A 64560-nucleotide genomic window follows, 5' to 3' on the forward strand; every position below is an offset into this window, starting at 1 on the left:
ACAAGGTTAGTGGAACCGCCTTAAACCACACGGTTAGTGAGCGCCTTAAACCACATGGTTAGTGGACTGCCTTAAACCACAAGGTTAGTGGGACTGCCTTAAACCACACGGTTCGTGGGACTGCCTTAAACCACAAGGTTAGTGGGACTGCCTTAAACCACACAGTTAGTGAGACTGCCTTAAACCACAAGGTTAGTGGGACTGCCTTAAACCACACGGTTCGTGGGACTGCCTTAAACCACACGGTTAGTGAGACTGCCATAAACCACATGGTTAGTGGAACTACCTTAAACCACAAGGTTCGTGGGTATATCCTTAAACCCTAAACCACACTCTTTACATTAAGCTCACTTGCATTTTTATTTTACTATCTTTAAAAACAAAAAAAAAAAACAAAAAAATTAGGTGTCACTTTATCTTTGAAAGAAATCTCTTTGAGCTTCCTTCCAAAGAGGGGCAGCTGTTGACACCTAAATTTTTGCCCAAAAATATTTCGTGTTAAATTCTTGCATATAGATTATTTAGGCATTTAATGTAGTGTTTTAAATGGAATATGTTTTTACTTTAAAAGAAAATTGAAAAAAAAAAGATTAAAAAAAGAAAAAAAAAGTTGGGGCCAATGTTCTAAATGTAACTAGCCAAGCCCAGGAGGTTAGATTGGAATTCAAATGGTAAGTTGGGGCCAAAATGCAATTTCCAAAAGTTGAGGGACCAATTTGCAAATTTTGCAAAATTTGCGCCCGAGCCCGTAAATCATCATCTTGGTCACCAATTAAGTTGAAATTGAATTTGGGCCAACTCGAATCAATCAAATCGAGCGAAAAAAGACCAAATTTGCCTTGAGTTGGGTATTTTCGGATAAGAAAATGGCTAAGTTTGAGGGACTTTCTTGCAAAATTGGGTGGGCACAATTGCAAAATCTGGTTGAGATCTTAAACTACTATACATTTACTTGCTAATTGATCAAAAACCGCAGCCAAATTAATGGATTAAAGCACTCAAACTAGTTACCAAAACCCAGCCCATGATTAGGTCTTAATTCGGAGCTGCTAAGTAGGCATATTGGTGGCCCCACCATATCCTCCTCACCTGCCCAGCCAGCCCGATCTCTGCACGTGATGGAAGACCATCATTGGTACTGCAAGTGGACAAGCATTGGTCAGAGATAAGCTGCTGCAGGCACGGGAAAATCGCACCAAATCCGGACACTCAACAGCTGCGAAATTTGAAAATTTTGGCTAAGTCAGAAAGTGGGTGAGCTGGGTCAGTTGACAGGCTTGGTAGGTGGACAAAAGGCCGACCAAAAATTCTCTAATTCGGGGGATAATATCACGGAAGAAAGGTTTTTCGAGAGAAGAGAGAGAGGAGACGAGAGGGGAGGAGAGAGTTCGCGGTCGTCCCCTAAAGAGGCCCTCAGAAGCAACTCCAGCAAAGCAAACCCAGAAATTCCAGATCAACCTTTTGAGAGAAAAGTGAGATTTTCACAAGCCTTCGGTCAAAATTAGCCAAAACCTTCAACTAGAGAGTGAAACTCCACTCAAATATCTTTCCATCCATAGGTCGCACGTCCTAAATGGAGATCGGGAAGGCCTCCTAAAGCCCCCGAAAATACCCTCCAGGTGGGCCAGGAAACACTGAAAATTTTGTAAGTGTTGAGCCCAGTTGGTCACGAGTGGAGAAAAGGCAGTGTTTTTGAGAACTTTTAGAAACAAATGAGGAAAATATTGACTTCTACCCCAAACTAGAATAAATATAGTTTGGCTTGGTGTCAAATTTTCCAACAAAATACGTCTTGAAGTCTAATTTTAGAGGTCAACGAAAACCTTCGTTATCAGTTCTTCTTTTTCTGCAGATCTCATTTCCAGTTGAAGAAGCCAACTTCCACGTGCTTCCAGAGGAAAATTTCTCGGTTTCCACTTGAAAAGGAAACTAGGAAGTAAGGTAAGCATCCTAGATGTACTTATTTTCGAGTTTGAGCATGTTTTGATCATGAAAATCAAGAGGAAAACCAGCCCGGAAAACTGATTTCTGAGGCTGAAATTTTTCTAAGTGTTTGAAATCTCTTGAAGAGTTTTGCATGTGTGCTTCTTGGAGAGGTCGTTTTGATGTTTTTCGGTGAGTCATTCTCTATGATGTTTGTTGCATTTGAAATCCCATGTTACCTAATTTCACGTGGATTAAGTAGCATTTCCCTTAGATCTCGTATGTGATGAGTGTTGGGGCTTGAATATGCACATGTAACCTGTTTACTTGACTTGGGTTCAAACCCAGATTTGCAAAATCAGCTCAAACCCGTGCATTTGAGGACGATTTTAGCTTGGTCCTAGTGTGTTTTTAGCTATGATTTCTATCTAATCTTGTTCTTTGCATGTGGTAGTATAATCTTGATACTTTAGTTCCACATGAGATTGCTTATGAGTGGAGATTGAAGGCTGCAAACATGGCTCGAGGAGGCTATTGGGGCTAGTTTAATGCACACCAAATGTTCGACAAAATGCCCAAACTAAGCTTCGATCTTGAAACGGTCGATTTGAGCTTGATTATTGTGATATTCATGTGCTGTGTTACTCCATGTTAGCATAGATCGGCTTAAAGAATTTATTATTTTTAAAAATAATAATAATTAAAAAAAAGAGAAAACATATGAAATTTTCAAAAAATATCAAAAAATGTTAGATAGCATCAAATTAGGATAGAAATGACATATATGAAATTTTCCTAATTTTAAAAGGTCATTTTCCTAATTTAATGCTATTTTTGGTATTTTATAACCATTTTTGTAAATAATCCATCTTGCGTAGATTGAAACTATTTAAAGTAATTTCATGCACATAGAGCAATTTTATGCATATTTGAATTCTCATTTTGCTCATGGGGGTCCTGTCCTGGGGCGTGATAACAAGGCCATGTAATATTATTTGCCCGACTTGTATCGGGTTTATATTTTCCGCGTTTATTTTCAAGTCAAAGAACGACATGTTTAGTGACCAAGTCATGCAACCACTATCGACGAACTGGAGCAAAGTACAACACAATCAAGGCAATTATAGAGAAAAGAAGGAAGGCAGAGGAACATGCGAAAAGGTTAGAGGCAGTTACCAAGGAAGGAGTAACTATTCAATGGTTACCAAATTGCTTTATAAATATCGCGAGTCATCCAACGAAGAGTCCCCAAAACAATACATCAAATGCCTTTACTTTATTGCACTTTATCGCACTTTAGTTTCATAGCTGCAGTTCCTAGATTCCTGTCGTCGATTAGATTCCGGCGAGTATTTATGTCCAGTGCGGCGTCATTGATTAAATTCCGATGTTGTATCACAAGCTTAACGTTGTTGATTAAATTCCGATATTGTGTTTTCTATCCAAGGGCATCATTGTTAATTAAATTCCAACTTTGCGCCGAACTATCCCTTAAGCTGTGTCATTTATTAAATTCTGACATAGTTTTGACACAAAGTGGTACTTAAGTAATTCAAAAGAATTTTTTTTGTATTAAAGTGAACATCGTATACAAGTTTTGACACTTGTATCATTCTCCCGGCAATAATAAGACAATGGCATTAGTCTAATGTGCAATAGGGTTATTAAACTTTTAGTTCCGTGGGTAATAAAGTTTCTACATTTTTAATTTATTCAATATGGCTCCTAAAATACTAGTAAATGTTCAATCTACTCCTTAAACTATATGAAAATATTGAAAAGTTGAAAAATTGTATCACACATGGAATTAGAGCTCTGTTACTATTTGTGCAATTTTCCCAATTACAAGAACCCATGGTGGCAGCTCGATAAACCTTAAACCGTAATTTCCATCTTCTGCCCCTAATCTTCGCGGACTTATTGAATCATCTCAGCCTTCAGCTTTCTCTTTCTGGATGCGGATTATTTTCTCTTCGGCGTTTGGAACTCTCCCTATTTAACATCAATCGACACACAGCCTGCTCGACGTCTATCCGTCTTGCCCTGGGTTCGTTCCCTCACTTGCCTCTCGTAGAGCTTGCTCCAATTGGAAGAGGATGAGGATACCCATGCTCTCTCTTTCATTTGCTCTGCAAGAGATTAGGTAAGTTCTGGTCGGTAATGGATGGAGTAGTTTCTGGGGATATGTTAAAGGAATGCCATCTCACTCTCTTTGTGAGACTGTTCTCAAACCCTACCGTGAATTTCCAAGCCTTTGCGAATGTGATGAAAAGAGCCTGGAGAAGTGAAGATATGGTTTCTGCCGACATGGGTTCTGGCCTTTTTGCATTTACGTTTAAATCTGAAGGAGACAGAGATAGAGTTGTAGAATCTGGTCCATGGTCTTTCGCGAATCACCTCAAATTGCTTAAACCATGGGAACCCAATACACCTTCCTATAGTTATGAATTTGCGACTTGTGTCTTTTGGGTTCAAATTCGCGGATTGCCCCTTGAATGGTACTGTGTGGATGTTGTGAACGTAGTTGCTCAGGGGATTGGGAAGGTTTTAGATGCGAAAGTGGAAAGGGAAGGGTTTTTATCACCGGGAGCAAAAGTAGAGATCAACCTGGATGCTCCTTTAAATTCTGGTACCCTTGCTAGTTGTGGAGGTACGAAGCTTTGGCTTGATTTTAAATACGGAAGGCTGCCACATTTTTGCTGTTCATATGGTGAGCTGGGTCATTACGCCAAGCATTGCATAGAGATCCCTTATGAAGAAGACAATTTTATTCCGGAAAATGACCTTTTATTTTGGGAAATGGTTGCGGGCAAAGGTTGATGAATCAATTTTGGAGGGCCTTTTATGAAGCGAAGGTCGATGAAGATATATAGTTCCAAATTCCCCTGTCAATGACACTCAAATTGTGGCTTTTGTGGAAGGAACTTCTGGCCTTGATAACCTGCAGTTAACCATTATGGAGAATACAGTAGAAGTCTCTGAAATTAGAGGAGAAAACCTTTCAAAGTCAGACCCGAGCTAGAGTATCGTTCGAAATTTCCATCCCTGCAAAATCTCGTTGCATTTTCCATTGTTTTCGTCCAATTCAAAAAGCTCAAAAGAAGAATTAGGAACTTTGTTGCAGATGTCTAGACACAGCCATTGAAACGAAGTTACTATGCACAAAACTAAGATAATGCTATGTTCAATATCTATGAACAGGTCTCCACCTTATTTTCTTGTCAAGGAAGTGACACTTGTTTCAATCTTGTTCTGAGCCTAAATTGCAATTCCAAAGTCTCGGACTTGTGCAACCTGGACCTCATTTAGAAGAACATTGCTAGGCTTCATATTGTATTGCACAATGGGTTCCGGTTGGCTGTGGTCAAGATATTCGAGCGCTATTGCGACATCGACCATTATCTTCACTTGTTATTGGAGACCCAAGTTGTAGTTGTTGGAGTACAGCCACTACCCCCAAGCCCCTGTTGGGCATGTATTGCAGCAACAGAGCTCTCAGATCAGAGTTCGTGCAGCTACTGATCACCTTGACAAGATTCTGGTGCCAATTATGCGGAAAACCTCACATTCTGTGCAAAACTTTTCTGAGTGCCTTTGATACAGAAACTTAGTAATTTGACTACAACGTTCGTCCTGGTTGGCTAGAGTCCATTTGTATACAAAGCGAAAGCTCCCTGCTTCGAGCAAATTTCTTTAGGTGAAATTGTTAGTAGCAGAGCAAAGTTTCTGATATGATATCACCGGGTGGTTAATTGCAGGAGGGCTTTTCTTACCAGTGTTTTGACACTTTCTGAGCAAGCAAATGAGAGAGGCTAAAAGTATAGCTGATATAATTGGCACCATAATGTATAGTAACTGGAGGCGATTGTCCCTTGAATGTTGCCACTAGGCTAGCGACTCTTTCATTCCCAAAATGGGCTCTTCAATGGTTGACTTGGGAGATTTGATAAATGGGCTGAGTTTCCTATTGTCTAATACTTATTATTTGGATTGCGGATATATATAATCAAGCAGCAACATGGGTTTCACTTGAAGTTTAGCAACATCGTGGTTTGAAAATGTGTGTTATATTACATGAGATCTTTAGGCTTAAGGCAATCTTATATTTTCTGGAAGTGGATGAAGTTTGAAGAAAGGTTATGAACTATTGAACATAACCAAAAAATTGTAGTCAAACGGCTCAACGATCGTATGCTCATCTGACTTATGTAAGCATAGAATTCAGTCCACTGAAGCACAATATCAACAAAAATGTTTTGTTTAATCCATTGCTTTTTGGAATTTGTGACTTTACCTCGCTTCTCCTGTTATCACTTAATATTAGTGTGGAAACATTGGAAATTCTCCTTTTGTTTCCCTGAAATTTTTAATATGCTAGTCAACAAGATGGCATTCGGCATTTTGCATTATTTTTTTAGGATTCTGTAACAACTCATTGCTATGACTATGAAGATTCCATGTACCAGCAATTGTATGATCTCATACTTGACTGACTTTATTTGTCGGGAGGATGTAGAGGACTGCAGTTTACATGTTGCATAGTTCTTTTTTGTTTGAGTGTAGAGGAAATTGATATAGGACGCTTTTACCAAAAATTGATATAGGACACTGAGGTTGTAATGTTGCCTGACTTTGTGCCTCCGATTGATGCTTTTCTCAGTTTGATATAGGACACTTTGAGGTTGTACTGTTGCCTAACTTTGTGCCGCAGATTGATGCTTATGTCAGTATTTTGACGAGAACAGCTCAAAATTCTGTCAATGGGACACTGCACAGTTTCCTCACGAAAGAGAATGCCTTGACTCACTGAAACTTTAATTAAAATTCTCAAGCAATGTGATCAAGTTGTACCTGAAACCTTGGGAGACCTTTATATACTGTCATATCTTGATTTTCATTTGCAGCTTCACGAATTGAGAAGCACATCATATTACTTTTTTTTGGGGAGGGGGACACCATTAAAATTATAAATTTTGCAGCCAATTGCATGATTTTTACCTTTCATTAGCTGCTGAAGCGCGTTTTAATTTGATACCAAGTTGGTGAAATGTGTTCTTGTAGAAATTACTTATCCGTAAATGTTGGTACGTATTGTTTGAAACAATTTGGCTTTTCTTTTAATTGCACTCATTGAACGAGTGAAAAGAGAATAAGACTGAAACAAGTGGGGGCAATAACACTGAGTTGTGCCTTGATTGAGAATTTGCTTCTTCATATTTTGCATTAGGCATTTAATATTTGTTGTCTTCTTCATTTCTTACTTGCAGGATGGCCTCAGTTGAGCAAAGGGTTTTTCTTCGATTGAGCAAAGATTGATTGTTTGCTTTTGAGATGGAAATTTTGATTGTTCACTTTTGCTTTATTTCTTGCCCATGTGGTCTTTGTAAGAAAGTTTGTTTTTCTCTAGACAATGCTAATTTTATTTTTTTTGGGTTAGTTCTAAGTTATTTATATTCTAACTCTCACTTTTTGACGTTTGTCTTGCCTCCTTCTAGGGTGCGAGAGTCCAAATCTAAATCTGAAACTAAATCACCCCCACTTCAACCCCCTTGAGAATGTGGAGATTCAAATCCCCCACCTCACTCTTCCCATGTGGGAAGGGTGGCCACCGGGTCAAACCTTGATGGTTACAAATTAACAATGCTGAGTTAATTTGTACTTAAATTTGTTGACGGATTGGACCAAGTTTGGGATTCCTATGGGATGTGGCAAGTTCCTTGTCCTGCATTCATTTGGGAATTTAAGGTCTCGAGAGATGTGTGATGCATAGACCCATAAGGATACGTTTGATTGTTCGGATTTTTAATTATGATAGGATTGTATAGAATAAGATATAAAATCCAATGATTTTGTTATATCCTATCCACCATTTAGTGATTGGAGTAATAAAGTATAATATATTCACATCATATCATGTATATTATTTGGTATAAATGATATATTAGTAAAATGAATAAAAAAAATTGCAAATGGAGATGGTAAATTATCTTGTGACACTCTTACCTATTTTATTTCTATTTTCTTTTTAATTTTATTTTTCTCTTTTTATAATTAATTTCTTTTCTATTTCTTTCTTCTCCTTTCATCATTCTCTAATAAAATTTTATTAAATAGTAAACTGTACTAATATGCCTATAATATGTAATAAATGTAAATATAAATTTATATAGTGAATTTATATTATAAAGTAAAATTACATTTTAATATATAAATAAAAATAAGATTAAATTAAAATAATTAAATTTTTACTTTTTGTTATTTTGAATTTCTTATATTAGAATTCAAATATTATTTATATTAAAATATAATTTTAATTTTGTTAATTTAAGAAGTTTGTTATTTGAGAAAATTAACTTTCATATTATGGATGTTAGAAATCCTAGAAGCATTTCTCTCATATTCACATACAATAATTTTATCTAGTTCATATCCCCCTTATATCCAACTTTATTCTATCTTAAACAGGTATCAAACATAGGATATGATAGATTTTATAATACCTTGAATTTTATCCTAATTGCCAAATGCAATCTAAGGGATTGTGAAAAAACATGTTTAACTTAACCTCTACACAAAATACAAAAAAATATTTTGAAACCCAACCCGATCACTCATGCTATATGCCATTTGGGTCTCAAGTCGGGTCCAAAGACACTTCTGCAGTGTTTGGGCTCGGGTTGGATATCAATTGAACTGTTGACACCCTAACTAGGACTATCCAATATTAAGCTGACCTCTCTTAAAGGATATCTGACATGGGGCGGATACTTGATCACTTTCTTGCACAAAAAGTGATCAAGGGTCAAGAAGAATGCCTGTTTGCACACTTTATAGAAAGTGATTTTTATGCAACTCATCATGTGGGCGGTACCAAGTTTGCCCTGAATAAATGTCTTTGATGCAATCAACTTCTTAATTGTCACATGATGTGATGGTTGCAGTTAACGCTGATAACGGATTTTTTAGTTTTCAAAACTCGAGAGAATGTGGTATGAAAGGGTGACATAAGGATGCTCACCCTTCTAGATGGGAAAAATTACCAAAAAAGTCCTAAACCTGTTGCAATTGTGCCAATTCAGTCCTAAAATTTTTTTTTTTGGCCAATTTAGTCCTAAACCTTTTGTTTTTATTCCAATTCAGTCCATTTGGCCATGCATAGTCAGAAAAATCTAATGTGGCATTCTAGTCGGCGCCGGTCGGCGTTCGCGCCGACATGAGACCGGAGAGCAAACGTCGTCGTTTTGCTTTAAAAAAAAAAAAAAAAGCCAAAGGGAAAAGGCAGAAGAGAAAAGGGCGTGAAGAGAAAAGGGCGTGGGGTTGGCTGGGTTCTTTCCCAAAATCAAGCAGGGAACCCTAAATTGAGAGGATCTTCCCTTGATTCATGGTGCCTAACATTGATTCTTGGTGGATGCCTCCGTTCAACACCTCCGTCGAAACGCTTTGGCCTCCGCTTGCCCAACGCCTCGCTCGACGCCTCCGTCCAACCCTCCAGCCAACGCCGCCCAATGCCTCTATTCGAAGCCTCCATCCAATCCTTCCGCCGACGCCGCTTGACGTCTCCATCCAACGTGTGCGTCAGCTCGACGCCTCCATCCGACGCTCGACTCACCCAACATCTTCATCCGATGCTCACTCGATGCCTACATTCGACGCTTGCTTAGATTCGCCTGCTTGCTTGATGCTCACTAAACGCCTTGATTGTCTTCTTGAAATTGCGGTGCTTTATATTTATGTTGTCTTGATTTCACTTGAATTTTATTTTAAATTTCGTTGACATGGGTTTGACGTAGTAATGGGTTTGTGGTTGTTGAACTGGATGGCTGGGCAAATTGCTAACATGAGTTTGTGGATGGTCTCGCGTAGAATGTCTCTATCTTGCCTAGAATTTTTGGTATTGTTGCTGCTTTTGGCTCATTTGGGAAGAATATATTGCTTTGAGTTGCTGCTTTTGGCTCATTTTGGAAGAATATATTACTTTTGAGTTGCTGCCTTTGGTTCAGATTGACAAAGTTTGTTAGGTATATGGAGTTCCTAATATACTTCTCGTTCAGATTTTCCAAAGCTCGTTTGGATCACCTAAATCTCATTGCAATTGCAGCAAATTTGGCCTGCCTATGTTGTGGATTTTATATTATACTTGGAGGGACTTTGTATATATCATCCATGAGCACAGATGTCATATGATATGATCATGTTTTGAATTCAATCTGCATTAGCTCCTTCCAGTCCCAGATGTCATATGATCTGATCATGTTTTGAATTCTCGATATTGATGCAGTCATTCTTATAAGAAGATTGAGAGCACAATTATTCTTTTATTGTTGGTATCTGACTATGCTTTTTGTTGTGCTAATCATGTCCACGCTAACTGATGTTTTCAGTTGGTTGGCCAGCTCGACAACACTGCTGTCTCATCAGCCGGTGCCAAGTTGGCATTCAAGTCCAATGAAGAAATAGAACTTCAAATAAGGTCCATCCCACTAGACGAAGTGATACCAGAGTCAAAACCAGTTCTTCTCGTCAAAATAGATGTTCAAGGCTAGGAGCATCATGTTCTGAAGGGGGCCGTGAAGTTGCCGTCGAGAGAGGTAGGCAAGGCACCGTATTTGATTTATGAGGAGGATGAACGGTTGTTGCAGGCAAGTAACAATGGTTCTAAAGAGATTCGAGAATTTCGTCACTCTGTTGGGTATCGTCATTGCACCCAACATGGTACAGACGCAAACTGCACCGAAAACAGCTGATAGTGGATTAATTTACCTTAGCCTTGTTGATGTAAGATCACCGAGTCAAGCATGAAAATGGACAATTTTTTAGCAAACTCCTTTGTGAGAGTTTTGCCTACCCTTAGACAGAACTTCCACTCAGTTCTAGATGGAGAATTAGATTTGGAATTGTAATGAGACACACTGTCCATTGAAGGAGCCAGTTATCGAGCAAGTGAGGAAGCACAAATACATTATGGTTTTCTGTTGGAGTATAGTTAGGGTTGTATCTATCGCCATTAGATCTGCCACACCCAATTTGTTATAATGTTTATTTATTGCAATTCATGCTTTGTATTTGTAGCAAATGACCTTGTGATTTGCGAGTGAATGCAGAAGAGCTTACAGAGGCATATTCAATACCTTTTCACTTGTAGTCTTATTTTTCCTATTCTTTTTTTTCTTTAAAGCTTTTGGAAATAAATTCGTATGTTCTTCCGTACTCAAAATTATTCCATCAAACTTTGCACGCACCTAGTTTAAAACCTCATTGTTTTATTGGGAAAATAAAATTTGGCATCCAAACCCAACACCTCTTTTTTTTTTTATTATTTCTTACCCAATAACCCTTTTTGAAATAAACTTGGCCAACTTTTTTTTTCTTTAAAGCTTTCAGAAATAAATTCGTATGTGCTCCCGTACTCAAAATTATTCCATCAAATTTTGTACGCACCTAGTTTAAAACCTCATTGTCTTATTGAGAAAATAAATTTTTGCGTCCAAACCCGACACCTCATTTTTTCTTTATTTCTTGCCCAACAACCCTTTTGAAATAAACTTGGCCAACTTTTTTTTTCTTTAAAGCTTTCAGAAATAAATTCGTACGTACCCGCGTACTCAAAATTATTCCATCAAACTTTCCACGCACCTAGTTTAAAACCTCATTGTCTTATTGGGAAAATAAAATTTGGCATCCAAACCCGACACCTCATTTTTTTTTTATTTCTTGCCGAACAACCATTTTTGAAATAAACTTGCCCAACTTTTTTTTTCTTTAAAGCTTTCGGAAATAAATTCGTACGTGCTCCTGTACTCAAAATTATTCCATCAAACTTTGCACGCACCTAGTTTAAAATCTCATTACCTTATTGAGAAAATAAATTTTTGCATCCAAACCCGACACCTCTTTTTTTTTTTTTTAATTTCTTGCCCAACAACCCTTTTGAAATAAACTTGGCCAATTTTTTTTTTTTTTCTTTAAAGCTTTCGGAAATAAATTCGTACGTGCTCCCGTACTCAAAATTATTCCATCAAACTTTGCACGCACCTAATTTAAAACCTCATTGTTTTATTGGGAAAATAAAATTTGGCATCCAAACCCGACACCTTATTTTTTTTTATTTCTTGCCCAACAACCCTTTTTGAAATAAACTTGGCCAACTTTTCTTTTTCTTTAAAGCTTTCGGAAATAAATTCGTATATGCTCCTGTACTCAAAATTATTCTATCAAACTTTGCATGCACCTAGTTTAAAACCTCGTTGTTTTATTGGGAAAATAAAATTTGGGATCCAAACCCGACACCTCATTTTTTTTATTTCTTGCCCAACAACCCTTTTAGAAATAAACTTGGCCAACTGTTCTATATTTTTTTTTCTTTAAAGCTTTCGAAAATAAATTCGTATGTACTCCCGTATTCAAAATTATTCCATCAAAATTTGCACGCACCTAGTTTAAAACCTCATTATCTTATTGGGAAAATAAAATTTGGGATCCAAACCCGACACCTCATTTTTTTTTTCTATTTCTTGCCCAACAACCCTTTTAGAAATAAACTTGGCCAACTTTTTTTTTTCTTTAAAGCTCTCGGAAATAAATTCGTACGTGCTCCCGTACTCAAAATTATTCCATCAAACTTTGCATGCACCTAGTTTAAAACCTCATTATCTTATTGGGAAAATAAATTTGGCATCCAAACCCGACACTTCATTTTTTTTTTGCCCAACAACCTTTTTTGAAATAAACTTGGTCAACTTTTTTTTTTTATTTAGAGCTTTCGGAAATAAATTCATACGTGCTCCCGTACTCAAAATTATTTTATCAAACTTTGCACGCACCTAGTTTAAAACCTCATTGTCTTATTGGGAAAATAAAATTTGGCATCCAAACCCGACACCTCATTTTTTTTATTTCTTGCCGAACAACCATTTTTGAAATAAACTTGCCCAACTTTTTTTTTTTTTTTCTTTAAAGCTTTTGGAAATAAATTCATACGTGCTCCTGTACTCAAAATTATTCCATCAAACTTTGCACGCACCTAGTTTAAAATCTCATTACCTTATTGAGAAAATAAATTTTTGCATCCAAACCCGACACCTTTTTTTTTTTTTAATTTCTTGCCCAACAACCCTTTTGAAATAAACTTGGCCAATTTTTTTTTCTTTAAAGCTTTCGGAAATAAATTCGTACGTGCTCCCGTACTCAAAATTATTCCATCAAACTTTGCACGCACCTAATTTAAAACCTCATTGTTTTATTGGGAAAATAAAATTTGGCATCCAAACCCGACACCTTATTTTTTTTCTTTATTTCTTGCTCAAGAACCCATTTTGAAATAAACTTGGCCAAACTTTTCTTTTTCTTTAAACTTTCGGAAATAAATTCGTATATGCTCCTGTACTCAAAATTATTCTATCAAACTTTGCATGCACCTAGTTTAAAACCTCGTTGTTTTATTGGGAAAATAAAATTTGGGATCCAAACCCGACACCTCATTTTTTTTTTATTTCTTGCCCAACAACCCTTTTAGAAATAAACTTGGCCAACTGTTATATATTTTTTTCTTTAAAGCTCTCGGAAATAAATTCGTATGTACTCCCGTACTCAAAATTATTCCATCAAAATTTGCACGCACCTAGTTTAAAACCTCATTATCTTATTGGGAAAATAAAATTTGGGATCCAAACCCGACACCTCATTTTTTTTTCTATTTCTTGCCCAACAACCCTTTTAGAAATAAACTTGGCCAACTTTTTTTTTTTTTCTTTAAAGCTCTCGGAAATAAATTCGTACGTGCTCCCGTACTCAAAATTATTCCATCAAACTTTGCATGCACCTAGTTTAAAACCTCATTATCTTATTGGGAAAATAAATTTGGCATCCAAACCCGACACTTCATTTTTTTTTTGCCCAACAACCTTTTTTGAAATAAACTTGGTCAACTTTTTTTTTTTTTATTTAGAGCTTTCGGAAATAAATTCATACGTGCTCCCGTACTCAAAATTATTTTATCAAACTTTGCACGCACCTAGTTTAAAACCTCATTGTCTTATTAGGAAAATAAAATTTGGCATCCAAACTCGACACCTCATTTTTTTTGTTAATTTCTTGCCCAACAAACCTTTTTGAAATAAACTTGGCCATCTTTTTTTTTTTTTTTAAAGCTTTCGGAAATAAATTGCGTGCTCCCGTACTCAAAATTATTTCATCAAACTTTGCATGCACCTAATTTAAAACCTCATTGTCTTATTAGGAAAATAAAATTTGGCATCCAATCTCGACACCTCATTTTTATTTTTTTTTGCCCAACAACCATTTTTTAAATAAACTTGGCCAACTGTTCTTTTTTTTCTTTAAAACTTTCGGAAATAAATTCGTATGTGCTCAGCTACAAGTTTTTTGTTTTCTAGGGAGAATGGTTTCGTTTTTCTTTTAAATTGAAATGGACTTTTTATGTGGGGCACTCACAATTGCACCACATCCTGGAAAAGGTATAAAAGAGCAAATGATAGCATGCACAATCTCATTACTTCACGAACAAACACTAGCTATACATTATTCAAGTAAAAAATAGATGAATAAACCCATTTTACTAGAATAAGATGGTTCAAAAGCAAATCATCTCACTAATCCCAACCGTTATGCAAATGGCCATATAAGACAAATCAAAAAGATACATCGCAACCCTACTTAATTGATGCCATCATCAATGAAAAGAACAAATTGATCAAAACCACTTCACTGAACCAATTATTACAAAAGATATTCCCAAATGTTGTCACTTTTGTCTCTTCGAATAACTTCTAACGCTTGTGCTATTGACATTAGTAGGAGGATCCATACTAGTAGAGCTACCAGCACTGCCACTTGCATTTTTATTTGTACATCTCTGAACCTACAAAGAATATATTCTTTTAAAGTATTATTGACAAAACAAACATGACATAATAGAAATGGAAGTACTAACCGGATTTTTTTTTTGTCTTGAAAATTGTGTTTGGGAAGATGTAGGCCTATTAATTGGACAAGTTGAACTATTGTGTCCCGTCTTCGAGCAAGTTCAACACGTCATCTTCATTCCTATCCTCGACATCTTAGTTCCACTTGCCACCTCACCTTCTTCTCTTGATCTTTTCTGTTTACGTCTACCGCGCTTCACCCGGGATGGAAGTGGTTCAGGCGACTCCCTATGAGTCTTTTTCCAAAATCTCTCTCATCGAATTGGCATCATCATGTTTTCATATGCAACTAAGAACTTGGCCTTCTTATAACATTCATCAATATAATTATATGCATCCTCTTGCCTATGATTTATATCAGAAATTGCATGAGGACAAGGGATGCTAGTAAGTTGCCATTTTCTACAAGAGCAATCTCTCTTGAATACATCCACTACATATTTGTCACCCTTATCCATTACCTCATATCCAGCATCACCATTCCATATCACTTGACAGTATGTTGCACCAATTCTATTTTCTTCTTCTTCTTTTTTTTTTATGATTCTTGAACCACAATTTCTTTTCCACTTAGCACATGCATCCCTCTGTCTATGCATCCTTGTCATTATCATTATCCGCATTTCCTCCAATATACTATATATGGACTTACACCTAGCATGTATAATTTTTCCATTGAATGCTTCGCATAAGTTATTGTCAACAATGTCACATTTCACATCAGTATTAAAGAAAGCCTTACACCAGTGTTTTGGCTCTGTTTGCACCAGATCATGATATGCACAAGGACTAATTTTCTTCAATGCCTGATAGTGTTCATCATACTCCGTCCTAGTATTGCTCTTAGCACACTACCAAAATAGTCTTTGCATTTGTATTCCCTTATGTTTCTTGCTCCAATTAGCATAGATGTGTCTAGCACACATCCTATGCTCAGCTGCAGGTAGTAAATCAGCCACAGCTCCTATAAGGCCCCCAAAAAATGATTGCAATGTAAAATGTATCTTATAAATGTGGCTATTTAAGAAGTATAACAAATAAAAATTAATTAAAGAACTCACCTTTTGTTTGTCGCTAATTATGACCCAACCTCGTCCATATGTGTCAAAAATATTAAGATCATACATCAAATTTCTTAAGAACCATGTCCAGGTGTCGCTACTCTCAACTCTGACAACCGCCCAAGCAATTGGGAACATCTGATCATTTGCATCCCTTCCAATAGCACATAAGATTTGACCTTGACAAATTCCTTTCAAGAAACAACCATCTAACCCCACAACTTGCCTACATCCACTAAGGAACCCTTTCTTACAAGCAGCAAAGCAAATATACATTCTTTCAAACAATGCCTTGGAGTGCATATCTGGCTTTTCAACCTTCAATGTAATAGTACTCCCAGGATTTTTCTCCCTAAGCTCCTCTGCATAATCCCACAATTTTGCATATTCCTTCTTAAAGTTTCCCATCAACACTTTATAAGCAAACAACTTAGCCTTCGTACATTGAACTATACTTACATCTAAACCCAATTGTTCCTTGATTAATTCCTTGAAAGCAATAGCTTTAATAGTTGGCATTGCTTTTATTGTAGGAAGATAATGATTTGCCAACCAAGAACTTGTCACCCTCCTATTTTTGAAGCAAATGCTACAAGTATGCTCTGAATGTAAGGTCTTGACATGAAATGATCCGGAACAAGCATCAACAGAGCCAGAAATCTTCCAAGGACAACTCTCATTAACACATTTTGCTCTAACAAATTTCTTATCATTCTTTGTAAATTTTATCTCTCTACGTTCAGTCACTGAGTACTTTTTCAAAGCATCTTTGAATTGGCTACTACTATCAAATGTCATAGCCACAGTAAACACAGGCACAGCACAATTAGGATTACATCTTGGAAACCTACTTCTTTTTCTAGTAAAATCATCTTCTCCCTCTACATCAGACCCCAAACTGTCATAGGCATCTGTATCATAATACTCCGTCTCGTAACCAGCTTCAGCATCAACTCCACTATTCACATCTAATGGTTGAGATGATACTAATACTGCGGATGGTTCCCCTATAATCAAATCCTTTGTAACCCTCCCACGAAACTCAATTATATTCTGCCTTTCTTCTAGAAGCTCTTCATTATCAATATCATCATCATCAGTCCAAAATCTTACATCGCCAAGAAAATTTGTCTCATCATCATTGTCGTCATCTTGAATATCCCCCTCTATGTCAATAAAATTACCTTCATCAACTAAGTCATTAGGATCTAAGTCATCCCCGTGCTCAATAATTGTCTCATTTGCTAAACCAATATCATTACGAGCACCCACACTAATCCCTTGACCAACACTCTCACTTGGGCAAGCATCCTCACCCTCACCACCCCCGTGACCAAAACCCTCACTTGTACTAGCACTCTCACCCTCACCCTCACCCTCACCCTCACCCTCACCCACACCCACACCCACACCCACACCAACCCCTTGACCATCACCCTCAACTGCCTCATCGATTGCAAAATTTTCTCCATATATCTCAATTAACTCACGATGCAAATAACTGAAAAGTAAATCAATGACATTGCTCTCATTCCATATATATCTCAACCCATCTTCTAGAGACTTTCTAGGAAACTTAAACTAAAGTTTTTCAAATGTACAATTTACCCCTTTCTCAATATCTCTAATGAAGCTTTCATAGCTCCTTGAACCGATATCAATTTTTACCAAATCAATCTTACCCTCAACATATTCAAGCATTGGGCGACGGTAAAAATTTCCACCATGGAAAAGGCAAGCCCATGCCGACTTGTCGCTCATCTCAACCCTATACAAAAGAGCGCAATATATGTTGTAAGAAGCCACATAATGGAGATTTTAACATGAATGGCCAAAAGTGCTAAATAAATATAAAGAGTTTGACTTGAGCATAAGTGCGAAATCCTTCCCGTCTCATAATTACAAATGAAATTTCTCTCTAATTTATAGGAATTAACTAGTTCAATTAATATCTAGTACCTATGCTATGAGAATTCAAGGTGAATATTGGCATAAAATTAGTTTGCTTTCAAGTTAGATATTTGGTTTGTCTAGCTACTTGAAGCCGATGCCAAAAATCTTAGGGCTGATAAAAGAAAATTTTCTCCCATAGTAGACGTGATCTTGTTTTTTTGCAACTAATGAAGGAGAAAAAAGACCATGATGCTAGGTTTTTGTATATAGATATAGCAGGTCAATGTATTACAAGCAGCATGGCTCACAAGGCTTTAATTTTAGAATGTTACTTCATATTATCTCAATTCTTTCCTACCATCACTTCCATGGATATCGTCTTTTGGCTTTTCAGGATTTTTGACAATAGTTTCATTGTTTAGGCGGCTGAAGAGTGTACTTCTATGCATAAACTTTGAAGTTAATTTGCTCAGAATCACTGATCTACTTTCAGTTTAAAACCAAACGGTTGGTTTGTTCAACGAAGGCGAAGAAATAAGATAATTTGGGAACACGACAAAGACAATCATAGAGAAAAAATAATTTGGGAACACGACAAAGACAAACATGGAGACAAAACATACTTTAGGACCACGACAATATACCTTTTGACAGATTTTGATTGACTTCACGACCACGTAGCTCACCACTTGCCGACAACACAATCAAATTGGGACCACCTCACTTGCTTGTGTTTGCTATGGATGAACGAATCGGGTCAAGTTGTGGGCGAATTGAGTCTTTGGGTCTTCGGGTCTCTCGTCTTCTCAATTGTAGCAACGAACGAATTGGGTCAAGTTGTGGCCAAATCAGGTCTTTGGGTCTTCAGGCCTTCTCGATTCGGGCAAGAAGCGACGAACAATGGCGTTGGCCAAAAAGGGGCTTGATTCACGAAGGATATCGAGGAAATCGCAATATGAGATCAAATCAACTCAAAATCTACAAGAATTTCGGAGGAGATCTCTCTAGGGTTTTTAGATGATTTTGGAAAGAAGCAAGGAGCAGCCGCACGACTTTCTCTTCTGCCTTTTCTCTTTGGCTTTTTTTTTTTAAAAGCAAAACGACGACGTTTTGCTCTCCGGTGCCATGTCAGCGTCGGCAACGCCGACCGGCGCTGACTAGAATGCCACATCAGATTTTTCCAACTATGCATGGCCGGATGGACTGAACTGGAACAAAAACAAAAGGTTTAGGACTAAATTGGCCAAAAAAAAAAGTTTAGGATTGAATTGGCACAATTGCAATAGGTTTAGGACTTTTTTGGTAATTTTCCCCTTCTAGATGCATAATCGAACCAACGAACCTATAAATTTGATGTTTACGAGTCACTTGACCTCTAGGTTATCATTTGATTTCCCCATGACATCAGAATTTAGGCATTAAGATCATTATGGCTCACTCCAACCTATGAATGGGAAGACCCTAAGCCATAGACTATGGGACGGATTTTTCAGAAACTGCATTTTGCTTATGATTTTCACCTTTTACTCTTGAAACTGAAAACCCAGATTACGTAAGGGCAAGGCACTGCATGACCCACCATCAATTAAATATTAGTGAAAGAAGAATGACACAAGGCAACGGTTCATAGCTAGAAGATTGAAGTGACCATGAGCAACCATCACTTAGTAGATCTCTTGAGAAAGAAAATGTGAAGTTCAAAATGAATTGATGTTTGGATATCCCATCTTGTTGTAATACTGCTCGGATGAAACTTTTCTTGTATATAAGTGATGACTTCTAATCATTCTACCTGAATTTCAAGGGAAAAAAACAATAATAATAAGTTTTTTCTCATATTCATATTGTATAACATTTTTTTTCCTTTCAAAACAAAAAATGCCCTTAATCTACATATTTATGTCCAAATGGGTTTTATCTCACTTTTTGACTTCCCATTTCGCAGTCAGTTACGTATTACTTTAATATTTTAATGTAATTTCACTTGAAAGAGAACAATGGAAAACAGGCCAAAGAAAGAGATTATAGACAAAAGAAAAGGCCTATCATATTTCATCGTTACTATAGAGCAACAACTAGTTTCATCCTTTTCTTAACTTCTTCTTTTATAATTTTGAATAAATGTTTGTTTAATCATTGAAATTATAAGAAGATACTATTTGATGTTTGCTTTTTGGAAAATAATTATAACAATTAAAAAACATGTCTCTGAATATTTTATCGCTCCATGCAATTAAAAAATCTTGTTACTATCGATTAGGAGAACTATTTTGTTTTAGTTTTAGTTTTTGAAGGCCAAGCTACCGTCTGTTCCATTTAGTTGCTTTCGCTTTTATGCAAGTATTCTCTTGAATTTTTGGGCTATCATTCAAGCGACAATTTCAATATGGAAAAATCAAAATATTTTTTTTTTTATCAAAATAAATTATTAGTATTTTTTGTGAAAATAAAGGAAATGTTTAAAACAGAAAAGGGGATGAAATTGACCAAAACACGCGCTGGTCCGGGCTTGGCATGTGGGTCGGAAAGGCCAGGCCTGCCCAGCTTGACACTCCAGGCACATAAGTTGTGCTTGACGTGACACGAGAAGGCGTCGAGCTTGGTGTGCCCTACCAAAGCCTAAGCACATGCCTTGGTTTGAAGGAAACAATGTTTGTCACGGGCAAATCTACCAACTCTCAAGACAATGTTTCTACTAGGAGAACATAGCATAGGTGTTATGCCATCCATAGTCCGACACGAGTGTGACTCAGAAAGCTCAAAAGAAGTTCAGGAATTTTATTTCAGATCCATACACACTGCCATCGAAACGAAATAGCCGTGTACAAATTAAGATGACACTATGCCCAAATCCTACGATCAGCACCTTATTTTCTTGTCAAGGAAGTGACAACTTGATCTTGTTGAGCTTAACCACGACAGTTTCCATGTCCATTCTTTCCTCAGGCAAGTCCTTTGAACATTCTAGTCCTAACTCTAGGATTGATAAGACTATGCTCTCGAGTTCCAAAAGTGTCAGATCTTCAAGATTCGTGCTAAGGAGTTCACTATCCATGACATCAAGCATTCTATCTGGAATCGCTGCACCTACCCATTGCCTCAAGCTCATATTCGCATCAAACGTTTCACCGGTTGGCTTCTTCCTAGTAATCACTTCCAACAACAATATGCTGAAACTGTAGACGTCTCCTTTTGTCGAGACTTTTCCTTCCAAACCGTACTCTGCAAGCATCATAGTTTGTGCAATAAAAACATCAGCCATCGATATTTTTTCTTTCTAGGACATAAGTAATAAGATTGAGAGGCAAGTGTTAATATATCTCTATTATATTATACCATTATAATCACAATCAAAGGATTGAATTAGCTAAAATTCAACAAATGTACCTGGAGCAATGTAACCAACTGTGACGAGAGTTCGAGTTTGTGTTTCAACCTTGTTATCAGCCAAAATCTTTGCGATTCCAAAGTCACAGACTTGCACTACCAAGTCCTCATTTAGAAGAACATTGCTAGGCTTCAAATCACAATGCACAATGGGTTCCGATTGGCCATGGTGGAGATAATCAACTGCTGTTGCGACGTTGACCATTATCTTCACTCGTTGATGGATGCCTAAGTTGTAGTTGTTGGAGTATAGCCACTTCTCCAAACTCCCATTGGGCATGTATTGCAGCACCAGAGCTCTCAGATTAGCATTTGTGCAAGAGGTAATCACCTTGATGAGATTTCGGTGCCGGATCTTGCGAAAAATCTCGCATTCTATGTCAAAACTTTTCAAGGCGCCTTCAATATGGAGATTCAGTACTTTGACAGCGACGCCTTCAAGGTGGGACTTGCAAAGTTTGCAAGGTGGGACCTGCTGAAAATTTTTTAAAGGGCCCGCCTTTAGGAATTTCTCCTAATAGCTTATTAAAGGACAAGTTCAAATTTTGCAGTTATCTAAGTCCTTCCATGGACTTAGGTATCATGCCAAACAACTCATTGTAGGAGAGGTCGAGGAAATCCAATCCTTTGAGGTTGCCGATTGATTGCGGTATCGATCCTTGAAATGAGTTCCTATACAAGTTGAGAGAAGCAAGGCTTTCAAACTCCTGGATGGAACTTGGTATTGCGCCGGTGAGTCGATTCCAAGAAAGATCGATGCTGCTTATAGCTCTCATTTTCCCCATGCTAAACGGTAGCCCTCCATTGAAAGAATTGAGTGATAGATTGAGGAAGATGAGGTCTTGAAGGCTCCACAAACTAACCGGTATGACCGATGTCATGTTATTCGAACTTACGAACAACTTTTGAAGGCTGCTGAGGTTTCCAATGCAATTTGGGATCGATCCGGATATTCTATTTTGCTGGAGCTGCAACTCTCCTAAACTTGTCAAGTTGCATATCTCATCGGGGATCGGTCCTTCAAGATGGTTGTTATCAAGATATAGCCTTTGTAGGCTTTCTAGTCCTCCAATTGATGATGGGATGTTGCCGTCTATATCGTTATTTGCTCAATGCTAGGAAAGTCAAGCTCTTCAAGAAACCTATTTCCTCGGGAATGCGACCTCTTATTTGACAATTGGAAGCATATAAAATTTGTAAGGAACTGGAGAAGTTGACAGATTTTGGTATGGAGCCGCGAAGCGGGTTGCTGTCCAGTCTCAAGAACTGCAGCGATTGGCAATTTGATAAGGTAGAGAGAAAACCAAGCTCTGACCCATGAGTCTCACCTGTTAGCTAATTGTTTCCAATCTCAAATATTTTAAGGTTCTTCAAGTTGCCCATACTCATGGGTATGGGTCCGCTGAGTTGATTGTTCACGGCATTGAAAATAATTAGGTTCGTTAAATTCGAAATACATTGTGGGATGTTGCCACCAAAGCGATTTTCTGTTAGATAGAGTTCTTCCAAATTTGGAAGGCTTGGTTCACTACCCGAGGAAAGGTTTCCAGAGAGGGAATTGAAGCTCAAACTAATAAGTCGTAGAGAAGAAACATTAAAAACCTCTTGAGGCACTTTGCCTGTCAACAAATTTCTCTGGAGGCCCAGATCTTCCAGATTAACCAACTTGCCAATCTCACTCGGAATGTCACCTCCAATATAGTTAAATGGTACGTCCAGGAAGTGCAAGCTTGACATGTTACCGATGGTTCGAGGAATTGTGCCAGTCAGGTTGTTTAAACCAAGATAGAGCACCTGCAACTTTTGCAAGCTGTCCATGTCTCAAGGAATGCTTCCTTGAAAACGATTGAATGACAAGGACAATAGCCTGGTAAAATTTCATAATTTTCGGAGCTCGTTCGGGTATTTTAATCGAATTATTTCAAAAACTGCACATTCTGCTTTTATCTGAAATTGCATGCTGTATTTGTGTGAATTATAATTTTTGTGTGGAACTCTATTGGCCATGTGTTTTTCATGAAATCATTATCTTATTGTCTTGTCTATCACATGCCTTGATTTCATGATTTTTGAGAATCATATGGATATTTAATTTAAATATTTTCAAAAATGGTACAAGCTGGAATTTAAATAAATTTCAAAAAGGCATGATTAATGGATTATCCTAAATTGTACGAATTCCATAAATTTTATTTTTATGAATGATTGTGTCTTGCTACATGTATGATGATGACTGATGATGCATGTATAAATTAAAGGATGAAAGTGATTTTGTTTGCCATTACATCATGTGCCATGCTGAGTTGAGACCTAAATTGGTAAACATGAACAATGATAAATGAGGAAACTGTTTGTGGCGGATGATAATGCCCTGGGAGTATCAGGATGCCCGGGATGGGGGGTGCCGGATGCCCGGAATGTATAGAGATACATGGCCGGATGGCCTCGGGAGTTTCAAGATGCTCGGAATGGTTGGGTGCCGGAAGCCTCAGAGGTCTTTGCCCGAGGGGATGCCTCGTGATGCCAGTTGGGATGCAAGATGCTCGGAATGTGGGGGTGCCGGATGCCCGGTGGCCTTAAATGGCTGAATGTCAGAGGTTTTTCTCGCGATGCCAGGATGGGGTGCGAGTGTAAAGTATGAAATAAAATTGATGATCCCGAAAAAGAGTGATGTGGTGATCGAATTGAAAGTTAAAAGTGGAAATTGAATCATGCATATATGATATGATGATGATCACATATGGCATGATGATATGCATATATGATATGATACGATGATGATCACTTATGGCATGATGATATGCATATATGATATGATATGATGATGATCACCTGTGGCATGATGATATGCATATATGTGTTATGATTGTGATGAAGATGTATGATGGTATATGCATGGCTTCGAGGTAAGTATGCTTGAATGCATGAGTGACATCTATGACGTTGTGATTGTATTGTATGATGCATTGAGTGGTTATTTGATTCCTTTACCTGCTGAGTGGTTGTACTCACCCCTTCGGGGACCAACATTTCAAATTAGAAAAATGCCGCTTCCTACTGTCACACGAGGTACCTTCTATGGCCTCCCATCGGATGTAGAAGTAGAATGTACGGAGATCGACTGCGTCACCATCCCTGGATTGACTTTTGTGCGAGTGCGAGTGCGAGTTCTGGTTATGTACGATGTGAGCCTGGCTGGGGGCCTAATCATCCAGGAGTTCCTATCCGTTCATGTTCGCCGAGACGGAGTGTTTAGGGGGATGTTGCCGCCACCACCACCTAACGCGCCAGGATGGGTGTTGTGACATCCCGATTTTCCGATTCTATTTTCAATAAATTGAGACGGGCATTTCGTTGGCATGCGTATAGTTCTTTTCCTTGAGTTGGCCACTCATGTAGAAACTAGTTTATCAGATGAAGCCATTAAGAAATTCTAATGCATCGGACCCGAGAATTTGACCAGGAAGCGATCTTTCGACCGAGCTAATCTGCAAGGGTCATTACGACACAATTAAAAATTGATTAGAGATTGGAGATAGGTCGACTCGACAGAGGCATGTAATCAGGTGTGGGTGATTCCACCAGATTGCACAATTCTAGTCGATCGGCACCTTTGGACCGACTTTTCTATCGATTGGGTACCTCGTGTTCGTATTTGAAACCTTGATATTACCCCGACAACCGAAAGTCGCCAATGTTTCAAAGATGTACATTGTGGCTTGAGATGATCAACCACAGGTCAAATGCATGAAAATTCCTAAAGGCTACCCGGTAGGTTGGGCCGCGCTAGTAACGTGCCAAAGTAAAATTAACCGTGGAATTAAGATCGAATTCAAAAATTGGAAGTCTAGGTGTGTCACAAATCGTTTTAGGATCATCAACTCATCTTCGGAAGATTTTTCATGCAAGCCGAGTTTTTCAGCAAAATAATCAGAGAATGGCTAATTTGGCTCGAGAAATTAGTAGGCCCGTCTTTGGTCTTGCTATTAGGACTTAAGTTGGTTCTATGGACAAATGAATATGTCAATTGAAGTGTGGTAACATTGGATTAATTTTATGGACTTCAATTTAATTCCATTGGAAGGGAATCAAGTGGAATTGGAGAATTGGTTGTACAAAATTTCATGCTCCGGCGGAAAAATGAAATGGACACATTGGAATAAGGTTGTGGGAGTTTTGAGTGAGTGGAGTGATGTCATAGTGGGCCAATTTGTTGGATTAAAGAAAGGGAAAAAGAAAAGAAATTGGCCCCCCTTCTTCTCTCTCCTCCCTCTCTTCTTCCTCTCTCCCCCGTCGCCTCTCTCCTCCATGGTTGGTGTGCGAAGACCAGAAAATTTGCAGAGAAGCCGGAGCAGCCCTTCGCCGCTCGCTCAGCTACTCGTCGCCAGTTGTCCGCACTCACCGTCGCCGTTCCGCCTTGGCCGCACGCCCTCCGTCTTCCTCCTCTCCCGTCGCGGCCTCTCTCTCCTCCATCTCGGGTTCTTGCTCAAAGACCCATTAGATCTGAGCTTGCCGAAGAAGCTGTAGCCATGGCCGTCGCTCGTCGCCCGTTCGCCGGAGCTCGCTGTCACTGCCCATCCGCCCGCGCTCGCCCGCGCTTGGCCGACACCCAGCCACCTCCGTCTGCCCCTGTTCGCGCATTCCAGGAGCTGCCGGAGCTCGTCCCCGCTGCCGTGAGGCCTCGCCTGGCCGCCGCCTCGCCCGTCCAAGCCACCGTCGAGCTGCCGCCCCGATCCTCTGCCCGAATCACCGCCGGACAGCCTCCGTCCAGCCAAGAACCGAAGCTGGAAAAATGGGTATTCCAGCCTAGTTTTGGCCCGTTTTGGCCACCTTCTCGAGCTCGGATGCTCGGCCCACCTTGAGGAAAGTCAATCCTCGCGTCGTCCTCGTCGCTTTGGTCCGCTCGGCTCGCTAATCCGGTGAGTTTAACTCACTAAACCTTGATTAGAAGGTTAATTACGCCCTAAGTGTGCTTAGTCTAAGTTAAGCAAGTTTAGGTGGATATTTGAGTTTATTTAATTGTGATTTGGGTTAAAAGGTTTGTTTAATTTAAAGTGTGTTTAATTAAAGCCTAAGATAGTTTATTTAATAATAAACCTTGTTGGGACATAATAGGATTTTAATTTTGAATTATTTAATTTCTTCGAAATTCTGGAAATTTATAATATTATATTATATTCCGAAATTATTAAAATATTATTATTAAAAAAAACGGAAAAATTATTTTGACCCCGGTTGCTCAAAATTTCGTGCCTAATAGGGCTGTGATTGACCACCTATTAGAGGTCGTGCCCAGTGAGGCCGTGATGGACCACCTATGAGAGGTCGTGCCTAATAGGGCTGTGATGGACCACCTATGAGAGGTCGTACCCAGTGAGGCTGTGATTGATCACCTATTAGAGGTCGTGCCCAGTGAGGCCGTGATGGACCACCTAATTAAAGGTCGTGCCGAATGGGGCCGTGATTGCCACTGTTTGTTAAACCTTCCTATAGGGCCGAGATTGAGAGCAATGATTGATTTGTTAGAATGACATGTAATCGGCCGAGTCGATTGATCGCTGAGACGATCCAAGTGGTTGAATTGTTTTGATAATGTGATTGTGCCATGGTTGTTTGGTTATCATAATTGTACGTTGTTGAATTATATAAATTGTGCTAACACTGCAGATGAAGGCCGAGGTGAGGTAAGTCTTTGTGATGATGTGGCTAGGCCACCCGGGCGTATTTTCTTTCTAATAGGGTTTTTAGGGGGTTGAACTTGCTGAGACATCGTCTTATCCCGGTTGTGGGATTAAAATTTCAGGTCCTCGGTGGACGAAGCGGCCAAATAGCTTTGGTTGGCCTTGAGGAGTTGCAGAGGTGAAGTCATAAGGATTGAAGAGCGTGTCCGACTTGTAGGTCGTAGGACAGTTCATTTTTAAGAGTCGGTCTTTCGTAGACTTTTGGCTGTAGGCCTTCGTCTGTAACTCCGTTGGTTTGTGTAAGTGATTGGTTGTGAAATTGTTTCCTGCTTTTCTATCCCATATTTTATTGTCAGGGGTTTTATAATACGTTCCGCTTGCGCAATAATAAATGAATGGGGTCGGCGACACTACCTGGGAATGTCGCATTTGATCGACCGCAGTGGGATGTGCTCACGCTCGGGGTTCGGGGCGTGACATCCCCGTTTAAGTGGTATCAGAGTATGATCTGTGTATGGAGTAATAAGGTGCGACGAGTCATGGGATAGTTAGTAGGAAATGCTTTTAATATGCTGATGCATGTGGTTGATAGCTGTTTGGTAATGTGTTTGTGGGGTCACTCAAATTCTAACCTGATATTGGAATCGAAAAACAGGTGTCTATAAAGAGCCTATAGGATGAGTGACCAGGAGTGGAGAACTCCTTGGAAGAGGTCGATAGGACCTGTATCTTGGGGTAGGATGCTAACAAGAGTTGGTACCCGAGGTAGGGCGCAGGCTTAGACTAGCGCGAGTGTGAGAGTACGGCCGTAAGTTGGTACCGTGAGTGTAGCAACTCCGAATGATCCTAGGTTCATCGGGATTGTTTAGGCGCCAAAGTCTTTGGGAAGTATTTTGGGTTCGTAAGCTTAGGATCGAGCCGCTGCTGTTGCCGTTGTTTCTACTGCTGCCAGTGTTGTGACCGCTGTTGTTGTTGCGCATGTTGAGGCCTAATATGGAGTTGTGATCGAGGATCAAGCCGTCATATCTAAGTCAAGGTTCAGATTTAGTAGAGATGGAAATCAGTTGAGGAAGGAGTCTATGATCGTAGAAAAGTATTCCATTCCGTCCATCTGGAAAAGTGGGATGGTTAGGTCAGCCAGGAATCAAATTGGAGTGTGTTATGCTGACAGAAGTTGACATGGATCAGCCCAGTGTCCTGGTAAGACGGGTGCTTGTTATGTGTGTGACCATCAGAGTTACCTGGCCAAAAACAGTCTTGGAAAGCCGATGGGTCAGATCGAAAGGAGTGTACCATAGAACGCATCGTGGATTTTTAGAACAGGCCTTCAGTACAAGAAAGAGCGCATGCTGTTACCTGACAGTAGGTAGGGGACTCACTGATTGCGTGTCAAGTTTATGGAAAGGAGGCTTGAGTCAGCCCGGTGTCAGAGTAAAAAGGGAGCATGTTTTGAATGTGGCCAGCATGGCCGTCATGTTAGGAACTGTCCGTGTAAATTCAGGAGTGTAAGCACCGTTACTACAGATAGGACGCCACTAGGATGGCTAGAGGAGCTTGAAGGGATCGACCATGCATCAATCAGAAGAAGAATGTTTCTGAGATGTTTTTATCAGAGTAGTGCAGCAGAATTTTCGGTGAGGGTTATAGGATTTCTGGATTGGTAATAAAGTAATAGAAATATGAATCTCTGACTATAGTTGTACCTGATGGGTTTGCTTATGTATGACTTAGAAGTCATTTATGAAAAGGTTTGGCTCGAGGAGCTTTCTGCTGTTATGAATCGTGGCAGTGAAATAATTCAGTTTGTTCAGTTAGCGTATGAAAGTTTGAATTACTGAAAGTTGAAGAGGAACTTCAATCCTTGTTATTCGTCACTGTAGATGACCTGGTTATAGTTATTGGTTACTGAATCTACATGGCAACTGAAGTGGGTGCGTCAGTTGAGGGGCCGAATATGGAGATCATAATCATGGTACATGAGTTTTCTAAGTTATTTTCTAGAGAATTGTCAGGTTTGTAGTTAGAAAGAGAAATAGAGTTCGTGATTAAATTGGCACCCGGAATAGAGCCAGTCCCTAAGGCTCCTTACCGGATGGTGTTACTCGAGTTAAAAGAACTGAAGGTGCAGATACAGGAATTGTTGAAGAGGGGATTCATACATTCCAATGCATAACCTTAGGGAGCACCAGTTCTGTTCATGAAGGAGAAATGTGGTTCGTTGTGGTTGTACATCGATATTTTTTCAAGATTGACTTGAGGTCAGGGTATCATCAGTTGAGGATCAGGAAGAAAGACATACCAAAGTTAAGACCTCGCACTTGATACGGCAGTTATGAGTTCATCGTAATACCGTGTGGTTTGATGGACACATTAGTTGTTTGTTTGGGTCTGATGAGCAGAATGTTTAAGGGTACTTGAATCAGTTGTGATCGTGCTCATTGAAGTTATCCTGGTGTATTCAAAGAGTGCGGAGGAGCACGAGAGACATTTGGGGATGGTACTTTAGACCTCGAGTGCTTTTGGATTTTACGATAAGCCTAACAGATGCGAGTTTTGGATGACTCGTGTTGTGTTCCTAGGTTATGTGATTTCAGGAGAAGGAATCTTCGTAGACCTTGTCCGAGATTAAAGCAGTGGATAGTTGGCCAATATTGACTGTAGTGATAGAGATTATAAATTTCTGAGGATTAGCAGGATATTACAAAAGTTTTATGGAAGGCTTTTCAGTGTTAGCGTTACAGGTGATTCGACTACTGAGGAAGTAAGAAAAGTTTGTGTGGACAGATGAGTGCGAGCATAGTTTTCAAGAGCTTAAGCAGAAGCTGACTACCGCACCTATGCTGACTATTTCATATGATCCTGGAAGTTATGAGATATGCAGTTATGCGTCGTTTCAAGGATTGGGTTGTGTTTTGATACGGCATGATGGGGTTATCGCATGCGCGTCCCATCAGTTAAGACCTCAGGACTTGAAAATGAGACAGCATCGCTGGATGGAATTCATTAAGGATTATGACTATGATATTTCGTATCACTCTGGAAAGGTGAGCAAAGTTACAAATGCACTGAGTTGAGAGTCCTTAAATGCACAGTTGGTACTCAAGGATTGGTGTCATTAGAAAGATCAAGACGTGCCTTAAGACTTTCTAGGAGACATCGAGTTTGATTAAGGTCAATTTATGTTCAAACGATGCCAATTGTAAAAGTACGCACATTGGTGATGGACATGGCAAAACATGATGCATGAAGATAGGCTTGCTAAACCATCTAAATGATGCATGAAAATTGTGACACTCCAATCTCACTTGGAATGTTACCTCTTATGCTGTTAAAATCTATGTAAAGCATGTGCAAGCTCGACATGTTACCGATGGTTCGGGGAATCGTTCTGATCTAGTTGTCAGCACCGAGATAGAGCTCCTGTAGCTTTTGCAAGTCGTCTTTGTCTTGAGGAATGCTTCCCTGAAAACGATTGAATGACAATGACAACACGAGAAGTTCTTTGCATTGGGTTAGCGCCTCCAGTAGCATGCCAATGAATTGGTTATCAGACAGCAAAAGCTTTTGAATGTTAGGCCAACAATAGCAAAGATAAGAGGGAAGACTTCCATAGAGATTATTATACATCACCATAACACTCACGAGCGATCTATTGTAAAGTGTTGGAGGAATTGAACTTGTGAGATTCTTCATGACCATACCAATGACCTGCAATGCGGATATGTTGCCCAAGAAGCTGTTGATTGGAGTACGAATTCTTTTAGGCAGGGTAAACGACTAATTTTTATCAGAATTGTGCCATAGAAACTGTTGCAAAGATCAAGAGAAGCGAGGAAAGAGATTGCCCACATAAGGAGACAGTCTTCCCTGGAGACCCACGTAGGAGAGGTCTAAAGCCACGACTCTCTGCCTGCAGTTGCTGCAAACAATGCCAATCCATTCACAAAAGTTTGCTTCCGCTGCCTTTGATCATGTTCGTCGGGTCAACATCCATCGCCGATTTGAAGTGGAGGAGAGCATCTTGATCAACGAAGTTCCTGGAATAAATGGCGGGCTGAAACATCTAATAGGAAAGCTAACAGAAGATCAATAAATGGTAAAAAGATTAACTTCACCGTAAGGAACAGTCTCTCTTTTGATCGCATTAATGGCTACTGAGCAAGGTAGGACCTATTCTCGGTATTCACACCAAAACCTAGCCAACGATATCATACGACAAACCACATGATCCCGAACTCAGAGATATCATACGTCTGAATATTTGTTTTGAGCGTCGAAGTTATCATAAGACGTGATCCGGTAAGGGGCTGATCTTGACTTTAGGGATGATCCTACCTCATTAAAGAATGCCGTTCGCAATTTCCCACAACCAAACAATCATGCCTACCAAGCCATTTGAGTTGAGACCTTCCCTAGAGGTGAGCTTAGAGAAACCCTAGTAAATCATCATGTCTAACTCCGTAGATGGCCCGTGCGAGGGTCCCAAATGGAACTTTAACTGAGGCTCCCATGCTCGAATGGGAATGATTGTGACAACGAAGAATTATTACGCATTTCAACTACAGTAAGTTATTTCTAAACTTTTAAACATATTTTAGAATTTTATATACAACGCATGATGTACTGCCCTCTATTCATGCCTACCAAGCCATTTGAGTTGAGACCTTCCCTAGAGGTGAGCTTAGAGAAACCTAGTAAATCATCATGTCTAACTCCGTAGATGGCCCGTGCGAGGGTCCCAAATGGAACTTTAACTGAGGCTCCCATGCTCGAATGGGAATGATTGTGACAACGAAGAATTATTACGCATTTCAACTACAGTAAGTTATTTCTAAACTTTTAAACATATTTTAGAATTTTATATACAACGCATGATGTACTGCCCTCTATTCATAAAGTTTTGAAAGGGACAGAAAATGGTTGAACATTGACTAATGTTTTTTATTTTAAAACTTGCATTTTTTTAGATTTGACTTTTATTCAATGTTATTCACCTTAAATATTTTGAGTTATACATATTGACACTGAATCTATTTAGAGTCGTGTAAAGATTTTTTAGTTGAAAGAAAATAGATTTTCGTTACCCTTTCAAAAAAAGAGAAAAACCATGTATGTCTTTTTATATTACATTATTGTTAGGTTGTGATCAATAATGACGGCCATTGCTAACTCATATTTTTATAATTGCATTTATCTTTTTGTAATAGTTATTAGTGATAAACATGCACGATTTAGCAATCTATGCATTTGAGTTCGAATAGGGATAACATATTAATCAAGGAAAAGAACAAAAATGATAAAACAGTATATTATGAAGGCAAAGTGAAAATGGGATTTTTGCAAATATGTAGAAATGAAACGGTAAATAGCATAGACTGAAAAAAAAAAAACCAAAATGCCCAAAAAAAAAAACACTATCTGAGTGAGTCTCATGATTTAGGGCGGAGGAATGATGGAATTATAAGGTAAAAAGAAAAAGGGAAAAACAGAACAAAATCACATGAAGAAAAATTAAAATCAAATGGTTAATAGAAAATATGAAAAACCATACCTTCCGTTTTTCTTTAGTACTGTACTACTTTTCTTCCTCCATTATTTTGAAAATATCAGTTTGTATCTTGCATATTGCGTCTAGACATCACTTTGTACATTCACATTGTTATTTTTATAGTCTTATTTAAAAATAAAAAAATAAAATAAAAAAGACATTTCCTTTCCGAAAATTTTCTCGTCAAATCCTAAATTTTCCATACCCACTGAAACCCCTTCTCCTAAAAGTAAAAATTAGTGCAAATCAAAACCTCCCAAACCCCAAATTCCGTCACTACCTTGGACTGCCATTGAAAACCTTTAGCCATCGCCCACACTATTTCTAGCATTGTCGGCCCCCATCCTCAAAACAAAACTCCCTCTCCACCACCCCCCCGGGGTTCCAAAACAAAACTCTCTCTACACACGCTCCTTGATTGCCTGGTCGCAGTAATGGCTCGCTAAGGTCATGAATTACCATGGACAACCTCAATCAATGTCATCCACAGCCTTATCACAGCTCAATCTTGATTGCAGGTTGTTAATTGCTAAGGATAACCATGGCCTGCGACCTCAATTTGAGGTTAGGGATCACAAGGTCATGCATGGCTTAAAAGGAGGCCAGAGCCTGATTGCCATAGTGGCTTGCTAAGGTCACATATTGCCATGACAACCTCAATCAAGGTAATTCATAGTCTTGTCACAGCTGAATCTCGATTGTATATCGTTAATTACCATGAATGGCCTTGGTCTGCTACCTAAATTTGAGGTTAGGGGTCACGAGGTCATTCATGGTTTAAAAGGAGGCCAACAACCTCGGATCAAGGTCAATGTTGTTGTGACACAACTTAGGTCAAAGTCTTTTGAGAGAGAGAGAGAGAGAGAGAGAGAGGCACAATTGAACACAGAGGGATGAGGAGAGGCGAGCGTTAACGAAGTGGGAGAGGCACAATTGAACACAGAGGGATGAGGGAGAGGCGGGCGTTAACGAAGGGAGAGGGGGTCAATGGTTGTGGTGAGGAAGTGGGTCAATGGTGGCAGATAACGATGGGTAGTGGAGAGGTGAGGATTGTGCATAATGGACATTGAGGGAAATTCTTCACGCCAGGATAATTTCTGGTAATTTGATTAGCATAGTATCTCTTGTTCGAGTTCTCTCTGCTGCAAACTTCTAAGCTTTGCTCAAATATGGGTTATTACACGCATTTGTCCACATGAATGAAAATGTTGAAATATACGTGGTATTCAATATATCACCAAAAAAAAAAAAAAAGAGGAATTGAATTAACGTTAGAAATTAGAAATTATTGATTTTGTAATGACAATCTAGATAAAAGAAGCCAAAGTCTGAGCAGTTTTGTGGGAAACACATTCCCACCGTATCTGGGGCCTTTGAAAGCCCAAACAAAAAGAATGCGCCCATAGTCCAAAACCAGATTTCATCAAGGTTAATTGGGCTTTCCGTAAACCAATCTTAGTACATGTATGTGAAATGGACGTGCAATGAACGTATAAATCCGATGTGCGTATATTCAAATAGTCAAAACATAAGATACATATCTACAATTCATCTCATTGGATTTCAACCTTAAAAATTATCCAAAAAATATCATTCCCTCCCAAGCCTTCTCACTAAAATGTAAATTGTCATAGATGTTACAATATAGTGGACAATATTGTAATTTAAATATAAATTAATTTACAAACTAGTCGCAAAAAGATCCCATATTTTAATTTGATGCAAGTTTCTCTGTTTTTTCAACAATTCAAGGGCATGGTATGGAGACCTGGCATCCCGGCCTACAAAATACCCTACAAGTCTCATAAATTAGTTAAGTTCAAATATCTACTACTGTAAGAGTAGTTTACACTTAGTGGGATATGAGCGCATGAATTCCAATTTCTGAATTGAAAATCTTCAAAGCCCCAATCAATTCTTTCAACTTGGAGGATCGATTTCTCTAATGCAAAACCAATTCAATAAGCATTCTCGCTCTGGCCAATTAAAACCATTTTTCCTATTTATTTTCACATGCATAGGTATGCGTGCTTATGCTCTTTTGTTACTTTGCGCGAGAAAGAGTTGAAGGAATTCATGTGATTAGGTTAGGTACGCATGGACATTGGAATAGACATTATTATGTGTGAGGCAGAAGTATATATGGTCATGCGAATCCGTTTTAATGAGCAGATTAATGAACTTATATAATGTGCATAAACTAGAGTGCGAGTAACTGTGCTTGAAAATCCCATTTTTGAAAGACTGCTGTTGCTCAAGTAATTAATATGGGATCTTGTCGCGACCTATTTTTTTTCGGGGTGTGAACCACCTAGGGTTTGGCTAATGGATTGTTAAGCCTAGACTTAACTCGGGCTCCCAAGCCCATACTAATTCGCGACTTAGGTTCAAGTTTATAACATGCAATTGATTTTCAATTAGGAGTCGCCACTAATCTATTTTTGGTGGGTCGATTAGAAACCCAAGTAAAGTAATGGGAGATTTACTTTACTCCTACGAACCAGAGATTATGGGTACGGGGACTTAGTTACACTAGATTTCTCTAATGCCCTTTCGGTGCCTTTATCTTTTATTTTGAAAAAATTGTTTGGCAAGCAACTTGAATTGATTTTAATTCCTTAACATGTGAGGTGACCATGCAGGTGCGCAAACCACCAATTTAACACTCAAGAAAACAAATGAATAAATTGCAGGACATACCTCATAACAACGAAAGCATCTACGTTGTTAGTTTAGAATTCACATCAGCAGTCCTAAATATGATTTCTAATTAACACGCAATTTTTGTTTTTTTTCACTTAATTAATGAAAATCATGCAATATGCAATGCATGCCACTAATTTAACATGAAATGATATGACATGTCAACATGACTTAGCTATATGACCTAAGCAATATGACATAACTAAGCATGTAGTCTATCCTAAGCATGAGATGATTTATTCTAAATAATTTTTTATTTTCCATGAGATTCGAAATTAAAGAAATGCAACATTTAAATATGCAATCTAAATTAATCTAATGACTTAATTCTAATGACGGGCAATTTCTAATTAAATGCACCTAACAAAAATCACTAAATGACGTGCATTGTATGAAACTAATTCTATATGACGTGCACATGATTTTTATTTTCCTAATAAGCATGCAATCTATTTAGGAGAAATTATCTAAACCTACAATTGATAAACATGCAACCCTAACATGCAATGACGTGCAAAGAATGCCTTAATTCAACATGATATATGCATGATGATTTTTTGTGTTTTTTTATTAATTTCGAAATTAAAATTTTCACATGCAATTCAAATAATGATAAAAACTAACATCCTAAATGAATGTGCTTTTTCTTTTGGTTTTCTTTTCCATGATTTAAAATAAAATTCTTATTTTAAATATAAAAGATAATAACCAAACCTAATCTTAATTCAACATTTTTTGGATTTTTTTTTATTTAAAACTCGAGATAAGATTGCAATTTTAACCCTAAATCAGCAAATCTAATCCTAACTCAAATATTTTTTGGATTTTTCTTTTATGAAAATAAGTCGACTCAACCAACAGCGAATCAAATAAGATAAGATTGATATCTAAAAATTCACGAACCATATCTCGCGCATGAGATCGGGTTGGCCAATTTTAAATTAAATCGCAAATCAAATCTCGGGCTTGAGATTGGATTATCGATTTTTATAAGGGATTGCGAGTCGGATTTCGGGCGCGAAAATCGGACTGTCAATCCCTAGCTTGAGGGGCACTTTCATATTGGGATCTCAATCACATATTTAAAGAGAACAATTTCACTAAAAGAATAAAATAAAAAGGAAAGAAAAAGAAAACAGTAAGTAAATAAATAAATAAAAACTACCTAATTTCCCTTTTCCTTCCAAGCTTCGTGTTCGTGGCAAGTCACCAAAGCGAGAGGATCGGAGGTCCGGCAGGGAAACTCCGGCAAAGGCGGTGGGCTGTGTGGTGGGTGGGTCAAAGGAAGTCACGGTGGTCGGAGCTCGGCGAAGGACTCGGTGGCTGGTGGACACGGCTGCGGTGGCTGGTCACAGTGCTTCTGGCCGGCGTCGCTCGGGACCGGGAGCAAGCTTGGAACGGCGTGCGGGGCGGAGACCGACTCGGCGGAGGGGCGCTACGGGCGTCGTGGGTCGTCGCAAAGACTTGGGTGGCGCAGCGGCCGCCGGGATCGCAAGATCGGGACGGTGGGCCACGAGCGGAGGACTCCGAGTCGCGGCACGGCGAGCAACTCAAGTGTTAGTACTTGGGCAGCAAGAGCGTCGGATCGCTAGGCCTCGGGGCAACAAAGACGGCGTCGGGCTGGGCGTCGGGCGGAGGCGAGCAAGGACGCCGGGACTACGGGTGCTGCAGATTGGCGATGGTAAGGCGAAGCAAAGGCGGCCGGGTCGCGATTGCTTTGCGAGGGTCTCAAATCCGTCGGCGTCGGGCTTCACGGACGGCGAGCAAGGCGAGATCTGGCTGGGCAATCGCGGGCGAGTGGCGGAGCGGGGCGGGAGCGGCGTCGGCGGGGAGAGTCGCGGACGGCGGGGTGGCGTCGCGGGTTGCTCGCGAAGGAGGCGCACCCGAGGCTCGGCGTCATGGTGGCGCGGGTCGTCGGGGCTCGTGGACGAAGACCGGCGGCTACGTCGGTGTGGGGAAGGCGGCTCGGCTGTAGCACGGCTCGGGCCGCTCGCGGAGGGTGGAGCGTCGGGGCTTGGGCGGTCACCGATTTGCCGGTGACGGATGCGATGGTCAGCCGCCGGCGCGGTGAGGCGGAGGCTTAGTAGGCTGGGCGTCGGAGATGGAGCAAGCAATGCGGGTCAGCAAACTTGGGGAGACGATGAACAGTAGGGGTCAAATCTATGACATCCCGAAATTCGGCCTGTTTCGATAAAATGAAATGTGCATTTCGTCGACGTGCCTATGGTCCTTTTTCTCGAGCGATCACTCACGAGTTAGCTAACCTATTGGGTGAAGCCGTTAAGGGATATAACCGCGGTAAAATCCCTAAAGCTACCTAATTGGTTGGATTGGACTAAAATCGCGTCCGGTCAATTTTAATCATGAAATTTAATTCGGTTTGGGAATCGAATATTCGGACGTGTCATTCATTTTAGGACCGTCTCATCGTCTATCAATTTATTGCAAAAAGTCCGAAATTTCAAGAAAGAAATTATCGGAGGAAAAATCGAAGACAGGAAGAAAATAAAGAGGGAATGAGAAAAGGAAATACTAGAAATAAGAAAATTGGGTTTTCTTATTAAAGTATTATTTTCTTTCCCTTTTCTTTTCTCTTTTTCTCTCTCTCTCTCTCTCTCCTCTCCCCTCCCCTTCGTGCGCAGCCCTCCCCACCGCCGAATGCCCCTTGCCAAATTGAAATTGGCTTCTCTTCTCTCTCTCTCTTCCTTTTACTTTTGACCAGTCAAATCCTCTTATCTCTTCTCTCTCTTATCCCTTCTTCTCTCTCTCTCTCTTCTCCCCACTCTCCCTCGTAGCCGACTTCTTCTTCTTCCTTCTTCTTTGTGCGAACCAGAAGCTGAAGAAGACAAAAGCAGCAGCCACTGTCGTTTGAAGACAGGAGCAGCTCCGCCGCTCACCGCCCGCCTCCGCTTCTCCCTCGCCCCCTCAGCTGTCGTCGCCACCCCCTTCTCCTCTTCTCTGTTTCATGCGATGACCAGCAGAGACAAAAGCGGAAGCAGCCGCGGACGTCGCCTGAAGACTAGCCGCCGTTGCCGCCGCACCGGAGCCGGACCACCCGCGCGTCCGTTGCTCGCCGCCATCCTGCCGTCCACGCGCGTCCCCGCGTCCATCGCTTGCTACCGTCCCTGCCGTGCGACCCAGTTTATGTTCGGCCTCTGTTCAGCCACCGTGAGTGGCTGAGCAGGTCGCCGGAGCCGCCGTGCAACCTCGTCGGACCGCCGCCTATCTTCTCGACCTCTTGCCGCCCCCAACCCTCTCTCTTTCTCTCTGTTTTGCAGCTGATCCAGCAAACCCACGAAATGGGTTTCCAGCGGCTTTAGGCCCGCTTTTGGGCCGTTTCCGGGCCCCGGATCCGTGAGTCGCTTTGGGAAGAATCGTTCCTTGCGTCGCCGCCGTCGGATTGATCCGATTTGCGCGCGATTTGGTGAGTAATCTCACTAATCCTGGATTAGTTTGCTAATTATGCTTAAGGTTGGTTTAGTTTTAATTAATTATGTTTAGGTTGTTAGATTTAAATAAATTAGCAATTATTAGTCAATTGTGATGTGATTTAGATAAATTGATTGTGCAATTAACAAGTAGACGTGGTCTACTAATAATTGGAAGTGCCTCGGGATTTTTCCCGACCCTTAGTGGGCTCCAAATTAGACTTTTCGGGCCTAAGTGGAATTTTTAGTATTTAAATATTAATTTTCGGAATTAAATTAAATAATTATTTATTTTCCGAAAATTCAACTGAGATGGCTCGGGACCGGAAAATTATGCTGATGACCGTGGTGAAGTCCGTTTATTTAATCGGGCTTTTTTTTGAGCTAAATTGAATTTTTAATATTAATTATTTAATTTTCGAAATTAATAAATAAATTAATTATTTTTCGGAAATTAAGAAATTGATGGCGGACGACCGAAATCTCGTGCTGATCGTCGTGGCGCAGTCCGTTTATTTATTTGAGCTCCACGTTGTATGGAATTGAATAAATTGTGATATTTTAGGTATTCACCCTAAATTGATTGGAATTGATTGAGATTGAATTGTTGATTGGTAAATGGCCAAGTATGTTTATTCAGCATTTATAGTGCTTTGTTGAGTTGTAAAGTGAGTAGAATGACGAGAGTGAATCGGAAGTACTGGGATTGAACCAATCGGACACGGTGTATGGACCTACGTGGTTCGGTGATTGGGACATCAGCTGGTGAAAACGGCGCCTTAAAGAACGCACGTATCGGTCTAGTACATACATTATTATGGACCTACGTGGTTCGGTGATTGGGACATCACTAGCTAAAACGGCGCCTTAAAAACGCACGTATCGGTCTAGTACATACATTATTATGGACCTACGTGGTTCGGTGATTGGGATATCCTGGCCCAAAAACGGCGCCTTAAAACGCACGTATCGGTCTAGTACTCATATTGTTATAGGCATGTATGGTTCGGTGACTAAGGGTGTCTTTGGGTAAAACGGCGCCTTAAGAACGCATACACTTGTCTATTAAATACATTGTTATAGGCATGTGTGGTTCGGTGATTATGGAACTCACCTTTGGCAAAACGGCGCCTTAAGAACGCACACAATTGTCTATTGAGTACGGGGTTATAGGCATGCGTGGTTCGGTGATAAGGGCATCAACGCGAAACGGCGCCTTAAAGAACGCACGCAATTGTCTATTGATCAAATCATTGTAGGCATGTGTGGTTCGGTGATTTGGGATATCACTTTGGCGAAAACGGCGCCTTAAAAGAACGCACACAGGTTGTCTAGTGGATACGTCACCTTGGCGAAGTTGACGCCCGAGAGCATTGATGTGGCTCTGTGACCGAGTACTCGATGAAAGAATATATGGTGTGGAATCAATGACCTAGAATGGTAAGGTCGACATGTAATCGACTAGGTCAATTGATCCTTGCTTTGATTTGATGTTGTGAATTGATTGATTTGAATGGAAATGACCGTGAGTGGTCTTGTTGGCATATAATCGACTAGGTCGATTTGATCGATGCTTCGATCGGTGATATGATTGCTTGGGTGCTTATTATGAATTGTACTAACTTACGGGTGGGATGCGAGGCCAAGGTAAGTCTTACGCCTGTGCGTGTTTAGGCGCCTATAGTATAATAGTTTACTAATCGGGTTTAGTGGGGTAGAACTCGGTTGAGACGTAGTCTCATCTCGGTTGGGGAAAATCATTTCGGGACCCCTTTGAAGAGGCTGAGAAGGAGGAATCCGAGAAGGAGGACTCGGAGGCGAATCTTAAGGGAGAAGGATTTTGGAGGAAGAAGGCAATCCTGAGAGGGGCCTTGAGTACGGCCCAGTTTGTCTAAGTTTTGTCTTCTTTTGAGATCTCCATTTTGATATGAATAGTTTTGAAGTGGTTTGTGTTTTGTATAAAAGTTTGGTTATAAATTTCAATATGAAAAATATGGCCCTACTTTTCTATCCCATCGTTTTTATTGTCACGGGATTTTAAGCTTCCGCATGTGCTTAAAAATTGAAAGGGTCGGCGATACGTTGTCTGGGATATCGCATTATACAATCGACCAAATAGAAGGATGTGCACGTGCCGAGGATCGGGCGTGACAAAATCAACCCCCCTTTTTCTGCCTTTCCGCTTCTCCTCTGTCTCTTTTCCTTCTTGTCAGACCCCTTTCGCTGCTTTTTTCTTTTGGGTGTTCACTTTTCTTTTCCTTTTTTTTGATTTCCAAAACCCCTCTCCCCAAGCAAAAACTGAACGCCGCCCTTTATAGAGCAAGAGCAAATCAATCCGTTCTACCGACGAAGATTTCGTATATTGACTCAGCGATTAAAGATAATCTCAAATTTTTTGTGCTTCATTATCCAACTCTAAAATCTTCCAAAATCTCTATCCGCAACAAAATATTTTAGATTATTTCTCATCCTCTTTAACATTCCCAACGATTTTACCACCAAAAGACTAAAGATAAGATTGCAATATGATTTCTTTAAATATCAAAAACCACCGTAATATCGCATCAAATCTCAATTTTCTACGAGATAATTTTCAATAAAAACATGGGCTTGGGCCAACTTGCTCGCTTTGTGGGCTTAGTCAACTAATTTGAATCCATCCGCACCGATCCAATAGATAAAATGCAAAATTAAAAACAAATGCACCTAAATCTATATGCTATGCAATTAATATTTTTTTTATGGGTTAAAATTAATCCCTAATTTCTTAATGCGACAAATGACTAAACAGGTAACCAAAATTTAGGTGTCAACAGATCTCATTATTTATCTACTGTTTGTGACTTTTTTTAGCATTGCAAGTTTGAGACCATATTAAACAAATTAAAGATTCATGAATCACCTTGCATATTATAATATAGTTCAAATACAATTAATGTTATTTTCCAAATTAACAGTTGTTACCTTCCAAAGTCCGAGAGCATAAAAACTCTCTCACCTTCGCCCTCACAAGGTGGCTGCTCCATAAACCCTAAACCCTCTCATTTCATCTACTACCCCCTAATCTTCACAGACTTATCAAATCATTTCAGCCTTCTCAGCTTTCTCTCTCTAGATGCTGAGTGCTTTCTCATCGGCCTTTGGAACTCTCCCAATTTTACATCAATCGACACACAGCCTCTCTCGTAGAGCTTGCTTCCAATGGAGGAGGATGATGATATTAGAGTTTACTTAAGTTTCAGTCGGCAATGGATGGAGTGGTTTCTAGGTATAAATTAAAGGAATGCTGTCTCACTCTCTTGGGAGACTGTTCTCAAATCCTACCGTGAATTTCCAAGCCTTTGTAAATACAATGAAAAGAGCCTGGAGAAATGAAGATGTAGTTTCTGCGGGTTGTGTTCTGGCCTTTTTGCATTTATGTTTAAAACTGAAGGAGACAAAAACAGGGTTTTAGAATCTGGTCCATGGTCTTTCGCGGATCACCTCGTGTTGCTTAAATCGTGGGAACCCAATGCACCTCCTCATCATTGATATAACATGTTTTTTTTCCCCGGTTCAACCCTGACACAGAGCAACGATTTTGCTGCATTCGAGGAGCAAGATGTACTTAGAAGGGAGGTTAGCAATAAGGATTGGTGTCCAACAAATTTAGGAGTAAAATAATATTTTAATTTATCTTATTATTATGTTTTATTCTCTCTCTTTTTTTCCTTTCTCTTCATTTCCCATTACACGAGTCATTGACTTTTTAACGACTAACCATGAAGGTCAGGATTGTTATAGTGTGACGCGGACAGGAGAAGAAGGATCGGATCTCTCCACAGCATTAACAACATATATACGTCAAAGAACCGTATCCATAACAAGTATCAACACTCTCTCCGCTCATCTTGCACTTGGCCTTGTTTACTGATGATGCTTTTCTTTCCGTTACTCGTCTTCCAATCGAGTTATTCGGAAAGGAGCACCGTTGCTCGACAAAGGCCAAGTGGAAGATGAGCAGAGAGAAAGAGCGTGTCGATACTTGTCATGGATACAATTGTTTGACACATGTATATTTTGTTAATGCCGGTAGAGAGATCCAATCCTTTTGCTCCTCTCCGTGTCAAAAGCAAAAATAATCCCGACATTAATATTCAGTTTTTCAAAAAGTCAATGACTCATGGACTGGAAACTAAGAGAAAAGGGGAAAAAGAAGAAGAAAAACAAATATATGAGAAGTCGAAATGAGCCGTCCAATTGATTTGCTGTTAACGGGATAAATTAAAAATGCGATTCATAAATTTAGAGGACACCAATCCTTATTACTAACCTACCTTCCAAGAACATCTTATTTGGATGAGACCTCAAGTGTAGCAAAATTGTTGCTTTGCGTTAGGGTTGGACCCGGTGAAAATGAATATATATTACTTCCTGCTTTGAGCAAATTGCTTTCGCAGAAGTTGTTAGTAGCCCAGTACAGCTCTTAATATGATATCATTCGGTGGTCAATTGAAGGAGAGCTTTTTCACTAGTGTTTGATGCCTTCTAAGCAAGCAAATGACAACGACTGAAAGTATAGCTGATATAGTTGGCACCATAATGTATAGTAACTAGAGCTGCTTATCCTTTGATGATTTCTTTCCATTTACTTTGCACAGTGGGGCTTGAAAAATTGCATTTTACAAAGTGCTTCATTCCCAATGAATGAGAGAATCGACATATTTCCAAAGGGTCCACCAGTAGGAATCTCTCCCGATATCTTATTAAAGGACAAGTTCAATTTTTTCAGATATGTAAGTCCTTCTGAGGACTTGGGTATCATTTGTTGTAGGAGAGGTTGAGGAAAACCTATCCTCTGAGGTTACTGATCAATTGCGGTGTCAATCCTTGAAATGAATTCCTTAACAAGTCAAAGAGAAGGACGGGTCTTTAACTTCTTGATTAAACTCGGTATGGCGCCTTTAAGTCAATCCAAGAAAGATCAATGCTTTCTATAGCTGTCATTTTCCCCATCTGATCTGGTAGTCCTCCATAGAAAGAATTGTGATAGATTGATTAATATGAGTTCTTGAAGGCTTCACAGATTGACCATTTGTTTCCAATGCAATTCAAGATAGATACCAATATCCTATTTTGCTGGAGCAGCAACTCTCCAAAACTGGTCAAGTTGCATATCTCATTAGGGATCAGTCCCTCGATATGGTTGTTATCATGGTACGGCCTTTATAGGCTTTTTAGTCCCCCAATAGATGATGGGATGTTGCTGTTTATATCTTTATCGCTCAACTATAGAAAGTCAAGCTCATCAAGAAACCCATTTGGTTGGGAATGTGACCGACATTTGGGAGCGACTAGAATTCGTAGGGAACTTGAGAAGTTATTGAGAGATTTCGGTATGGAACCACGAAGCCAGTTTTCTTCCGGAAACAAGGTCTGCAGGGACTGGTAATTAGTTAAAGCAGCGATAAATCCGAGCTCTGAACCATAAGTCTCTCCTGTTAGCTGATAGACTGAACTGCGAAGTATATGAGGTTCTTTAAGCTGCCCAAAGCCATTTGACTAGAGCTCCCCCGGACGAATGTGGTAAGGTTTTGTGATAACCGGGAAGAGTCCGCATGTTGCTTCGACTATAAGAATTGCTTCACCATTTCAACTATTAGAAGGTATTTTTATAATCCTAACTCTGTCTTATAAATTTATATACAATGTATGATGTGCTGCTCTCATTTGATAAAGCTTTCAGTGGGATAAACATGGTTAAACATTGTTTTTAACTTTTACTTCTACTTGTAAATTTTGAGAGTTGACTTTTATTTATTGTTATTCACCTTAATGATTTTGAGTTACACATATTTATATTTGAAATCTATTTAGAGTCGTGTAAAATCTTTTGGTAAACTTTTGAAAGAAAATAGTTTTTAAATTCAGAAACACCGTTGTGAATACTTTCGATAAGTCCATCCAAGCATGTCCAAGCATATCTGAGTTTTGTTTGTAATATTTGTTATTACAATCAATGCTCCATACAAATGAAAATACTGAAATATATAGGATATTCACTTATATCATAAAAAACGACGCTTTGTATAGTCATTAGAGATAAATTGTAAGGGTATGTTCAGTGTAATGGACAATATTGTAATTTAAATATTATTACAAACTAATTGCACAAAGATCTCATTTAATTTGAATGAAAATTCCTTGTTTTCTTGGTTACGGAGGTGGAAACTCAGCTTCAAATACCCTGTAAGCCCCATAAACTATTTAGGAAAAAACACCTTGGATTTGTGCAATAGCCTTGGCACAGAGTAGTTTGCACACGTTGAATGGATAATAAGTGGTTCTTGAATTGGGAATCCCTCAAGTGCACCAGTCACATGTTCACCCTTAATATAGGTAGAGCACTACAATAGATAAAGCACTCCCTTCCGGGTGCCACTGCTAGTAGCACACGGCAACATGGCTGTTAAACTTGTGGTTCAGATTGTACGATCAATGACCTACGATCCCAAATCTACTAAACGATCCCTATCACACGAAAAATGGATTAAAGATAAAACCATTTTAGATTGCCCGTCAAGATCCCTATCACACGTTAAACCACAAAAGTAGCCCATACAAAAATTAAATTTGGGCCAAAATTAGCAATGGCCGGCCTAAAATATTTAATCCGAAACTCCAAATATCACTTAAGCGACAAATTTGTTGGTAGTAATAAAAATGATTTGTGTTTGATAATGAATTCGATGAGGAAGGTTGATGGGCCAGTTACAATCTCGACATCTAAGATGTCGAGATGACAACTGACGATTCATTCTAGGTTTTCTTATAAGTATTTTTTTTGTGCCTTTTATGTCATACTAATAAATTTTCTTTATTTGTTTTGTGTTGCGTTTTTAACTTTTGATACGAAAATGACATTATTGAACGATAATGTAATTTAAAATAGTGGTGGTAAAGTTTTCCAGTGGAGACCTATTTTTAATACCAGTAAGGTCTTGTTCAATTTATTTATGAGTTACAATAAGGTGGGTGGTCTTGTAGATTAGGTAGTGATTATACTAAAAATAGGGACTTTAAAAAGTCTGTATGGCGATCCATAAGCCGAAACTATCGAGGCTCTGTTGAATGTCACAATGAAGAATTAGTTCTAAACATTCATTTCGACATTCTGACATCGAGACGGGTGTTATACCTTCCGAAGTCAGACATGAGTTGAGAATCTTGTTGGATCAAATGTCAACGCATGACAATGTCGTAGCGATTTTAATTGTTTTTCTCCGATTCAGAAAGCTCAGAAGATCAGAAACTTTATAGCAGATGGCTATACGCAATGCCATGAATACGAAATGACCGTGTACAAACTAAGATGATACTATGCCCCTATTCTACGTACTGCTCTTCTCCGATTCAGAAAGCTCAGAAGATCAGAAACTTTATAGCAGATGGCTATACGCAATGCCATGAAAACGAAATGACCGTGTACAAACTAATATGATGCTATGCCCCTATTCTACGTACTGCTCTTCTCCGATTCAGAAAGCTCAGAAGATCAGAAACTTTATAGCAGATGGCTATACACAATGCCATGAAAACGAAATGACCGTGTACAAACTAAGATGATACTATGCCCCTCTACGTACTGCTCTCCACCTTATTTTCTTATCAAGGAAGTGACAACTTGATCTTGTTGAGCTTAACCATGATAGTTTTCATGTCCACTCTTTCCTCAGGCAAGTCCTTTGAACATTCTAGTCCTAACTCTAGGACTGATGAAATTATGCTCTCGAGTTCGAAAGCGTCAGATCTTCATGTTTCATGCTAATGAGTTTGCCATCCATGATGTCAAGCACTCTGTTTGGAATCGCTGCACCTACCCAGAGCCTCAAGCTCATATCCGCATTGAACATTTCATCGGTTGGCTTCTTTCTGGTTATCACTTCCAACAACAATATGCCGAAACTATAAACATCTCCTTTTGTCGAGACTTTTCCTTCCAAACCGTACTCTACAAGGAACATTTTTTGTGAAAAAATAACATTAGAGATTGATCTTTTTTCTCTTTGGGGCATAAACAATAAGATCGAGAGTCATATGAGTGTTAATATATCTCTATTATATTATACAATTATACTAGCAATCAAAAGCCCAAATTAGCTAAAATTTGGCAAATGTACCTGGAGCAACGTATCCGATTGTGCCGAGAGTTTGGGTTTGTGTTTCAAGCTTGTTCTCAGCCAAAATCTTTGAGATTCCAAAGTCACAGACTTGTGCAACTAGGTCCTCGTTTAGGAGAACATTGCTAGGCTTCAAATCACAGTGCACAATGGGTTCCGGTTGGCCATGGTGGAGATAATCGAGTGCCGTAGCGATGTCTACCATTATCTTCACTCACTGATGGAGACCCAAGTTGTAGTTGTTGGAGTAAAGCCACTTCTCCAAGCTCCCATTGGGCACGTATTGCAGCACCAAAGCTCTTAGATCGGCATTCGTGCAGGTGCTGATCACCTTGAGTAGATTCCGGTGTCGGATCTTGCAGAAAACCTCGCATTCTACATCGAAACTTTTTAGGGCGCCTTCAATGTGGAGATTCAGTACTTTGACTACGACATCCATCCCATTGGCTAGAGTTCCTTTGTATACAGAGCTAAAGCTTCCCTCTCTAAGCAAATTGCATTCGCTAAAGTTGTTAGTAGCCGAGCAAAGCTCCCGATATGATATCATCGGGTGGTCAATTCCAGGTGGGTTCTCCACCAAAACTGAAGCTTTTTTGCCAGTGTTCCCATGCTTTCTAAGCAAGCAAATGACAAAGACTAAAAGTACAGCTGATACAATTGGCGCCATAATGTATAGTAAATGGAGCTTCTTGTCCCTTGATGATTTCTTTCCATTTACTTTGCAACGTGGGACTTGAAAAATAGCATTTCCACAAAGTGCTTCATTCCCAATGAATGAGAGAGCCGAGAAATTTCCAAAGGGCCCACCATTAGGAATTGCTCCTGATAGCTTGTTAAAGGACAAGTTCAAATTTTGCAGATATCTAAGTCCTTCCATGGACTTAGGTATTGCGCCAGATAACTCATTGTGGGAGAGATCAAGGAAGTCCAACCCTTTAAGGTTGCCGATTGATTGCGGTATCAATCCTTGAAATGAGTTCCCTGACAAATTGAGAGAAGCAAGGCTCTCCAATTCTTGGATGGAACTTGGTATGGTGCCGGTAAGTTGATTCCAAGAAAGATCAATGCTGTTCATAGCTCTCATTTTTCCTATTTCAAGTGGTAGTCCTCCATTGAAAGAATTGAGTGACAGATTAAGGAAGATAAGTTCTTGAAGGCTCCACAGACTAACCGGTATAATTGATGTCATGTTATTCGAACTTAGGAGAAAGTTTTGAAGACTGCTGAGGTTTCCAATGCAATTCGGGATCGATCCCGATATCCTATTTTGCCAGAGCACCAATTCTCCTAAATTTGGCAAGTAGCATATCTCATTGGGGATCGGTCCTTCGAGATGGTTGTTATCAACATATAGCCTTTGCAAGCTTTCTAATCCTCCGATTGACGATGGGATGTTGCCGACTAGATTGTTATTGCTCAATGCTAGAAAAGTCAATCTCTTCAAGAAACCCATTTCCTCAGGAATGCGACCTCTTATTTGAGAATCTTGAGCGAGTAGAGTTCGTAAGGAACTGGAGAAGTTTTTGATAGATTTTGGTATGGAGCCGTGAAGCGGGTTTTCTCCCAGATCCAAGGTTTGGAGAGATTGGCAATTTGATAAGGCCGATAGAAAACTAAGCTTTGAATGATAAGGCTCTCCTGTGAGCTGATTTGACGAAACCGCGAAGCTTCTGAGGTTCTTCAAGTTGCCCAAACTCATGGGTATCGGTCCGCTAAGTTGATTTAAAGCAGCATTGAAAATAATTAGGTTCGTATAATTCGAAATATATTGTGGGACGTTGCCGCCAAGGCTATTTAGTGATAGATGGACTTCTTCCAAATTCGGAAGGCTTAGTTCGCTACTTGAGGGAAGGCTTCCGGAGAGTGAATTGTCCATCAAAGAAAGCACTCGTAACGAAGAAATGTTAAAAATCTCTTGAGGCACTTCGCCCGTTAGCAGATTTCCCTCAAGGATCATTAAATTCAAATTGACCAACTTGCCAATCTCACTCGGAATGTCACCTCCTATTTGGCCATCAGGTAAGCTCAAGATGCGCAAGCTCGACATGTTGCCAATGGTTCGAGGAATCGCGCCAATCAAGTTGGTACCACCAAGATAGAGTTTTGCAACTTTTGCAAGCTGTCTATGTCTCGAGGAATGCTTCCCTGAAAACGATTGCCTGCCAATGACAACGTGAGAAGCTCTTTGCATTGGGTTAGCGTCTCTGGTAGCAGGCCACTGAATTGGTTAAGAGGCAATGCAAGTATTTGAATGTTACGCCAGCGGTAGCAAAGATCGGAGGGAAGACTTCCAGAGAGATCATTGCGCATCAAAATGACACTCGTGAGCGATTTATTGAAAAGTGCTAATGGAATCGAACCTGTGAGAGTGGCGTTGGCCAATGTAATGACCTGCAATGTGGATATATTGCTCAAGAAGCTTGGAATTTGACCCCGTAAGTCATTTGAGCTAAGGTCCAGTTGTTGCAACTTAGGGAAGGCGCTGAATTCTCTTGGTATGCTGCCCGTTAGTCTATTCATCGCAAGCGACATGACTTTGAGGTTTTGGCATCGGGCTAAGTGAGGAGGAATATTTCCTTCAAACTGGTTCACATCAAGTACGAGTTTCTTTAGACGGCGTAAACGACCGATTTCTATTAGAATCGCGCCATAGAAGTTGTTGTTGCGGAGATCAAGAGAAGCCAGGAAAGAAAGATTGCCTAGGTAGGGAGAGAGTCTTCCTTGGAGATCCATGTGCGAGAGGTCTAAAGCCGTAACTCTCTGCTTGCGGTTGTTGCAAACGACGCCAATCCATTCACAAAACTTTGCTTCAGTGGTCCAGTTGCCACCTTTGATCGTGTTTGTTGGGTCGATTTCAATCGTTGATCTAAAGTGGAGGAGAGCCACTTGATTAGTGAAGTTGCTGGAACAGGAGATGGGCTGAAACATCGATAGGGAAGCCAACATAACATCAAGAAATGCAATAAAGATGAACTTCTCCATAATGAACATAGTATCTTTTGATTGCATCAATAGACAGTTCGCTAATTTGGGCCTGCTCTTAGTATTTTATATCAAAGCAAACCAAATAATTGTCTCAATTTTTAAAAATGAAAACAATGGAAAAAAAGACTAACTATCAAATAATGCCCCTCGATCATGTCCAATTCGGTAAATGGCTTGTTCTTTACGTCTACATGTTCACACTTACTTTCAACTCTATGAGAGTACAAGTGGACCTTTTGACTAATGCTCCAAGGAATAAATGTGAAAGGTTTTGTGATAATTGTCATGACCTCCCCGCACGAGTGATGTTAAATATCTCCTCAAAAGTTGATTGATTGGAAGTTCTATTACTAGAATAGATAATAATACTAGTAGTCTGTCAACTTTTATTCATGCGTCATGTCATATTGAACTTTTAATCGATTCAGTTAAATCACTTTTGATTTATGTGAAATGTCATCCGGTAACGTTCAATTGGTCTAATTAGATCCCCTACTATATTTAATGCGTTTATTGTCATCCTTTCATTAATTAATTTATATGAAATGCATCATGGACACCAATTTGATAAAACTGATGTTGATGGAGCAAATTACGTGGGTTTGGGGCGTGTCATGTTGACTATAAATTGCAAAACTATAATACCCGTTCCTTAAATATGTGCACTATTCATTCTGACGACATTTTCTTTCCTCAAAAACATTATCATCCAGTGGACTCTCCTCAACAGCCATCAAAGGACAAGGTAATGGCTTCAAGGACCTCCGCGGGTCGCAGCTCGTCTGTTTAATATACAGTGAGGGTGGGCTCCACGGAAGTGTACTTTATTTTTACGTGTGGATGCCCAAATGCCTCGCACCCCCAATTCTCCCTGTATTTTTATCTTTTCCTAGAGAGGGAGTACCCTCTTAAAATTTTACATCACGACAATCCCGAAATCCGGATTGAACCAAGATAAAGCTATTTAAGGACATTTTTAGGTCTAACCTATACAAAATGCACAGAAAACTTAGCTCTTTTCTTTAGGCATACTGAAAAATCCTCCCCCATTCTCAATTTGACATGACTTCGATTGAAAGCTTGAACAAGAGTAAGACCACCTTAATTATATAAAGAAAAGGGTTTTGTCCTGGTTTGTAAGCTGTTCTAAAATACTAGTAGAATTCCCGTGCATGTGCTGCACGGGTTCCAACTTCTTCTTCTTCTTCTTCTTCTTTAATGAAAAATTGCTTGAAAGTATTAAAATCGAAACCCAGTGTGGATTTTGGTCCTCTCACTCTGAACTAATAATTTATGGTAACTTCGAATATGATGTCTCAAGTGTAACATTCCAATCCATGACACTGATGAGTTATGAAGGCTTGCGTCATTTATATGAGATCCAAGAGGCTTAGCCGGGAGGCAACGTCAATTTTCTTTTCTCCTCAAACTTGACATTTCAATGCCCAATAATCAAGACCTATTTTTCTTTTGACCTAGCTGGGTTAGCATTCTCGAATTTAATAGGTTGTTATAGCGGATTAACCCTTTCTTTAAGTATAATGCAGTTCTTTGGCATGCAATTGCTTTTAAAAATATGCCATAGTCATGTGTCAAGGGAAATTGTACCAAAAGTCTCATCTAATATATGAAGTGGAATCGAGGAGTAAACCTTTCAATTGCTGCAATAAGTCCTATGAAAATGGAAAAGTTTAATGGAGTATTAAACCATTCCGTGGTTGTAAATTACACCGTGTAATCAAGTCATAAAGTCCTAAGCCTATACTAACAAGTGAAATAAAAGGTTGCCACATAGGCTTTGAGTGCTATTTGGGCTAGTTTCAACATTTCTCCATCGAAAAGATTTGATTTTACTTTTTGCAAAGTTGGTCACTTGATTGCGCTCGTCATATAATTAGGACTCAAATGCATTCTATGCAAAAATCTAAGATTTCTAATGCACTTTTTTTGTTATGTTGGTACAGAGGGATTTCTTGTAGGTGGCGATTTATTTTTTAAGTACCGCACTTGAAATACCTTATGATTTCTGTACATATTGGCTCGAGAAAGGTGAGGGGATGATTTTACCAAATAAGTTAATTTTTAACTTGAATATCATTACGGTTGAATTATAATAAGCAAAGCAAATTTGCTTGAAAAGTGAAGACCCGCATGGGACTCCTAAAACAGATTTCGAGGCTTATTTGTCTTTCAACTGAATCTTTCACGGAAATTACACGAGTCTATCTTTTCTTTTAAATATTGTAAAAGTAAGATTTGGTTAAAAAGAAAGCCATTAACCATCTTTTCTTTCTTTTGGAGTTTCTTGCTCGAGTAATTTTTAATTTTTTTTTTTTTTGCCACATAGAGTACTAATGAAGAAAGTCATTGATAGTGGTTGAACCTCAATCATCTAGACCAATTCATACAAAATATTCAATCTTGAAATTTATTGCTCAATACATTAACATTTTAGATTTCACTAAATATCTTCATCTATCGAAAACCTTTATGTTATGGTACATAGGGATTTTGTTGGACAAACTAGTAACATTTATTTTCTGGCATGTGATGGGATTTGTCCATGCAAAATGGACAAGAGTTTTGAAAAGAAAGGTACTAATTGCCCCACTAATGACTTTAATTGGGAGCCAAGCTCATTCTTTTAGAAATGATGCCTTCTTCGCTACATGTGACACGGGCAAGTAACGTGCATCGTGGGAAGTAATCGAAATGATAGTTCAAACACTTAAAGTAAAAAAAAAAATGTCATGTACAAATGTATCGTGTGTGAAACCATTGAATGGAAATTACAAATAAAGTTAACTATTTTAGAAATTGATCAACTACCAAATGAGCGGTGACAAATATGAGTCATGGACAATGTATGTTTATAGCAACCCATGGACAATGTATGTTCATTAAACAAGTCATCACAATCACACATATGTACACACTTATAAGTGGCTGTTTTTCATCATGATCAACATTTCAAGTGACATGAAGCAAGTAAAGTGCAGTGGGAAGTAATTGAAACGACCGTTCGAACAGTTGAAGAAAAATTTAAAAAATGTCCTATACAGGTCAAGGTCACCAGACACTTTTGGGACCGAGAGAGAGAGGGCTCAGTTATTTACAGAGGGATGAGAGAGAACCAAGCGTGAACGTAGGGGCAGGGGGTCTATGGTAATAGTGAGGAGGGGCGTGAACGTAGGGGCAGGGTGTCGATGATATTAGTGAGGAGGGGCGTCAACGGTGCCAGACGACGGTGGGTGGTGCAAAGTGAGGGGTTTGTGCATGATGGAAGCTAGCACTTGGAGGCTTGGAATTTCTAGGGGTAATTTGATCTTTGTTGTGATTAGATTTTGTTTTAGGATGGAAAGCAATATTTTGAGAAATATGGAAATAGAGTTAAAGGTGCGAAAAGTGTTGAGTCTTTTGCTTAAACATAAATATGCGTTAGTGATGGTGGTTATCCACTACCAACATGACACATGGCATATGATGATTGTTCTGCTCAAGTAAAAACTTGTTTCAGGGTATTTCAGGGTACTTTTATAGCTAATTGTAATACAATACGCCTGCCTAGTCATAAAAAAAAAATGAGAAAATTACTTGATATTTTTATTAAAAGAATCAACAATCAAGATTTTCTACTCAGAATTGATAATCGATATCTCGAAGTTTCATATTTTTTTAGTAAATTACATTGAGAGAAAATTTTCACGCCTCCAATTATCTTTGGTGAATTGGTCAGCATACTATGTCCGGTTACAGTTTTCTTTACTGCAAATTTCTGAGCTTTGTCCGTTATATATGTTAATACGGGCAATGCTCCATATAAATGAAAGGGCAGAAGAACACCACAAGTGCCATAACTTGGCACGCCGGGACACTTAAGTGCCATAACTTCCAAACGGTACACTTAAGTGCCACTTTTTTTTTCAAGTGGGACACTTAAGTGCCACCTCCGGCGACCCTTGCCGGAAATCATACGTGGCACTATTTTATTACTATTTTTGCCAACGTGGCTCGGGAGAGCTGAGTCGGCGCTCGAGTCACCAGAAACGACGTCGTCTCCATAATAAAAGCCCCAAATCTTCCAAAAACGCGTCGTCTCCCCAAATGCCCCAAATCTAAAACCCTAAATCGGCCAAAATCCCTATTGAAGTGCTCGAATTGAAGTCTCGAACCCTAATTTTCATTTGCCCAAAATTCCTTCGTCGAATCTTGGAAATGGAGAGCAGGACTCGCAGCAGCGCCTCAATTTCCTCTCATCGAAGCGAAGGAGAAGGCCAGCGTTTCTGTTTTTGTGGGTTACCGAGTCCAAGAAGAACATCGTGGACTCAAATCAATCATGGGAGAAGATTTTATGGATGCGCCCGATATAAAGAAGCGTCGAAGTGCAAATACTTCAAATGGATTGATGAGAAGTTCTCTGACCGAGCCACAGAGGTGATATTGGATCTACTTCATAAAAGACAGCAATCTTCATCTGTGTTCGTGGACGACTTGGACGATGTTGACTCAATGCAAGCTCAAGTGTCTTCAGTGAAACTTTCGAAGAATGAAGTGTCAATGCACGCTCAAGCATCTTCAACTAAACCTTTCAAGAATGAAGTCCCAATGATGAAGATTGAACGAAAGTGTTACCAAGCGTGTATTATGGTGTTGTTTTGTTGTCTATTGTACTTTATGATGAAATGTAAAGTACTTGAGAAGAATGAAAAAAAGTTTTGACTGCCATAGTTAAAAATGGTGTTGTTCTGGATTAAACGTTGGGTTTTTTCTTTTTGAAAGATGCGAAGAAGTTTGTGTTGTGGAACAAGATCATTGTTGCTTTGTTGTCGTTTGTCTGTGGTATGGACTTGCCATAAGTTTACCATCATCTTCTGTTTTGATGCAGAATCATCTTCTCTGTTTTGCAATGCAGAATCATGTTCTTTGTTTTGATGCGAGACCGACATATACACAAGACAAACATGAGTCATTACCCGAGTGCCATAAGTTGTATTCGGTAATCACGTAAGTGCTAGTCGCGATGAAAAAGGATCACTTTAGTGTCAAGTTATTGTTAAAGTGATCGGTTAAGTGTCACTTGTAGTTAAAAGTGAACAGGTTAAGTGCCAAGTTTTTTAGAATAGGATCAGTTAAGTGCCAATTTTTTTGTCGGTTTTACGTAAAAATTGCGCCGGCCACCAGCACCGGCGACACCACCAACCATCACCACTATCCACACTACACACTTAGGCGCTCAGCCCACCACCATCTTGGTGGTGTTCTGCCTAAGATACTAGTGCAAGGCTCAGCTTGCACTAGTTTGCACCGATACACATGGTGTAAGATGTGCAAGCTGCACACTTGTACAGGTGTAGGTGCGGCTTAAGCCTATAACCCCACCACAAACCAATAATCACCAGGCATCACCATCGGCCACACCGGCAGACCCAGCCACGACATTAGCACCCACCAACAAAGCGGCTACCACCTACCACCAAACATCACCATCCACCATCACTAGATACACCAGCACTCCAGCTATCACCACAGAACACCAACAGCAGCAGCAACAAGTAAAAGCCAGAATCCATGATAAACAACAACATAAATTGACAAGCAGCGCAAGATCATTTCATTGATATTAATATCATCAAGTCTGAGTCTGACAACATTCATTTCATTGATATTTCATCAAGTGTGAGTCTGAGTCTGACAACATCAATGAATGACAAACTAAAGAAAAAAAACAAAAGATAACCATCGATGCATAGACTTTCTATATGCACGACAACATCATCGTTTACATAACTGTTTTTACTCCTAAGCTCCACAAATCCTATCACATCTCATCTCATCAATCAATATGCACGACACCCCCTGTTCGTCCTCCTTTCGATGGGCCTTTCACTTGATTCATAATTCGGCACTCTTTCTAAGCGGACGTGCAACTTCTTCTTCAACCTTCTCAGTATCCACTGACTCAGATGGAGCTGCAAATGTCATAGGCCGAATTGAATCAAAAGGAGCTGGAGCTGGAGCTGGAGATGGAGCTGGAGCTGGAGCTCGAGCTCGAGCTGGGTTCTTTCTCTTATTTTTTTTTGGCACAGTTGATGTTGATGTTTTCTTCTTTTTGTTGGTGCGGCCGTCGATTCTTGAGTTGGGCCGAGATAAGAACCGAACTTCTCCCGGGCTACAAAAAAACAATAAATTGTTAGCAAAAATCTACAGCATAAATTAAATTAAATGCAGCCAATAAAACTTACATTGAGAATGAGTTTGTTCCGGTAGGCTCATCTCGTATACAGGCCATAGCCATATTGTCCAGGAACCTCTTCCCAAGTGCCCCTCTTGTTTGAATAGGGCGTCACTTTCAGGGAACTTGTGATTTGTTGCCCCTTTGTCCACGCTTTCTTGGGCCCTTTAACTTCTGGTAGAGGCTTGTTCGACCCATTGTGTTGGGCGTCTTCTAGATGGCCTTTGTGTACCTGCCCCTTCACCTGGCCTTGTTCTAGTTGTCCTTCCGTGTAGCCCTTCAACCGGTGACACCTCCTTCATTTGGCCTTCGGTGTAGTACTTTTGGTGGTGGTACTTGTGGTGCCCTTGCAGTGATTCTTCCGGGTGGCTCTGTGATGATCCTTGAGGTGGCTCTGTGATGATCCTTGAGGTGGCTCCGTGATGGCCCTTCGGTTGGCGGTTGAGTTCGAACTTGCTTTCTTCGAACTGAGAAAGAGGCGAAAAGATACCATAAATATAATATCGAGACATATAATAATAAAAACTGAATACAAATTGATTGAATTTAGCAGGTATTTCTTTCGCTGCTGAAGAAGTCCGACCAGCCGTGCCGTGATGCTTTTGGGTCAATCCTTCAGGCTGGCCGTGATGCCGCTTGGGTCAATCCTTCAGTGGCCGTGATCTTGCCACTTGGGCCAATCCTTTACCGGCTGTGTTCTACCTTGCCTTCTTCGAACAGGCTGTTGGTTTCATGACTTGCGAGGTTCTTCTTGTGACCTAACAAACACATTACATACAAGGCCAAATAGGATATCATTATGTACATTTTTATGATAAACGACAAGAAAGCAACATAAACATAAAATAAATTTCATGACTTACCGGGGTTCTACTTGTTGAGCGAAGAACAGTCGACTCACTTGGCCCTCTTTGTGTGCATTTCTCCAACTTTGTCTCTTCACTAGGCCCTTCACCTTGCCTCAACCGTTGTTGCTTCCTCAATTGACAACCTTTAATATTGTGGCCTGTTAGGCGACAATAAGAGCACGTGATCTTTGCACCCTCCCGCTCATTCTTTGCTGACCCGAGACCTCTCCCTCCGCCATTCTTCGTCTTCGTTTTGTCCTTCCAATTGTCTTCTTGGTGGCAAGGTAGAGGTGCTTCACGATCCGTGGGCTCCCAAAACTTGCTACTTCTAATTGGCTGCATCATGAACTGATAGGAAGCAAGATACTTTGATTTATGGTACCAATCATCGATGTAATCATCTATATTGTCGCCCTTCAACTGGATGGCACATATGGCATGTGCACATGGAATTCCACTTACTTGCCATGATCTACATGAACACTTCCTACTTCCTAGATTGACAACATACTTATCGCACCCTTCATTATCTCATATCCGTCATCTCCATTCCAAATGGGATGACAATGCGTCTGCAGCCAAGTTGTCATCCAATTTCTTCACAATCCTAGGACCATATTGTCTTGTCCACTTTGCAGCCTCATCTCTTTGTTTCGCAGCCGAGTCATAACCGCAACTCGTATATCTTCAAGCATTGAGATGACTGGTTTGCATCTGGCATCTATTATCTTCGAATTAAATACTTCACAAATGTTGTTGTCGACGTTATCGCACTTGAACTCCTCTTTGAAGAATGCCTGCACCAATGCTTCGGTTCTAGTTGAAATAGGGTAGCACAACCTTCCTTTGTCAAGCTGAAACTGCAGTCCTTCTTTGGCTATTCTAAAGTCAGCCATGTTTGCACTCTTTGCTAATTGCCAAAATTGCAATTGCAGCTTATCCCTTTATAGTTCTTTGCCCAATTTCCGTATATGTGCGCGCACACATTCGATGTTCAGCATGGGGCAACAACTCGGCTACTGCTTAGGAACCAATCCGCAATAATTCAAAGTAAGAAATATTATAGCAAATTACATGTTCATATTACAAAGCAAAGCAAAGCAAACTATTGACTAAACTTTTCAAAAAGCAAGCATTACCTTACATTTGGTCACTCGTGAATGCCCACCCTTCCCGTTTGTTATCTCAAGTCGGCCATCAGATTTTTCAAGAACCAAGACCAATTGTCCTTGTTCTCAATCTTTACAATAGCCCAAGCTAGTGGGAACATTTGGTTATTCGCATCTCTTCCAATCGCTGCCAACAATTCTCCCTTGCACAAGCCCTTCAAGAAACAGCAGTCCAATCCTATAATCCGTCTACAACCAGCTAAAAAACCTCGTCTCCGCATGCATCAAAGCACACATAGAACTTATCGAACTTGGTCCCATGATCAGGAAGTGGTCTCTCAATCACCTCTACATACACTCTACTTGTAGGGTTTGCAGCCTACACTCCCAAGCATACTCCCACCTGCCCATATTCCTTAGCATCTTGACCAATAAGTACCTTTATCACCTTTTGCTTTGCTCTTTTTGCACTGATTCCTAGATACATTGATGCCTACACGCTCCTTCACCAGCATCCTAAAGTTAGCAAGTTTCAAGTTGGGCATCACCTTGATCGAGATCGAAGAAGTGCTTCGACAACCATGAACTTGTTACCCTTTTGTTTTGAAAATTAATGGAACAAGTGTGTTCCTCTTGGTAGGCTCTAATCGAAAAGACCCACTCTTCTTAACAAACGCACCGTAAATCTTCCATGGACAGTTTTTGCTGCGAACACCTAGCTCTTACAAATTTCTTGGTATTTCTAATGAAATCAATATTTCTTTGTGCAGCAATGGAAGAACTCAGTATAGCTTCCTAAATTGTATCGCATCATGGAATTTCATACCTCTTGACAAAGTAGGAGATGCAACAGATGGATCATAGGAAGGAAACTTACTTTTCCTTCTACGCACGGCTCGTTGATCTTCTTCAACTTCGTCTGGGAAGTTGCGGTGTCGATGCTTTCTTCATAATCTGTCTCCCGAGGACCCTTGCCGGCAACACCAACATGCGGGGCCTTCGTCTGTTTGGATGAACAGCTACATGCAAAGTTGCAAATCTATCGACAAAAAGTCCCTTTGTTTTTCCTTGATATGTAAGCTCCTCATCGTCGGCGTCACTTAAGATTAACAAATTTTCAGCTTCGACCAACCCTTCATCGTCATCGTCACCCTCACTTTGGATTCAGCTACTTCCCAATCTAATTCGGTGATGGTGACATCACCCATGTCACACAATCGCTCTCAGTGAACAGCATCTGCGCCCCTCTCCTCCCCATCCTGTCCATCATGACCTACTTCATCTCCTCCTTCTCCTACTTCGGTGGTATACGTGTCATCATGTTCGTCCTCACTATTGTTTTCAACAAACACTTTCGCCTCTTCGCCATGAAGATAATGATATAAGACATCCCTAAAACCATTATCATCTTCCAAAACTCTCAAACCATCTCTCAAGCCTTTCCCGGGAACACGAAGTCTGGTAACTTTTGTACTCTACAAGGCAAAAATGTCACTATATCCCTAACAAATCCAATATAAGATGCCTTCTTTATATCTACAAAGATAGTACCCTCATTCCCCCTCATACTCCCACTCATCCTCCCCAATCACAAAATCTCCACCGTAGTAAACGATGACAACAACATAGTCTTTATGCGCCATTTACGCAACAAAAAGAGGACAAATATACAATTAACTATTTTGGGACCACATTCACAAAGAACAGACAATTGCAAGTGGAGGTCCCCACACTCTTTATTAAAGAAAAGAAAAGAAAAGAAGAAGAGAGAGGAAGATGCGGTCTCGTCGACATTTGCGGCTTGAAAACAACGGCCTCGGGACAAGGACAAATAAAAATTAAGATGGGACCCGACAAACTGCTTTGATTATGCCGTCGCATTTCTTTAAAATATGGAGAGATTCCTCAGCATGGGTCCTCAACAATGCAATTTATTAAACAAATATCCAGAAGTCCCCATCCCCACAACCTTCGATTCTCACATGTGCAAAGTCCAATACTCGAACCCTAACAATCACCAATCATCGCACATTTCACATCCGACCACTACAAATTACTTTCGCACATCACAATTCAACACCTGAATGAATCACATCACGGTGGATGAGGCGACGTCGAGCCCACACCGAGCCCTAATTTCCCCCCTCGAGCCCTACACCGAGCCTATATTTCAATGCCGCTCCTAAACTGTCAATTTGAACCCCCAATAGGATTGTAGCACTACATCTCAGCCATTAAATCTCACATCAAGCCCGACCTTTCCCAGCCGGCCCCCAAATTTGAAGTCCGAGCCTAATAAACGAGTCGGAGCCCTAATTTCACCACGGGGAGAGGAAGAAGAGAAAAAACCTGAGCAAATCGACGGCGAAGCGATGACGGCGCTCGGCGACGGCGACCGACGACGCCGAGCCCGGCGACGGCGACCGACAAAGCGAGCGACGGCGGCGATCACCGCGAACGCGCGAGCGTGAACGGCGATGGATGGATGGAGAGGACGTCGGACCTACGTGAACCGACAAAATGTTAAATTCCAAATAAACGAACGACGTCGTTTTGTTTGGCCAAGTGCCACAGTGGATGGGGCGACGTCGTTTTCCTCCTCCACGTCGCTTTTTTAAAAAAAAATTGCCACATCGGTTAAGCTTGCCGGAAAATGCCACGTCTGCATTTTGGCCGGTTTTCGCGGATTGGCACTTAAGTGTTCCATTTTACTCCGATGATGGCACTTAAGTGTACCATTTTAAAGTTATGGCACTTAAGTGTCCCGGCGTGCCAAGTTATGGCACTCCAGGTGTCCCGACCTCTAAATGAAAGTATTGAGATGTATAGGGTATTCAATATATCACAAAAAACAAAGAATTCATGTGATTTGTACTGACTATCCATTTTTTTTTTTGGTCGAAAGAAAACGTATATTAGATCAAAAGGAAGTACAAGCAGAGACCAAAGCGTCCAAAGAGATAATGTCTGGAAAATAAAGGGAGGGAAAAGAAGCCGGTTGCTAACCGGGCCTTGATCCTGGGCTTTAGCGGCCCGGTCGGCTGCTAGGTTAGCTTCTCGGCGAACATGGTGGAGAGAGAGATTAGGGCATTGAGAAAACACGTCGCGTAGAATCGCGAAAAGATGGTGCTCCGTCCATGGCGGCCGCAACTTCTGCTGAACCATTTCCACGCAACAAGTGACTGTTGAAGATTCAAGTGAAGAAAGTGACCATCAATTTGACAAATTAACCAACAACTGGAAACATAAGTCCAGTCATCCCAAAGATCTTATTATTGGCGACATCAATGAAGGAATTCGCACAAGATCTAAAAGGCGCGAAAGAGTCTAGTCTTTGTGGCTCTTATTTCCGAAATAGAACCCAAAAGCATAGAAGAAACTTTATCTGATGAAAGCTGGATTGAAGCTATACAAGAAGAGCTCAGGCAATTTAGTATTAATGATGTCTGGGAATTAACTCCTAAACCGAAAGGTAAATCTGTTATTGGAGCTAAATGGGTTTTCAGGAACAAGATGAACGAGAAAGGAAAAGTCATAAGAAACAAGGCAAGACTCGTGGCTAATGGATAGACTATGACGAGACTTATGCACCAGTAGCAAGGTTAGAAGCAATTCGATTATTACTTGCTTTTGCTTGTTATAAGAATTTCAGGTTATTCCAAATGGATGTCAAAAGTGCCTTCCTAAATGGATTCATCCAAGAGGAAGTCTATGTGGAACAACCACCGGGTTTGAAGACCCAAAGAAACTGGACTCGGTATTCGAGACTCAAAAAGGCTTTATACGGCTTGAAACAAGCTCCTCGAGCTTGGTACGACAAAATTTGAGTAAGTTTTTAATTGAAAATGGATTTGTTAAAGGTAAAGTAGACACTACTCTTTTCATTAAAAGAGAAAGCAAGAGTTTTCTACTTGTTCAAATATATGTCGATGATATTATTTTTGGATCCTCTAATGAAAGTCTCAGGCAAGAAATTCTCTAAGATTATGCGGGATGAATTTGAAATGAGCATGATGGGTGAGTTAACCTTCTTTCTTGGACTTCAAGTAAAACAATTGAAGGAAGGAACTTTTATTTATCAAGAAAAATATGCTAATGATATTGTGAAGAAGTTTGGATTGGACAATTGCAAAAGGCTGATATACCAATGTCAAGCTCCGTGAAGATAGATAAAGATGAAGGAGGAAAGAAAGTTGACCAAAAAGTTATACGGGAGTATCATTGGTTCACTTCTTTATCTTACGCTTCTAGACTGATATTTTGTTTAGTGTTTGCATTTGTGCGATTTGAGCGGACCTAAAGAATCACATTTAAATGTTGCAAAGCGTATTATCAAATATATTGCATCAACTTGAAGCTTCGGTCTACGGTATCCTAAAAGGGAGACTTTACTCTTCTTGGATACTCGAGACGCAGACTTAGCCGGATGCGAGTTGATAGAAAGAGCACCTCGGGTACTGTCAACTACTTGGAGGTAGGGCGGTGTCTTGGTTTTCAAGAAAGCAAAGTACGGTAGCTCTCTCTACGAGAAGCGAGAATATGTAGCTCTTGGAAGTTGTTGTTCACAAATTCGTGGATAAAACAACAGCTAAGAGATTTCGGAATTGAAGATTCACGCACGAAGATTAAATGTGACAACACTAGCGCAATCAATCTCACCAAAAATCCAATTCTTCACTCAAGAGCAAAGCATATAGAGATTCGACATCACTTCATTAGAGATCATGTTCAAAATGGAGAAATTTCGATTCGGTTTGTTGACTCAAAGAACCAATGGGCGGATATATTTACAAAGCCTTTGGAGAAAAATCAATTTGAAATTATCCGTTCAAGACTCAACATTTTGAACTTTGAAGAAGTTAAAGTCTAGAGACTCTTAGACTCGGACTATAAGACTTTATTTGTAAGTTATTCTCTCTCTAATCTCATTTTGAAAAGGTACGTTGATCAACCGTGTTGATTATCTCAATCGCTATCTTTAATTGACGAAATTATTGCATCGTTTCTTTTAGAAAAAGAAGTTATTTTGATGTGACTATTTTTCGAAAAAGGCAATTATTTTTTTTAAAAAGGCATCTTTTCACTTACCATTACGACGGTTGGCATCCCCTCCTTACGACTGTCTTATATATAATCGGTTTCTCCTCGCTTAACTCCAAAAACCCTAAAAAGCACCAATCTTCCATTCATGGTTTCTTCTCTTGTTTAATCTTCGAAAAAGTCGTCATCTTTCTTGGGAAAGTCAAGCAATGAATCTTTCAAAGACTAAGAAAGATGTCATCTTCAAGAAAGTTTTCGAGGATCGCAAGCAAGGGACCACGGTGAATGAGTGAGGGCCTACGCACTTCGACCTCACTTGAAGAAGAAGTGTCTCCAAATCAGCAGAGAGCCCACAACATTCTCAGCAGCGTCATTCTCCTCCATCTAGTCCTCAAGATGTTGATCATCATCAAAATGAAGAAATCATTGAAGATGCAGACCTATAAGAGTTCAAAGGCCCTCCTTTATTTATAAGTCATGTATCGTGCTTTAAAAGGGACTGGTACTCCGTTGAACTATGTGGATGATTTTCTTAAGGACAAAGGATATGGAAATGAATATATCTTTTTGCGAAAAATGGAAAGTTTGGGAATTGCTCGTAAGGGTGTGGCAGAAGAATCCCTTGCGAATATCCCAAGTGACCCTCGTGATTGGGGAGTTAATCCGGTGGATGGAAATGATGATGACAAATTATACAGCGAATTTCAGCCAAGAATAGGAATTGCGGCGGAAAATCGAGGAAAAATGGGAGAGTTGTTTAGATCGAAGGAACAGATGGATCTATACTCAAAATTGCTTATGCGTGGGGTGATAAACCCTAGGAGTGTAGATTTTGACTTTCTGGATGCTGTAAATGTGAACTTAAGGGAAAAGTTTGGTCATCTTCAACTTGAGAAATTCTGCTCTAACTCCACAGAGGCCTATCCTCAACTATCTGCATATTTCTATTCAAATCTTAGTTTCTTGGATGCGAATAGATTCTCCTTCAAATGTCAAAGATCAAGACTTTGTTGTGGATATGGATATCTTTGGCAGATGTGTTAGGAGTTGAGAGAGGAAGGTATCAACGGATCAAAGTTTCTATTGCTCGTACTACTCACGGAACTTGTTAAAGACATGAGAACATAGGGAAAGATTTCCTATTCAAGGATGAGTCCATTTAACATCTTGCTACACAAAATTGTAATTAATTGCCTCAGACTGAAATCAACCTCCAAGACTGATGTCTCGAGTTCAGAGGCAAAGCTAATGTATGCCATCATCACTGGGAAAAGGTTTTCACTTCCTCACACTGTTATGTTCTATATGTATAGAGCTGTGATGAAGGACAGAGAACAACTTCCTTATCAGGTCTTGTAACAAAGTTATTCGAGACATCTTAACATTCAGCCTCCAAATTTTTGTGCTCGATCGTGCGATCATATGGTGGTAGGACTGAAAATGGTGACCAAGATGCGTCTGAAGGAACTAAGCAAGGCATTGGAGAAATTTAAGGAGAAGACTCAGTCAAATCTCATCAATTCTCTTAAAGGGAAAAAGGAAAGGGAAGGAGCCATTGGATGCTCCATCCAAGAGAAAAGAGCTCTCCTTGTTGAGGATGAAGATGATGAGGATAACATCAC

General features: G+C 39.9%; 4 protein-coding genes across 4 annotated transcripts; all 4 read right to left on the reverse strand.

Annotated features, from left to right (window-relative positions):
• Positions 1-20696: 20696 nt before the first annotated feature.
• Positions 20697-23023, reverse strand: LOC120291854 (receptor kinase-like protein Xa21). The gene is made up of 3 exons (XM_039309606.1): positions 22808-23023; positions 21206-21677; positions 20697-21040 (listed from the first exon to the last, which is right to left on the reverse strand). The coding sequence occupies exons 1-3, from the start codon at positions 23021-23023 to the stop codon at positions 20697-20699; spliced, it is 1032 nt and encodes a 343-aa protein (XP_039165540.1).
• Positions 23024-46325: 23302 nt separating this feature from the next.
• LOC120291855 (receptor kinase-like protein Xa21) lies at positions 46326-47704 on the reverse strand. Its single transcript, XM_039309607.1, has 2 exons — positions 46725-47704; positions 46326-46555 (listed from the first exon to the last, which is right to left on the reverse strand). Exons 1-2 carry the CDS (start codon positions 46927-46929, stop codon positions 46326-46328), a joined length of 435 nt encoding a protein of 144 aa, XP_039165541.1. The 5' UTR covers positions 46930-47704.
• Positions 46939-48771, reverse strand: LOC120291856 (receptor kinase-like protein Xa21). The gene has a single exon (XM_039309608.1). The coding sequence runs from the start codon at positions 48769-48771 to the stop codon at positions 46939-46941; it is 1833 nt and encodes a 610-aa protein (XP_039165542.1).
• A 29-nt stretch (positions 48772-48800) lies between these two features.
• Positions 48801-49706, reverse strand: LOC120291857 (probable LRR receptor-like serine/threonine-protein kinase At3g47570). Its single transcript, XM_039309609.1, has one exon. It carries the CDS (start codon positions 49704-49706, stop codon positions 48801-48803), a length of 906 nt encoding a protein of 301 aa, XP_039165543.1.
• Positions 49707-64560: the final 14854 nt, after the last annotated feature.

This window comes from Eucalyptus grandis, chromosome 3 (genome assembly GCF_016545825.1).
Source record: "Eucalyptus grandis isolate ANBG69807.140 chromosome 3, ASM1654582v1, whole genome shotgun sequence".
Taxonomy (NCBI): domain Eukaryota; kingdom Viridiplantae; phylum Streptophyta; class Magnoliopsida; order Myrtales; family Myrtaceae; genus Eucalyptus; species Eucalyptus grandis.

Coding starts and splice junctions, on each gene's coding strand:
- LOC120291854 (XM_039309606.1), bottom strand. CDS start 23,023: ATGGACAGCTTGCAAAAGTTGCAGGTGCTCTATCTTGGTTTAAACAAC. Junction 21,678..22,807: donor CAGGCAAAGTGCCTCAAGAG/GTTTTTAATGTT, acceptor AATTTTCAGCAG/GTCCCACCTTGCAAACTTTG. Junction 21,041..21,205: donor AGTTGGTTACATTGCTCCAG/GTACATTTGTTG, acceptor TGATGCTTGCAG/AGTACGGTTTGGAAGGAAAA.
- LOC120291855 (XM_039309607.1), bottom strand. CDS start 46,929: ATGGTAGACATCGCTACGGCACTCGATTATCTCCACCATGGCCAACCG. Junction 46,556..46,724: donor AATCGGATACGTTGCTCCAG/GTACATTTGCCA, acceptor TGTTCCTTGTAG/AGTACGGTTTGGAAGGAAAA.
- LOC120291856 (XM_039309608.1), bottom strand. CDS start 48,771: ATGTCGAGCTTGCGCATCTTGAGCTTACCTGATGGCCAAATAGGAGGT.
- LOC120291857 (XM_039309609.1), bottom strand. CDS start 49,706: ATGGAGAAGTTCATCTTTATTGCATTTCTTGATGTTATGTTGGCTTCC.